The sequence below is a fragment of the Micromesistius poutassou genome (genome assembly GCF_964030765.1).
Source record: "Micromesistius poutassou genome assembly, chromosome: 12".
NCBI classification, from domain to species: Eukaryota; Metazoa; Chordata; class Actinopteri; order Gadiformes; family Gadidae; genus Micromesistius; species Micromesistius poutassou.
The window spans coordinates 14,071,192-14,143,280 of NC_140282.1; the positions used below are offsets into that span (position 1 = coordinate 14,071,192).

General features: G+C 44.5%; 1 protein-coding gene across 1 annotated transcript; it reads left to right on the top strand.

Annotated features, from left to right (window-relative positions):
• Nucleotides 1-29,334: 29,334 nt before the first annotated feature.
• pcdh9 (protocadherin 9) lies at nt 29,335-32,433 on the top strand (the record flags this gene model as incomplete). The annotated part of the gene is made up of 1 exon (XM_084476356.1): nt 29,335-32,433. The coding sequence occupies one exon, from the start codon at nt 29,335-29,337 to the stop codon at nt 32,431-32,433; it is 3,099 nt and encodes a 1,032-aa protein (XP_084332482.1).
• Between the last annotated feature and the right edge of the window lie 39,656 nt (nt 32,434-72,089).

The following is a 72,089-nucleotide window of genomic DNA, read 5'->3' on the forward strand; positions in this document are numbered from 1 at the left end:
ATATTTTTAAAAACACCATGTCCCTCTGTACCATGACATCAAGAGTCTCAATAAGTATTATGACTGACATGGTCATACTCAATCACATAATCAGATCAGAATAATCATTAATCAGATTATTCACATGGTGGTACACTTAACTTTTATTTGACACATAGTTGGGTGCAAATACTTTAACCACATCATATTCTCTATCCTTAGGTATATATGGGTATTATACTATCTTCTGTAAAAGATAAGTAGTATATTAATCTTTATAGAACCTTGGTTATTCCACTTTTGCGTTGTCTTGATTGAATACAGTGTAACTGGGAATGTATTTATTTATATTTTTTGGTTGCAAAACATGGACTAATGGGATTAGGTAAATGTATAAATGGTTCAAATGTGTTCCGTTTTCTTTTTTATTCCATGTGATAAATATGGATTGGAAATATCCTTCTATATTACATGTTTCTAAATTGCATTCAGTGATCAAGAGATTGTTTATGTGACTACCTAGATCTAACATAAATTGTATTATGTGCCCAGAAACACACACACACACACACACACACACACACACACACACACACATACACACATACATACATACATACATACATACATACACACCATGTTCACCTTCCAGAACATTCTGGACTGACACGATATTCTGATCGAGCACAACAGCATCAGAACTTTGATCCAGCAAGCAGATCCTAGAACCCAAAGAATATTGGAATGGGGATTGTCACTCTAATAACACTTTGCATAATGATTCACATAACTGTAGGTTTTTCCTTTTGTGTTAATGTGACTGTGCAGTTAAAGCGATGACCATGTAATCATTAATAGCTCTGGGTGTTATAATTGCATGCGCAAAAGCCTGTGAAACCAAAGCAGGATGTCCCCACTGCTTGCAACAGTACCTGATAAACTCATTACTCCTGGATTGGAGTGATAGCTAGAGCAGTGAGGAAGATGAATCACCAATTTCTTGGTGATTCATGGTCTTATCTTCCATAAAAGCACAAGGACGTGGTACACTTATTTGTACTTTGAGATGATGGTTGGATATGATGTGATTCATTTCTATTTGGGTAATGCGGTTAAATTGTCATAATCCAAAATAATATTTGGATCTGTTAAAAAGTATCACTATATAATAAGTGTTGTAATATAATAAGTGTATATGTATATAATAAGTGTATATGATATAACCTATGTCTGAACTAGGGTATAATTCATTTCTTTGCATTTTTGCATTTCAAAATACAAGCCATATTACGTTTGACAATGCACCTTGTTAGAAATAGCATTACTACTTTTTTCTGTATGGACTTTAAGCCATGTGGTTTTTGAAGATGTTTTATTCGCTCCACCGAGTTTCTGAATGATGGACAAGCCTTCTTGGAAAGTGTGTGAATAAAGCTTTTTGTATTCATTTGTTATCGTGAAGGGTGAAAAAGTCCTATATACTTTTTGGAATCATTTTATATTATGTGATTATAAATAATCAAAGGGGGGTAATTGAAAATTCCTATGTAGCTTTGCTTCATCCTTTTCCTTTGACCTTTCCCAGCCACAACTGGTCCTAAGATCACACTGACGTCTAGTTCAATGCCTTATCATTTTTCTTACTAACGAGTACATTTGCTCTCTTTGAAGAATAACAAAGTGTTCCCATGAGGGCATGAAACTTTGTTAAAATATTCAGTAACACTTTGATTGGTGCTCCCTTTCAGAGTGGAGACTTTTGTATGCATACATTAAATACTGTTATTTTACAAATATTGTGTGCCACTTTGTATTTAAAGGTCTCATCTGTCCTGGATGCAATATATCACAAAGAAATGCTCCCAACGTGGGTGTATTTATGTTTGTGTTCGGTGTGTGTACTGTGCTTATGTGTGTGTGTGTGTGTGTGTGTGTGTGTGTGTGTGTGTGTGTGTGTGTGTGTGTGTGAGAGAGAGTGTGTGTATGCATGCTGTGTTCTGTGTGTGTTCTGTGTGTATGCATGCTCTCTGTGATTATATGTGTGTGTGTGTGTGTGCTGATATTCAGAGCAGAGTGGCCAAAGACGGCAAAGCAAACACGGCAGCGCTTGCCAATGTCAGCTACATACAGTATAGCCAAAACCATCCGCCGTGACCCTCTGCATTTGATAAGCACCTAATTACACATCTATAAGAGTTACTCAAACAACCTTGTGCTTAATGGAGTTTGATTAGATCTGGAACAGAACACACACATCTACGCCCTCCCCGCGAGCCGCGCCAAAACCACCGAGCCTTCCACGACGCCGCGCACAGCGAAGGGGCCAAGCGAAAAAGAGAGAGAACCAAAGCCAAATTGTCCGGGCTAACGTTGGACTGACAGGTCAAGCCGGTCTCCCGCCTCATCGCCTCCCCTCCGGGTGGCTGCAGGGGCGGGGGGGTGTTGGTGGAGTGCTGCGTGGTGCTCTAACCAAGACCGTAATCTGTGTTTAGCAGAGCTGCTCTGTGTGTGTGTCGGCAGGCAAATAAATCTGCCAAGCCCGCCGCCGATTTCTGCCGCCCCCTCGGGTGTCTCTGTTCATTTATCTGCATTTTCCAGGACTTCCAGCTGCCAGACACAGGTGGCACACTTTGGCTGGGAAATGGACTGTCTTTAAAAAATTTACAACTCCTGTTGCCTTAACGTCAGTGAAGGGAGGGGGGGGGAGGGGGTAAGAGAGATGGGTGGCTCTGGGCTTCAGAAGGAGTGGAGGTGGAGAGGTGGAAAGGAAAATAGTAGAGGTATGTGCAGGTGCCCGCTGGGAACCAACATATAAAATTGTCTGAAAGAAGGAAAATAACTCTGAAAGAAGATGCTCTTATTTCAATATCTTGCACCACGATTCCTTTTCAGATGAATATATTTAGATATGTCATTAAGGAGCAGGTAGGGGTTAGCATCTGGATCTAGGATACCGGAGCTACCGCACCAGAATATCTCGCCTGCCAGGTTCTTACAGTTTTTGCCGATTGGTCGGACACTATAGACACATGCTTAGACCAAAGTAAGTTTTTGTTACAATACCTTAAACACATGTAACCATACCTTAAGTGCTGCTTTGCACTTTAGTTGCAATTGTGCAACACACTTGCTCCTTTCTGCAACACACTTGGTCCTGCACACTACACACTATTTCATACATAAGACACTTAGTTCAAAAATGAAATCTCAGCGTACCATTGGGAAAACACATCTATTCAAAATACAAAACACATTTGGTAATTGAAAATTTTTTGATACACACCTGAAAACACTTAGTTACAAAACTGAACACCAATCAGCCAGCTACAAAAAGGCTAAATGGCAATTGTGCACGTCCCGGTGCAGCACGGGGGTAATATCTCATTGTGTGCCACCATAAGCCGTAACTGCACCATCATGCAAAAATAGGTCCCCACAATACCCAACATATCATCACATTTCTAGATGCACTTCATGATGCAGCTGTACAGGACAGTTCAGAGCAGCCCAGGTTTGTTGTTGTCTGGGATAATGTTAGTTTCCAGGCTGTTTTGGTCCGGAACTGGTTCACCAACCATAAAAAATTTGAAGTTGTGTACTTGCCCCCTTACTTGCCATTACTAAACCCAATAGAAGATTTTTCGGCTTGGAGATGACGCGTATATGCCAACCATATGCCCGCATGCCTCTTCTGAAGGCAATGGAACAGGCCTGCGGAGACATTGAGGTAAGGTCAATCCATGGATGGATTCGGCACACAAGGCGAGGATCCATAAGCCCACCCACGCACAATTGCCATGTTTTTCTGTGTTTATAGTACAGTAGTGTATTTTTATTTTATTTTTGCTTAAACTGAATTTACTGCACTGTAAAGTACTGTACTGCAATGTACAGTATTGAGTATTCAATATTTTGGTTGTTGTGAAAACGTGCCTTCTGTGGAACTGAATAAAAACAGTGAATATGAAAGACTGCAGTGTTTTATATGAAGCAGACTACCGGTAGTGTGTTGCTGCTGATCTGAAAGTGTATTCATATGATACAAGTGTGTATCATTTTGACATCAGAGTGACATTAAGACAAAGGATTGTTAGGTTTCGATAGCAGAGTTTCAATTTGACATAGATGGGAATGGTATATTTCCCAGTGTTGTGTCTTTTTTGCTTGTGTGTTGAGTTTTGTCACAATGAGCCAAGTTTTGCAAAACATGTTCAAGCAATGGGCAAAAACTGTAATATAGATGTGTTATCATTATTTGTAATTTTTTAATTTTTTTTACTGTATTTACATTCATTCACATTTTGTATTGTTACATATTGTTCTCAACAAAGTTGTTTGTCCAATTGTAGTCCAATCACAGAGCTCAGTGTGATTGGACTGAGGTCAGATTTGTAAATCGGACTCATGAGTCATTAGAGAGATGTTCTCTCAGTGCAGTGTAACCATCTGGCTGAGATGTCCCAAGATATCAGCTGGCTCGATAGCCTCTCCAGCTAGCAGGTCGCTACACAAGAGCTAGGTGATTACACATCGTTAGCGGGGACCAGGATGCTGACTGTATCTTTTAAGGAGCAGGTCAGCGCGAGAAAACAAGAGGGAGTAAATTGCACGATGGGCAGAATTTTTCTTCTTGTGCAAAGGATTCCAGTCTCCCGGCATCACGTCTCGTCCACTTTGACACGTTGTGCAGAAATGTGCCTCCCAGGCAGAACCTCCCTCTGAGGCTTTCAGAAACACTCCAACTTTATTAAAGTACAGCTGATGGTTCCTGGAAGACTACATCGATCCATCAGCTTGAGGACCTTGGAGTGTGTTGGGTGGGATTCAGAATATCAAAATAAACACACACACCCATATATTTATATATATAAATATATACCAACAAATATATATAAATATAAGTACACATGCTAGTTCTTGATTGACATTTAATTGGTTTGTGGTTAAATGGTCTGTGTGTATGTGTGGTGTGTGTGTGTGTGTGTGTGTATGTGTTTGTGTGGGCATTTGTGTGAGAGTGTGTTTGCGTGTGTGTGTGTGTGTGTGTGTGTGTGTGTGTGAGTGTATGTGTGTGAGTGTATGTGTGTGTGTGTGTGTCTATGCATGTGTGTGTGTGAGTGTTTCTGAAGTGTTTCAGGCGTGTGCAGCTGTGCATAGGCTGCCATTTAAATGCACAGGTTATGCAGACACTATTTGGCAGACATCCTGCTAAGGGCTGTTGAGCCGTTCTTCACATGCCTCTCATAGGTCCTCAGGAGGTTCCTACCCTTTTCCACTGGCAAGGGCGTCTTACGGAGAGTCGGAGCTCTGGGACTGGTCATGGCCCCTCACCGCCTCCCTCCACACAGCGTGTTGCGAGTTGAGATTAAGCAATTATCAGGTTAAACCAAGCCAAGTGGGTGGTAATGACCCAGGGGCTGGAGGTGGAGGAGGGAGGAAATGAAGCGCCCTGGGTTTATTTTTAGAGCTCCTGTCCGCGCCGAGTCTCTCCACCATCTGTTAGTCTGGAGCAAATAGAGCTTACCCCCGCTCTGCCACGCTGTCTGTGACACTCAGACTCTTCCTTCTCCCTCCCTCCACCTCGCGGTCTGTGACACACACACTCTTCTCTCCCTCCCTCCATCACGCTGTCTGTGACACACAGACTCTTCTCTCCCTCCCTCCATCACGCTGTCTGTGACACACAGACTCTTCTCTCCCTCCCTCCATCACGCTGTCTGTGACACACAGACTCTTCTCTCCCTCCCTCCATCACGCTGTCTGTGACACACAGACTCTTCCTTCTCCCTCCCTCCACCTCGCGGTCTGTGACACACACACTCTTCTCTCCCTCCCTCCATCACGCTGTCTGTGACACACAGACTCTTCTCTCCCTCCCTCCAACTGTGACGCTCAGGCTCTTCTCTCTCTCCAACATGCTGTCTTTGAAACACAGACACGTCCTTTTCTCTCCCTTCACCACACTGTCTGTGACGCACAGACTCTTCTCTCTCTCTCTCTGCCATGCTATATATCAAAAATGGTTTATTCTCTGTCTCTCTCTGACCTTGGAGGCAATCTAATAGAAATTCAATTAAAAATAGATAGGTAGCTGCATATTTTAGACGTAGTGTAATATCAATACTTAAAAGCCTAATCAATCTAATGTGATGACTACTGTGTAGAACAATATTACAGTATATTATGATTATGATTATAACAGGAAATCCTATGATTACCTATGGCATACATAGGATGGCATGTATACCCATGTTTACACATACAATATTTCAGCCACAATGCTTGTGGTTGCTTTGCACACAGTTAAGACTCCAGCACCTTCCAATGGTTTAAGTTATCAAGACTAGGCCAAACAGACTGCAGAACACATGCTCCATCTTTATTTAAACTTCTGATCAACATTTGTTAACTTTCTAAATGCCAATTTAATAGGAAATGTGACTTATTTTCGGTGTTTCTTCATTTTTAATTAATTCTTTGGCATCAGCAGAAACATTGCTGTGCATTATTATCAGCGTGGTGGACTTATTTACAACCCTGTCGAAATACCAGCTCTAGTTACTCTTCAATCCTTTAAATCATATTCAATCACATTTTCAAGGACAGCTTTGAAATGAGTGCATCATTTGTCATCATCTCAAAACAGCATAGTTCATATCCTAAATGAATGTTTCGAAAGAACAACAACAACAACAACAAATTGTAACTCGTTATCTAGATTTCTGCGCCGGTATAGCTCTCTGGTACAAGGCTCACGCGTAGTTCAGTAAAAGATCATCCGTCATGATGCCAATGTGCGACATGTTATTCCATGTGTCGTGTTTCCACTGCTAACCAAACATCTACACTAGGAATGGGAGTCCACAAGCGGGACACAGGACTATTTATGTTGTTTTGGATACCCGTTTGTGTATCTCATAATCCTACATATTTATATGAAGATATATATTTATAACAATACCAGTTTATATTTTTCGATTTGTTTGTTGATACAACACTTGAGACACCATATTTAAACACAGAACCGTTAACCACAACATGATCCTAGTGTCCATTGTGTGATATAAAAACATTTAGATTTCATAGAGAATGAAAATATGCACTGTTTTGGTTTGCCTGCCCAGGATTTTCACTGGGTTCACAATCACAACCTCCCTCCCTCCCTTCCCTTTCTCGAGGTAGGCCATGGTGTGTTTGTATGTGACATATGAAAGGAGGAACTACAGAATGAATAATGGAATCAGAAGAAAAGTGACATATAATTATGTCGGACAGCGATCCTGCCAAGCCAAACAAATTTGAATGATTGAGGTTCTGAACCTTGCTGAGGCGGCGAGGCAGATTAATTACCTCAGCGTGAACAGAACCGTACGCCAGCAATCAGTCAGGTGACACCCATGTGTTCTGTCCCATTTAACCCCTCATGTGTATGCTAATATTTATCCTTTAACCCTATCATGTTTATTCATATTAATGCTCATGGTCAGAGCAGCTCCACTTCAATCTACCACACCACGGGGCGCAACTTACCCTCACAAAGACCCCGCCGGACTCCCCGGGCCACGCCGTCTACTCTCCTCCGATGCTCCGCCTTCCCTCCACACGACCACCACTTATAGAGCCGCCTTATGCAGAGCTCAGCAGAGCTAACCTTGAGATGAGCTACATAATGATAGTCCATCAGTGAGTTTTTACAAAGAGCCTGTCTTTGATGAAAGCTGATACCATTTGACTGTTTCTATTCTGTAAGATGAAAGACTGCAGAGGGGAGGTGAGTGGTTGTGATGAAATGATGGTGCGCTAACATCAATGGAGTTATAGAATGTATTCCGTTACTAAAATGTCAAAACACAAAACAGAAGAATATCATATTGTGGTCTGATGGCGGTCTGGTTGCGAGGAGAGCTGTGTGTAGTTTGTGTTTTTCAGAAGTAAACAACAAGCTAGTCGGTTGATTACATCTTCATCTCTTAAGCACGGCTGATTTTCTAAATGAGGCGAGGGACTTGGAGATGCATGTGGGCCCGCTTGGCTCGTCAAGGTTGCCTGCATGTACACATACCCGCACACAAACACACACACACACACACACACACACACACACACACACACACACAACCACACACACACACACACACACACACACACACACACACACACACACACACACACACACACACACACACACACAGGCTACACCTTACTCTCTTTTGTTGAATAAATTCTATTCAATTCAATGTTAGAAATTGCCCAATGCATTCAACTTCTGGAGGTTTTTTATGTTTAATACAATTGTATAAACCAAGGACCTTGCCCATATGGAAAACCCCCCAACCATAACCCTCCCCAGCACTTTAGTTTTCCCTCTCAGCTCTTCTGAAACATGCATTTTAGTCTTACTGCAATCTATCTGCTGAGACGAGCTGTCTCTGTTGGTCAGAGCTTGAGCGTCAGGTCTTTAGAAAACGCTTGTATTGTGTTGAGGTATTATTGGCCAACCCTATGCAAAACTATTCAAAGTAGCAATCCAGGAATCAATACTGTGTGTGTGTGTGTATTGTGCTTCTCTCGGAGCACTGAATACACAGACCCCATCCTATACACACACACCGCACCACCACACAGATTACAGCCTGTGTGTTCTCTCTCTCACTCTCTCTGGGCCACGATAAGCTGGTGGGGGAATTTATTTGTGTGGGTTTCCATTAATAGCAAACATAAGTAATGGTGTGCGATTATGCTGTGAGCTTATCGTCATAATGATGGCGGTCCTGAATGGAGCTAGCCGAAGACCTAATGGAGCTGTTCATTACCATCCACCTCCGTATACCTGGGGAGCATCCCGTATTATTCCCTGGCAGCGTGAACCATTTCACAGTGGAAGGAAAAACCCAACCCCGGGGTGACCCCCCCTGGGTCCCACCAGACCGTGTCCAACACGAGATGACGCTGGTGTATAGTGGAGAGGAACAGCATGGATCCACACCGGAGTGACCCCCATGAACACAGAAACTCCATTTGCAGTACAGCGTCACACGGGCTTCTGTAAGACAAAGCATGTTGGACGGACGGGTTGTTTACACAGTTTTTTGGTGAAACACAGGCAGGCTTTCGTTCTCTCCATCTCTGTTTCCATTCTCCCTCACGGTCTTTTTCTTTATTTTTTTTTGAGCATCTCATGTTTATTTCTTTCATCTTTATATTTTCATTGGCAAAGCCCAGATATTAATGATGCTTGATCTGAATGAGAGAGATTTGCCTCTGTCATGTTACATATTATGTAAGTAATGTGAAAACAACATGTAGGAAGTGTAAATGAGAATAATTGAGTGTGTAAACCAGACAGACCTTTTGAGTGAGTGGGCTTATAGCAGGGCTCTGTTCTCAGAACTCTACCCTTCTCTCCAAAAAAGGCTTATCCTTGGCCAATAATGAGCTATGGTGTATTCTGTCGCGTTCATGGCCATGTACCCCAACAACCCCAGTAATAAATCATCTTGTATGCCTTTCAGATGGTATCAAAGACAGGCCCTTTTGTCCTGCCGGTTAAATACAGACAAAACAGAGGTTTACATTTTTTGAGTACATTTTGAACCAATTGCGCTATTCATCCTAGGGTGAGCAAACCAGCTGCCAGCTATCCTGGGGGCATATTTGGCTTAACACATTAATCCCATTTTCACTTTTATTCAATCGCAAAACCCTTATCGGTTTTGTTTAGAAAAAAAAATACCCCATGATTTTAATTCATCCAGGCTTCACTATTGTAACCCCAAACACAAATGAACCCCCCTCACAATGCCTTCAGTGAGTACTCATTACCATCACTTCACATCTATATACTGATTTAAGCTGACTTAAAATGGATGATTAATGTGAAAATCACACCACATGACCTGCGTTGTTGTAATTTTCCTTTTTCTCGTCAATCATCTGTATATTTTTCCGTCTTCCTCTGTCTCACGGGCTGTTTTTTCCTGTGTTGATTTGTCAGCTAAATGCTATGGCGGCTTCTGTATGAGCGGTGGTCCCAGGGAGCGGCGGGAGAAAAGCCTTCTATTAATTAATGGCCTAATTAAGGCTTTGTCATTGACGCGCCAGCGGCTGACAGCGATGGATGGGGCGGCCTGGCAGACGCCAGGTAATGAATGGCAGCTATTAGTCGCATGTTTGGTTGGTGATCGGGTCACCTGCAAAGGCTTTGGCTTCCCCACCTTCCCCATGTCCTCATTCTCCTCTAACTTGTCCTTCTCATCCACCTCTTCTGGTCCCCGTCTCCTCCTCCTCCTCCTCCTCTCCCTTTATCTGTCCCCAACACTTTGCCCCCTTTTTTTCACAACCTGTTCTTCATTTACCACCAGACTGATCACACACACACACACACACAGTAGCAGTAAACAGTTTTCTACACCAACACCCATCACCTTCTCTTTCTGAATCTGAATGATGGCACAGTTGGAAGATATTCTGTCCTCTGGCTAGATATGCTGTCGGGTTAGTAACACTGCATTGTACAGTAGTTATGCTAGTGTTGACTTTTGAGTCATAGTGATCCATTCTGGAGTTACAGGAACCAAGCTGCACCATCCTTGTGGTCTTCCTGTCTACAGAACGTTGAGTCTGGGTTAGTATTTAAGTATTAAGGGTGTGTCAGTATTGAGGTTGGTCCGTATGGAGTTTGTGTCAGTGTTCAGGGTTGTCAGTAATGAGGTTGTGTCAGTATTCAGGTTGCTTAGTTTTGATGTGTCAGTGTTCAGGTTGGTCATGAATGAGGTTAAGTCAGTATTGAGGCTGGTCAGTATGGAGGTTGTGTCACTGTGTAGGTTGGGCAGTATTAGAGCCGGGTTTGAGGTGGGTCTCTCTGTCTGTTTCAAGGGGAGTCAAGGGTAACCCCCCTGCAGCTGTAATGTCAGGAGCGCTACTTGCTGCAGTGAACTCTGTGAGTGGGCTGATAATCTAGAGCAGTATTACAACTCTCGAGCAGTGTTGAACACTAGAGCAGTGTTAAACCACTAGAGCAGTGCTGAAACTCTAGAGCAGTGCTGAAACTGTAGAGCACTGTTGAAACTCTAGAGCAGTGCTGAAACTCTAGAGCAGTGCAGTATATAAAGCAGTGTTGAAACTCTAGACCAGTGTTCCTTGAGTCTACTCTCTGGTACTCCAAAGCTCCATCTGTACCCCTTCATGTCGAACCACTCATGTTTTTCAATTTACTAATAATGGACAATGTTTCTATTTTTCTATTTATATTATTTTATAGCATTTTATAGAATGGAAGAAACAGAGTCGTAATTGTATTCATATCTTAACTTCTGCAGCATTCTGCAAATGTATTTTTTGTTTTGTATATATAACAAAGCTAAATCTAAATCCTTACAAGTACCTGGTAATCTGCTCACGTACCCCTCCAGGGTATACATACCCTCTGTTGAAAACCTGACACCAACCATATGAACACCGTGTCCGAGAATAACGAGTATAATGAAAGCCTTCCTTCAGCTGTCCGATGTTACAGCCCAGCTGAACATTTCTGGTCCAATCCCAGAGCTCCAGGTTTTAATAATCAAAATCGGAAGGAAAGGATGTAATGTTAATATTAAGAGGTGTTGGCAGGCACACTCATGCTCCAAGTGTATTTAAGAATTGATGTTTCTTACTTTGAGTCAGATAAAGCTTAAACCACACAATGCCCAGAGTGATCAATGATTTTAACAGTCAATACTTTATATATATACACATAGGTAAAGTAGTAAACTCTATTATATTAATTATTTTTCTTACTCTTACTCGCTGATGAACAGTGGCGGAGCCAGAATAATTTTATAGGGGTGGCCAGGCTGGGACCATAATTCACATAGTGGTGGCCACATAAATCAGAAACATGATTGTTTTCATTTAGCATCTAAAGTCGGCTTTACCTGGTAGTATTAGGCCTTTTCATACCAATGACATTACGGTTAACAGGCAGCGGAAAAAACTGTACTAGTTTATTCTAACTATTCTAGTAGTCCCAGTCCCCAATCCCATTTTACTAGATCGATGCAGTTTACTTAAACATACCCATCTAGAGGGTACATCGAGAGAAAATAAGTCCATTCTTTTAGTGTCTCATTTTTCCTAGGACAAAATCACTGTAAGCCAAAGAGTCAGAAATAAATGAATTGATGTATTTATTTACCATCTTTGTACATCATTCAATTTGCATCAAATGTGAGTAATCACCACAGACAATACAAAGCCAGCCATTTGGAGGCCGAAACCTCCTCCACACATGTTATAATAGAGCCTCTAGAGTTGCATCCATCCATCCATGTGGGCTCCAGCACACGCATTGGAAGCTCCTGTTTTGTGTTGCAATAAAGTGCGTTCGTAAGGGAACGACAGCTATGCGAAAGTAGCATTCCGTTTTTGTTTTTTTTGGCCCGGTCGTAGGGGTGGCCAGCGTGGTGGCCGAAGTTTGACCAATGGTGGCCACGGCCACCCCTGGCCACCACGTGGCTCTGCCACTGCTGATGAAGAGAAACTTATTTTTAGGACACGTCGGCCAGCGAAATATTTGATTTAATATTAGAGCATGATCATGGGAAAGTACAGGCAGCAAAGTTACCAAGGATACATTCAGTGAGACAATGGGTGAACAAGATTCTTATAGGGAAACGTTTGCATTGTGGGTAGGGAATATACAGTTAACAAAGGTAAGTGGGAGTGACCATTCTGGAGCATTTAGGATTGGCAGGAGAGGCCAAGTTAATTTGCAATACACTATGGGGGAAGTGGACATGTCTGCAAGTCTGTAAGACAGGGCTGCAATACAGTTAAACAAATCCACACAACAAAGAAGTCAGTCGATTGGCCTGGCCTCAGTATCAGACTCAGTGGCTCCAGTGGGAATGCAAATCTGAACTACCTTAACCTCTCTCAGTTAGAGAGAGGAGAGAGGAAAGTTTATAATTGTGTATTATAGTTATGATTAATATTTCCACAACACTCCTAATCTGATTGTGTACTTTTTCTTTTTACTTTTACACAATACATTCTTTATAATTGGCGCGTGGTTTGTCTCAATAATTACATTGTTCAGAACACTGTGTTTTATTGTGCAGTTGATGAATAAATCCCTTGAATCTGGAATCTTTATGTCTAACAGGCCATTTCAATGTTGTTACTAATCTTGGATTCCCACACATAGAAATATGTGAATGCATTCGTACATGAATACACTGTAAAACATGGCACACTCAAGCTGACAAATTCATTACTAGATTCATATTTACCACTCTGCCAGCAGCTTATAGAAGGTTTAGTAGACTGTAAACAATCCATATTGTTTTTCCTCATAAACACAGACCCTCTCCCTAGTGCTTTCAAAGCTCTTACCTGTGAACGTGTCACCTGCTTATTCACAGCTCTATACTTTTATTCACAGCTCTACCTGTGAATGTGTTACTGGAGTAAAGGTCCATTGCTACACGACACCTAATTCGCATGTGGGATCCAACTAGGTGACTTTAGTGGGCTCCTCCAAACACAGGAACATGTAAAGTAAAGTTTGTAGAGGATGATATATGGCCTGGTGCTCCATGTTCCCATGCAGGAGAACTCCTCGAGTGTGTGTGGAGATGGCTGGTTTAACCTGTGTACACTGATTACTCAATGTGCAACAGTTGTGTAGTGGAGTTGTGTAGTCTCACCCAATGTGGTTGTGTAGCTTCTTAAAGATCCCATATCATGCTTTTTTAGGGTTAATAATTGCATCTGCGGGTACTAGAATAGGGATAAAGGCCTGTATGTTAGAAATTCCCCATTATTCTCACACACACTTAATTTCTGCAAAACCAGCGTCCCCCCCTCCCGAGTAGCCATGGTCTGCTGTGATTGGACGAACGCTTTGCACATGCATCGGCAAATTCACACCCCAAGTTGTAAACATTCCGGGAGGCACCCCCTGGCTCGGACTTGGATTTTCTAGCTTAGCAGACGTAAAACATGCATACATACGTCATATAACAGTATAAAGTAAAGGTAAAGTCTAAAAAGCATGATATCACCCCTTTAAACCAGCCGTCATCCACGCACACTCCCACAGTTACGTAGACTTATTTACGCAGTCCGACTGTCCGGCTGTAAAAGCACACTTTGTAGCATTTTTCAAGTTGAAGGGAAATGAAGTGATGCCTATCATTTTATTTGAAAGTAAAAAAAATGCTGAATAACTTAGCCCCTCCCAAATTGAATCTTGGTGGAGTCTAGGAAAAAAATGCTAATTATAATTAGTCAAGGTACAGGGGCGTTTTATTGACATTTTAATTAGAACATAAAAAGCAATTTCTTATTTGTGCCACTTTTTGCATTTTGTCAAACAAACACATGTTAAGGAAATGTGCGGCCAACCGTCCCGCCCGTTTATTCAGCTTAACTCATGAATATACATGAAACACGTTTCATCATTTAAACATGGTGTTGTTGTAAGGGTGGGTTAAGTGATGGATGTACAATTGCACAGACTTCTAGGTTGACCACATGACATTCTGGGGAAAGGTCTTCAAATGGTGACTTCTGCAGCACATTCTGAGGCCTCAGGCTGGGCTTCAGAGACCTCCTGGCTAGCGCCCTCTACAGTGCAGGAGATATGGGGGATGAGAAAAAGAAACAGACACAGAGAAAGAGCTGATAATGCTAATAATAATAATAATCATCTTCCGACTCCAGACCTTGATCCCTCCGTGTTTTAAGAATCAATTATCTTATCTCCAAGATTAGAGGTGATTCAGATATGCTAATGCTTTTAATACCATTTTAATTGTAATCTAATTCACAATGGAGCCGAAAACACTCATTATCATTTTCTGATCGCAGCTGGGAGCTTATTGTTCCCCCCCCCCCTCCCCCCACCCAGTCTGTTTACCCAGGAGGACGAACCAAAGTGACCTTCCGCTGCCTTTTTATTCTCCTCAAGTGTCCAATCAGCTCTCCGATAGCGTTGGGACGGCAGGAAATGAGTCATTACAGGAAATCAATCAATGCGTGGGTTTCTCCGACCATCCCTGATGGGTTTCACTACGTGGCGAGAACGCCGTCTCCTCCGGTCTTCGTCCTCATATATAAACACGGTGGTGTATGCAGCAGGTTGCCGTGATGAGGGGTTGCGATGCGTGACTCGCTGGGAGGTTTTTCATATCTCCCACCGCGGAGACGCAGAGTAATTTTAAACACCGGCTAAACACTTTAGCCCGGAGGAGAAAGTAGGAGGATGAAAAACACAAGGCTATGTGGGAAACAATATCTCCCCCTCCACCCCAAAGGGAAAACGCATTAGGGATTACACAGCCGCCACAACGTGGGTTAGGAGGGGGGGGGGGGGGGTAACACTGTATTATACAACGTTTCAATGTGTAGTCTTGTGCCACTGTGTCACAATCAGACTTGGAGCGTTGCGACGATGCTTCACCCGTTTCAATTACCTCGACGGCGGCGGGGGAGAGAGGGGTGGAGGTGGAGGGAGAGGGGAGAGGAAGGAGAAAGCGAGGGAGCCCTATCAGTCTGATCAGTCAGGTGTCCCTCCCCAATCTCCAGATAAGGCCGATTCCACAGCAGGGGAAACCATGTGTATCACAGCTCATGAAGATCGATGGCATTGTGCCCTCTGCAGAGACACAGCTTTGAGAGGAGAGAGGGAGGAGAAGATACAGGGGAGAGGGGGAAAAACGGGGGGAGGTGGAGAGGCGAGAGGAGGGAGAGGGAGGGAAGAGAGAGGAGGAGAGAGAGGTAGAGATGGAGGTTAGAATGAGGGAGGAGGACAGAGCGGAGTGGAGGGAGGGAGAAAGAGAGTTAGTAAGGTTAGAACAGGACAGAGGGAGGGATGGCGAGAGGGTAAGAGGGAAGGAGGGAGAGGGAGAGGGGGGGAAAGGAGGGAGGATAAAGTGGGAGAGGGATGGAGAGTGAGAGATGGAGGGAAGGTGTGAGAGTAGAGAGGGAAGAAGGGTGAGGGAGAAGTATAGAGGGCTGCATTTAAATTTGGAGGAGATAAGAGAGGCAACAAAGGAAAGAAAGGGAGAGGGTGTGTCACAGTATGCCAGAGAGCTAGGAGATATGGATATATACACACACACACACACACACATGCCACACACACACACACACATGCCACACACACACACACACACACCACACTCATATACACAGACGCACAGACACACACACACAAACACACACACATGCACACACATGCACACACATACACGCTGCACGCATAAACACAGACACACACACACACGTGGGACAAGGATGCATGCACAACACAAACATAGAGTCACACATGTGTATGTTTGTAGATGTGTTTTGATTTAAATCAATGCAAAATTTGCCATTTAAGCTTTCATAAAGCCACATTTTACACTGTTATATTTCATCATGCCGTAGAATATGCCGTTTTAGCTGTTAAAAATGCAGGATTTAACGTTGGTTTCCTCGACTCTTTTATGGCTATTTAATGACCTGTTAAATAGGTTAAAAAGAGCGTTAAATACAGCGTTTGATAACAGTCAAATGAGCAGCTCCTCATTATTTTCACAGGCATTAATTATGAACCTTCTTCACCCATTAACAATAAACAATAAAAGTCAGATCGCAGTCCACTCCTTTTATCTAGTCGTAAAACAGCCACACTGAACATCAAGCAGAGTAGATGTAGACCAACAATAACACACATTTAATCCTAATTTAATTCAGCAGTCAGATGGCGGAAATATGGATCCTTACGCTACTTCTTGAGAACAAAAAGACAAAGAAAGGGAGATATAACCTGGTGATCTAAGTGAAAATAATATTTAGTCAATAGCTGACTGCTGAATTGAACATAATTTATATGATATAGTGTAGGTCTACATAGTATACATACATAGTCTACATAGCACAAAAGAAAGATCACCAAGGGCTGGTGTGGTCAGACTCTGGCTATCGTTGATTGGGTGAAGAAGGTTAATAATTATTGACTGCAAAAAAGGGAGGGAATTATTGAAATGTTGTTTTTAGCACACTAGTTAGTTGTCAAAAACATGTTATTTTACGCCGTTGTTAGGTTGAGGAAAAGTGGCGTAGAAGACTTTTACTTTTAACCACCAAAACAGCGCAGTTTATAATGTCAAATGTGCCAAATTTGACTAAATTTATCAAATTCATTCACATCTAAATGAGCCGTAATTATGACCCTTTTGGCTTCAATACACATACACTGCATATTTCTCTTAAACCAGGACAAAACTACATGTATGCCGCCTACCTCCTGATTACTATTCTGCTTGCAATAATTGTGTGTGTGGGTGATGACATGTGTGTAAATGTATGTGTGTGTGTGTTTGTGTCTGTGTGTCTCTGTGTGTGATCATGTATGTTTGTATGATCGAGGTATTCAGTAAGAAAAATCTCATTAGGTTGAATCCATGCGCTAGAACCTTTCACAGCTGACCATCTGAGGAGAATGAGCTTAGCTTTAGATGAAAGACCAGCGACGGCAAGAAACCACAACAAAGCCAGTGCATTAACAGACACATTAAGGAAACTGATAAATAATATATTATTCTTTAATACCATAGAGCTTTTAATTAAAAACTATGCAAATACTATGAGTGGAAAACAAATGTATATTGTTTGCTTTTAAGTGTGCAATAGTCTACGGAGAGAACTTATTCAGCAAAACAAATATTAAAATATTAAAATAAAAAAATATATTTTTTTACATGTTTAGATCCCTCCCCTGGGTTCAGCACTTTAAATACATTACATGTATTTTTATATAAGAAGTGTGAGTTTGTGTGTGTGTGTGTGTGTGTGTGTGTTTTCTCTCTCTGATAGTGAGTGTGAATGTTTGTGTGAGCACATGATTTTCATTTGTTGGTTTGTGTTTCTTGGCCCCGCCCTCTTCTCTGCCTATTTTTACGTATCACTCTGCCAGTTGACCACGCCTCCTCCTGCTAATTACCCTAACACACTCCACACCTCGCTCCTCCTACCAATTAACCAATTAACACACTTCAGCTTCATCCAGCTCACCTGCCGCTCATCACCACCTCATTAGCTCTGCTACTTGTAGTACACCAGCTGGTTGTGTTCTTGCATGCCAGATCATTTCTTGCCCATGAGTAGATTTACTTTTCAAGTTGCATTTGATCTGAGTTTGTTTTTTGATGATACTTTGATTAATTCTCCGTTGGTCTGTGATTAAATCCTTAGCACTCTGGTCAACCCTCTCTTTGACTTTTTATCTAGGTTCTGTTAAAGATGTTTGAATGTTTCTCCTTTTGAGCAAAGGGAGTCTGTCCTAATGACATGTGTGACATCAGGGGCAGTGGCTCTGGCTGGGCTGGGTGGGATAATTAGACCTGTTTGTAAACAGGACATTTGTATGTTTACCGCGGCCCCTGCCTGTGAGAGTCCAATTTCATAGCGTGCCATGTGTTGTTTTTGCAGGTTGTTGGTTCCCTTATTGAACTTGAATTGAACAGAATTTAAATTTGATTTGTTGGCAAAAGTACGCAAAGCACGACCAGGGAGCCACGAGCCTTTCGTACAAAGAGAATGAGAGGCACTGGGCTGTGGGTTTGACAGATTCATGAGAAAACACCCCACTTATATCACCGTATCTGCTCTGAATTTGAATACAACACACCAACAACACAGTAAGCCTTCAGATAATTCTTAGATCATGCTTGTTTTGATCATCTAAGTTTCCAGCCTTTTCTGCTTCTTTTCAATGGAATAGACCTACTATAAACACAAATGATTCAAATCATCTTCACTAATAGTGCCTTCCATTGTTTTTAGCATGGGAAATATATGGAAGTGTACGGAAGCAAAACGATGCAATCAGGAGCTTAACCACAAATTACAAAAGCTGAAGTATCTGACGTGAAGAAGGTTCATACTTCTAGCCTCTAATTAACATTAGCATGTCCGTAAATGTATGCTATCCTAGAATAATTATGTCCGTATTATGAAACTTCACAATATGTGTAAGAAGACAATATTTCTAAGGTAACTGTTGAACAGTAATTAGAGAAGAATAATGGATATTAATATCAGCGGTTCACTCCTCAAAGTGGAGCTCATACTGTCTGACCTGTTGGGTTTAGTGGTTTAAGGGCTGGGGGAATTGTTTGAGATTAAAGGGATTTATTGGCTGAGGAGAAGTGGTTCCTCCTGAATCGGCTCAGTAAGAGTCCAGCGGCAGGACGACAGCCCCTCCCCCGAGGTCTTTGAGCAGGCATCCCCTGTCCAGCTTCAGGGGCTAAATATTGTTGTTGCTTATGTGATGTGATGTGTCAACACCTCTCTACTCGGTTTGAGACTCCGAACAACGTCGGCGACATTGTGGGCCAACGCTACGGAATTGATCTGATCTCTGCCTCAGGGGTGGAGGTAGTTACAGGTAAGCATCCTCACCGTTCTGTTAAAGCCACAGCGACGCACTGCCTTGTGTTCGTCCTGAAACCAGAGGACCCAAACGCAGGAATGTAGAATGGTAACCCTGGCAACAGTCACGTCCTTGTCGTAATCAGATCAGAAAAGTTCTCTCACCACTGCCGCACTTGAAAGAAAGGAGTGAAAACACACACACACACACACACACACACACACACACACACACACACACACACACACACACACACACACACACACACAACGTATACTTTGCAGATTAATGCAGAAATGGAGGTACACTGTTTGGAGGGAGGACAGTGAAAAGAGGAATGTGACACATTCCCAAATACTGTGTTTTGCTACTTAGGGCAGCACAGTTGAGATTGGTTCCAAATAACATGATGTATCACACTTATCTGACTGGGGGATGTGAATAGGAGTAAGACTGGAGTTTGGTGTATTTTACAAGGTGACTGTATTTAGTACCTGTTGAACCTCTATATGATGCTACTTGTATCTGTTGGTGTTATTTTCATATTTGCTGCCAGATAATTGTACATTCTGCTTAAGGCTTTTCCCCTCCTCCTCCTTTCTCTGTAATTTGTGTCAGTTTAAAGCGAAGCGCAGCAGTGCGCGGGAGAATGATGAAGTGTGTTGGTGGAAGCAAATCGATAAGGGACCCCATGTTGGGTCCAGATAACGCTCACTTTAATGGTAGCTAAATGACTGCTGCTGCTTTCTTCTGACAGCTCAGGGTAATAAAACACAATGTGAGCAAACAGAAGCTAGCGCTAGTTAGCATAGCAGCAGTAAGCATTTAATGCACCTGGTGTTGGAGTGCGGCTGCTCAAGGAGCTGTGTGTGTGTGTGTGTGTGTGTGTGTGTGTGTGTGTGTGTGTGTGTGTGTGTGTGTGTGTGTGTGTGTGTGTGTGTGTGTGTGTGTGTGTGTGTGTGTGTGTGTGTGTGTGTGTGTGTGTGAGAGCAGGCAATAGCACTACCTTTTTTTATCCAGTAATTGAAAGTGTTATCTCATTAATTATTTTTATTTTTTTACCTTTCGATATGTGTCAAGAGATTTTAGAAGCTTCTCTCTCACTTTTGTCAAGGCAATATAATAATAGTACTACTACTTGGTTAAACAGAGAAGGCAGGTTTGAAAACTTTGAATACTTCTGCTGGCTGGGCTGCTTAATAATTCAGGAGGTTTAACACGATGCAGATAGCGTATCATCCATTAACTACCTCAGCAGATTTTCTTGTCCTATCGAGTGAATTAAGTAGGCCTACAGTAATAAAGTTCAAAAGTCACAATCAGCATTAACATTAAATCTATAGCTTCATTAATAAATGCCACAACTGACTACAATGCAACTAGTATCTAATGATTTGATAATTTATTCCATCATGAACTTCCTCTTTTGTATTAATATTGGCCACATTTGTCAAACTGATTTACTTTGTCAGTAAGCCCCCCCCCCCCCCAACCCTAACTGACTGTTATCCTCTTTAATTAGCTCCCACAGGTAGCTTCTTCAGTTAGTACACACTGTTATCCTCCTCAGTTTACACACTCACGGTTAGCTTCTTTAGTTAGCTTCCTCAGTGAGGTCCCACTCTTAGCTTCCTCAGTTAGCACACACAGGCTGTTAGCTTCTTTAATTAGCAAACACACTGTAAGCTTCTTAAGTTTGCACAAAGACTTTTGGCTTCTGTAGTTAGCACACACCCGTTGTGCTTATTTAATTAGCACACACACTGATGATTCTTTAGTTAGCACATACACTTTAGTTAGCCTCTTCAGTTAGCATAGGCTACATGGTTTGCTACTGAATTTAGCACACACACTAATGCAGCTTTTTTTCTTCTTGAAAATATGGTAAATTAATATGTATTCATGTATTCATGTAGGGGAACCCCAGTTTACAGTGGGATTACAGAAGTCACAGCTGCACATTATTCACTCAAGTCAAATTAGCCTAACATGCTTGTTGGGAGAGAGAGATCTGCACAGAGCAGACCAGCGAGGGGGGATTAAACTCCAGTAGGGACAGTCTTAACCACTGCAGCTCTCCCCTGCTCAGGTTGGGTTGAAATTAATTACAAAAGCCTCCACTTTAGGCATTCACTTTGACCAATCAAAGAGAGGAGGGCTTTGCAGAGGAGGTGATGCTGTAACATCATCTTATCATTCTGCTCACGGTCGACCCTCTCATATCCATTCATCAGCTGTTCTCTCGGTACAGACAACTAGCAGAGACACAGCAACACATAGAGAGAACAGTCTGTAAGCACGTCCCTCCAGACCAGCGCATTTATGCTTCACCTCCACCAGTTGAGACAGGCTTTTCGCCTTCTTTTCCCAGTAGAAACTGATTTGGCATTGGCGGAAACCTCCAGGTCCCGAGTCTTGACTTACTGGCTTACACCTCTTGTATATCTTTTCTTGGAAGTTTGCATGTCCAAAGTTTTAAGATGAGTTGGATAAGCTTTGTAGTTTTCTAAATTTTTGTATACATTTTCGCATAAATTTTTATGAGGCATTTTAGAGTAGAGATATCCAAGATCAATTCCGTTTGCGGGTGTTGTCTTTACACGGCACTGGCGTTCACCGAGGCGTGTCCACAACTACAGTAGGCCTTTGCTTTCTTCAACATACTGCAGAACTTCTCAATATCAAGCAGACTTGATTCAAAGACCAAAATGTCCCAGAAGACTAAAGTAAAAGTAAACAAAGAAATAATATAGCTAAAAGAAGAACTACAGAAATTGCTAAATGCATCAGAAATCATGGGGGGTAGTGGGAGCTGCGAAAATAGTGATGTCTGGGAGTGGGTTGAGTTTTGTTCGAGGAGGGGGGGGATGTCACATATGGTGCATACAAAGTAGACACAGAAATTTTCTACAGTTCCAATTTTATTTTTAGCTCTAAAATAAGAGGTCCATACCTCAGTGACCTCATAGCTACGCGCAGTAATTGGAGAACACGCCAGTCCCTCATTGCACCCCCTAGCGGCTTCCCGTGGCGAGCAGTTTGTAGAAGAAACATCCTTCCACCCGTTGGTCTTAACGGGCCTAGCTTTGGAGACGCCATGCGGCAAAGCCTCCTGAGCAGTGACATGTTGAGGCGGGGGAGCTGGCAGTGCTGGCGATGGGGAAGAGGGATTAGCCTTGTGTGTTGGCTGCACTCTATAGCAGCATTAGTCAGACCTAGACATCTCTGATGTTGGTATACGGTATAAAACCCACATACATAAAACAAGCGTGCAGTCCGTTCTAATCTGGCTGCCAGACGATACTCATGCCAAGGGAAAGAAAAGGAAATAAAAGGCAGCAACAAGTAAGAGGAGGGTGGATGAAGTGTTGGTGGCTGGGGATCGCTAGGCATCGTTGGGGCCCGGTCTAGGGGTATTGGCAGCCCTCTGGGGGCGTGTCTTCACACTGCAGAAGGGGTGAACATCAAGTCAACCAGACCCTTCTGTCAGAGGAAGATGTTCTATAACTGGTCAACCAGAGAGAGAGAGAGAGAGAGAGAGAGAGAGAGAGAGAGAGAGAGAGAGAGAGAGAGAGAGAGAGAGAGAGAGAGAGAGAGAGAGAGAGAGAGAGAGAGAGAGAGAGAGAGAGAGAGAGAGAGAGAGAGAGAGAGAGAGAGAGAGAGAGAGAGAGAGAGAGAGAGAGAGAGAGAGAGGTTGTTATCATCTGATGATCCTGACAAGACCAAGGAGACCCTTTAAATGACTAATAAGTCCTACATCTACGCTTTGTAATTAAAAAGTATGCATAATTATTATTATATATATTATTATATTATTATTATTAATATTGTTTTGCATAATGTGTGATGAATAATTCATTTTCTACGTCATGGGAAAATACTGACCACCAAATAAAAGATGCAACATTTTGCACGCGCAACAATAAAATACAACCATGGAACATATAATTAAAAGTATTGAAAAGAAGGCTTCTATTCAAATATGAAGTACAAGTGAATGCAATGTGACATCGCCTTGGGCCTTGACTGAGGTCAAGGCCCCAGTTCTTTACCTCAGACATTCATTTTTCTGTTTTGATCTCGAACCTGAGTTGTATGGTCACACAACACTCTAATTTCACTCTACTTTGTATAGTTTTGCAGCAATAGATATAGGAAGTAGTTGCTGAAGGCAGTGAATCCACACCATCACATCTGCTTCATAAAATCCAAGAATCCTCAGAGATACATTTGACTGTTCTAACATCAGATGGCAGAGTATGTTGTGCCACTGTCGGCTAATTTCCTTTTTTATTATTTTGTGATTATTATCTTTTTGTATTTATGTGACGTGTATTATAATTCAATTCTAGCTATCGCAACATATGAAATCAAAGATAAAATAATCATGTATTCTTGGTGATAATAAATAGAAGTAGTTCTATTATAGTTCTATTTCTTATCACCAAGCATGCATGTGATACTGTACACTGTAGTGTAGAGCTAGGAAACTGAATGATCCGGGTCCCATCGGACCGGAGTGCTACACGCTAGTAGAGGGAAGAAACTGAACGCAAGAAGAAACAGAGGCTGTTTGCGTAGTGTGCTGGGAGCCAGCTGGCGTGGGCACACTCTCCGCTGCTCTGGTGCATGTGTACTCTCCTTCCTCGTCCTCGTCTTCATCTCTCCAAACAACACTTTATGTGTGTGTGTGTGTGTTTGTGTGTTTGTGTGTGTGTAGATGTGTTTCATCCTCTTGATTTTTGTCTGTGGTATTTTGTAATATTTTAAACCTTGGTCGTCCTGGGAGACGGAGACAGATGAGGGTGACAGGCGAGGGTCTTGATGTGTTCGTTAGAGAAGTAATTTGCATATCTCTCACTGGGGCGGGGGGCTGGGGGGGGGGAGGTTCAGAGTACAGTAGGCTGTGATGAAGATGTCTGAACACAGTTATTAATATAGGAATGACACCTTATACACTCTGGTGTACTGATCTCTTAATAATGATGCCAGTGATGGCAAATTCCAAATCTAGAGGAAATTTGTCGGAATGCCAGGGTTACTTATTAACACTTTCATTAAGACACACATACAAATAAATAAATAAATAAATATATATATATATATATATTTATATATATAAATTGTACCCATTAATATATAATGGGTACAACCCATGGCAGGTAAAACATGATGGCATCAGTCATGCGGAACAGAGATAAAGAAACACTGGCTCAATTAAACACACGCTCTCTCTCTTTCTGCTCTCCCTCTGTATCTCTTTATCTGTGTATCTGTGTATCTCTATCTCTCTCACTCTCTTTCTCCCTCTCTCTCTCTATCTCTCTTTCCTGTGTCTTTAACTGTCTTTCACTCAGTTTCTCTCTCTCATAAAAGAAGTGTGTTTGTGTGTGTGTCCTTGCATGTCCCTGTGGGTGTGTGTGTATGTGTGTGCGTCCATGTTCCTGTGTGTGCGTGTGCGTGTGTGTGTGTGTGTGTGTGTGTGTGTGTGTGTGTGTGAGCCCGCGTGTTACTCGTGTGAAAAGGGGGTGCAGAGGACCGTAAGAGCTTGTTAGAAGTTATTAGAGAAGCGTTGGATCTCTGGCCGCCTGACGAGGAACCGGGAGCCAGTATGAGGAGCTCCTGGTCTCCTGGATGCCATCCCATTGCCGCGTGTCAGGTCCCATACTCCTCCCCCCCCCCGTCCCTCCGTGCTGGCCAGAAACACTGCTCCCATTTCGGCCGCCAAACAAGCTCCTCTGCCGGTAAACTATCAGCACCTTGACAGGAACCCATCACCACGTAGTGCTCGTCCTGTTGTTGACAGAACAAGAGAAAGGGTTTGACCTTCTCCCACGACATGACCCACCCAGAATGAGATTAAGATGTCAGAGAGGAGAGGGATGAAGGGAGAGGAGAGGATGAGGGTATGAGATGAAAGGAGTGAAGGAGAGGGGCAGTGGAAAGGAGGAGAAGAAGGGAGAGAGTAAGGCAATTGGAAGATAATGTGACACTACAAAGAAATGGATGGCTCAAATGTAAGTAGAAATGACAGATAATAATTCATACAAATGCCAATCAGTGGCAGTAATTGTTCATTGATTGCAGCAGGAATCAATCGTTGTGTTGACACCTCTGAATGGCACAATAACATGAAAAGATTGCTTATCAAGCAAACGTCAACAGAAAGCAGAGGTCACCTTCCGTACAGAGCGAGCATGCACTAGTTTAAGACTGATGAACATAGAGAGATGAAGGGATGTCTTGAGAACGTACTGTAATAACAACAGGCAGCGATGGAGTCGGTTGAAGATGAGATGGTATTTTATTAACCCCAGACGGGAAATTTGGGGGTTGATAAAGATTGATAAACAACCCAGATAAGTTTATGTAGGGTTATAAACCGCATGGTAAATAGCAATTAACTTGACTGTAATTTACCCATGAGAGATAATAAACTAAGATCTGCAGGTATCAAGTGAGAGCAGCCTCTGATTGTTCTATTTAATGTACAATTGCATTCTGGGTAGAAGTGCCCAACAGGGACGTATTGTGTGAATGGATAGTTGCTTGGACCTTGGGAAGTGTATAGAGAACATGAGTGAGCTATCTGTGGATGTTTAACAGTGAAGAGAAGATATTATCACATGAGTGCTTCTAAAACCTAACACACTGGTTAGCCTCACATTCCCAACGCCATCATGATATGCTCTGATTCTTCTCAGCCTTACTTGTAGGTCGCTTTGGATAAAAGCGTCTGCTAAACAACTAAAGTTAAAGAACATATACGCTTCATTCAGTGCAAACTGCCTCTGGTATTTCCTCCGAGAGCATACTGCTGTGAGGATGTTGCGTCTGATCGTATATAAAAAACAAAGTCTTGTGCGTCTGGGTGGATAACTTTGACCTTGTCGTGCCGGTAGCAGCTGGTAAAGGGAGGTTTTCTTGTGCAGAGGCAACGATTGTCGATTGTGTTAACGCAGGCAGTTTCTCAGTTTCTCCATCCCACCTGTTGCTACCATGGTACCAAACTTAACTCGACTAATTGACTCCCTTTCCTTCAGCGAGAGAGAGAAAGCTGCTCCTCAGAAATTCAAATGTATCCCTAACGAAGCAATTTACACAATTGGAAAGGGAAATATTATGCAACTAATTGATTTATCCACGGCAACAATGCATCTAGAGACTATTGTGTGTCACACACACACACACACACACATACTTACTCACACACCGTCGGGATAGGCGACACCTGTTCCATGTGCCAAGTCAACAGCCAGGTGGGTAAGGTGACAGATCGCCTCTGTGTGTGTGTGTGTGTCTCTCTATCGCTGTCTCTCGGTCTCTGCCCTCTCTCTCTGTCTCTCTCTCTCTCTCTCTGTCTATCACCCCTTCCCAAGACTCGGTTGGAGGTCAGGTGGAGGGTGTTAATGGAGTGCTGACCGGCCAATCAGCTGCTCTTACTCTAGCCCCACCACCCCACTCACTTATCCTCTCTGTTTGTCTGTCTGTTTGTCTCTTCCATCTCTCTCTGTCTGTCTTTATCTACCATCTCTCGCTCTCTCTTTTTCAATTAAGTTAAAATAGGATTTATTGGCATGGAAAATTAACATTTACACTGCCAAGGAAGTTTTCCAATTAACCAACAAACAAACAAACAAAAAAAATGAAGCATAGAAAAATTAGGTGAGTGAGTTGCTCTCCTCTTATTCTCCTCCCTGGTCTCCTCTCTCTCTGCTTTAAAGGGCGTTGTGTAGCCTCGTGGTTATTGGACTTTGTTGTTTGAATCTCAGCGATAGGGTACTGGGTTTGATCCACCGATGTCCTCAGTCTACCGTGTTGGCGTCTTAACGCAATACATACCAGTGCTGTCAATAGGGAGGTGCTCCTAGACAAACACCTGCAAGTGGTTATGTTTGAACTTCGTGTTTGTTGTCGTCTTCATCACCAGTTTAAATCTTCCTCGTTTGAGGCTTTCCTGGGTTTCCAAGCCAAACGCGGCGCGGCGTTGGCGGTGTTTCTTTACATGACCGCTAGATGACAGTGTTGCCCACGGCAGTTGCACGCTGCTCAACAGCTAGTCACCACCAGTGGCTTCTCTCCTCTCCTCTCGGCAGGATATCTGGTTGCTAGAGGTCAAATATCGGGACCTTCAAACGGCTCAATGGAAATATCCTTGATTTGGCAGCAAGTGTTTTGTACATTGATACAGATAGGTGTCTGATTCACATATGCTGTATAATGGGAGAACTCATCAGATCCGCTGGACCACTTTGTCGAGGTTATGAGATAGTTTTTTTTTTACACCCAACGCCATTCTACAGTTTCATGTTCTGAGGAGAAGTGTTACAGTCCACAGCCAAACAAACGGCAGATAGGCTACGTCTGCCAAGCTGGACGTCTCTCGGTGCGGCTCATGTCCATGTTTTAATTGGGTATGATTGTGATGTCCAAGTGGCCTTGGAAGTGGTGAGAATACAACGAGACAACGGCGTCTCTGTCTGATCGGAACTCTCTCGTCCCCGCTGCTTCCAAACAGGGTTCATGTTGTCCTGCCAGTTGGGTCTATATATAAACACGTTGACACACAAGGCGCCTTCACATCTCGCCACCCCGTGCTCGACCGTAGAGCATGAGGGGCTTCAGGCGGTGGCCGACTCGACTGTAAAAAGAGTGAGACAGACAGTTTTTCCAGGGTTTCATACCAACACCGTGGAGCAGCAGATGAACATCCTGCAGCCGCGGCGGTCAGCGCGTCTCCGCACTGAGTGACGTGAGAGCCGACCAATCAGGTTGCTGCAGACGGAGAGCCGTCCAATGAGGAGGCTCGGGGGGGGCGTCTGTGTGCCGGACTTCAGCCCCTGTGGGTTTCGGCAGAGTTAGTGCAAGATGCTCTGCGATGGAGTGAGGAGAGAGGATAACCGCTCCGCGCACACCGCTGTCACACGCACCCGTCTCCGAACGACCGCGCGGCGCATCGCCTCTTCGTGCCGTCATCGTCTCCAAATATTTCATCTGTGAAGCTTTTTTTGAGTGTCTTAATCGTCTATCGGAGTCTTATTCATGGAAGCCCTTAAAGTTAAAGACGTGCGATGACGGGACAATCGAGCACCTGAACAGGTATCCCGAGACGCGGAGGAGAGGAGGAATATTCTGGAGCTATCCTCATCTCTTCACCTTGGACGGTTACTAGAAAGCACCGCGCAGCACGTCCATCCGTGACGCGGGGAGAGCGGACTTTCCACACATGGTGATCCGTTGAACTGTTGAAGATATAAAAAATAACCCGGCGGACTGTTGGGTTTCCTCTGGGTTCGGGAGCTCGGAGGAACGGCATCGATCAAGAGGAATATCTTTACTGGGACTCCGCTTTTTATTTCGCTGCCGTTGGAAATTCACAGACAAGAGGACGATGAGCTGACAACATCGCGCGGTAAGCGTTTTATTTCAGCTGATACCCAATAATGATTTAATTTAAATACTGACTTTATGTTCATTCGAGGTTGTATTTATGCATGCGGATTCATTCGATACGACTTCAAACATCGATGACGCAGAGCCGGTGTCACGTCTAATGTTTTCTACAATTTAATAAATGGAATATGGATAAAATACACTGGGAAGTTTTTTTTCTTTGGGATAGATACGATTTATTAGTTGTTTTTTTAAGCCCTCATACAAATCCAAAGACTTGAAAAAAAAAGATTTTTAAAGGCCACCTAAACGTTTGCTGCAGTGTTTGGAATTTGCTTCTGTATGGATTTATGATTAATGCACACGTGAGAAAAACGTTTTCAATAGTGAATGTCGATATTGAATATGCTATTGAACACACATTCTGTTTCTATTCATAGGTCTCATTGTGGAAAAGAACCCTTCCATATTCACGAATCACTCACTGCTCCAACGTTCATCAGTACAGAGAAATGCTTGAGTTGTGAAGGAAGGAATCAAATATCATCGCAGTCATGGATCTTAAAGATTATTACCTGTTGGCCGCTCTGCTGGCGTGTCTGTGGCTGGACCCTTCCATCGCCCAGGAGCTTATCTATCCCATCAGAGAGGAGTTGCAGGAAAACGTTCTAATTGGAAACATACCAAAGGACCTCAACATCTCACACACCAACGCCGCCACGGGCGCCAGCGCTAACCTGGTGTACCGGCTGGTGTCCAAGGCGGGGGACAACCCTCTGGTGCGTGTGCTGAGCAGCACCGGGGACATCTTCACCACCTCCAACCGGATCGACCGCGAGAGGCTCTGCCCGGGGCCGTCCTTTGAGGACAGCGAGTGCTCCTTTGAGATCGAGGTGGTCATCCTGCCTAATGACTACTTCCGACTCATCAAAATCAAAATGGTGGTGAAGGACACCAACGACAACGCGCCCATGTTCCCCTCGCCCGTCATCAACATCTCCATCCCCGAGAACACGCTCATCAACAGCCGCTTCGCCATCCCGTCCGCCACCGACCCCGACACGGGCCCCAACAGCGTCCACAAGTACGAGCTGGTGAACGGACAGAGCGCCTTCGGCCTGGACATCGTGGAGACGCCGGAGGGGGAGAAGTGGCCGCAGCTCATCGTGCAGCAGAACCTGGACCGGGAGCAGAAGGACACATACGTGATGAAGGTGAAGGTGGAGGACGGCGGGAGCCCCCAGAAGTCCAGCACGGCCATCCTGCAGGTGACCGTCACCGACGTCAACGACAACCGGCCCGTGTTTAAGGACAGCCAGGTGGAGGTGCACATCCCGGAGAACTCCGCCATCGGGACGTCCGTCGTGCATCTGCTGGCCACGGACGCGGACATCGGGTCCAACGCGGACATCCGCTACGTGTTCGGCACGCAGGTTCCGCCCGCCACTAAGAGGCTGTTTGCCTTGAACACCACCACCGGTCTGATCACCGTGCAGCGACCCCTCGACAGAGAGGAGACGGCCATCCACAAGCTCTCCGTGTTAGCCAGCGACGGCAGCTCCAGCCCGGCCAAAGCAACCATTAACATCAACGTGACGGATGTCAACGACAACCCGCCAAACATAGACCTGCGCTACATTATCGTACCCATTAACGGCACCGTTTTCCTCTCGGAGAAAGATCCCATCAATACCAAGATAGCCCTCATCACCGTCTCGGACAAAGACACGGACATCAACGGCAAGGTCATCTGCTTTATAGAGAAGGACGTGCCGTTCCACCTGAAGGCTGTGTACGACAACCAGTATCTACTGGAGACGTCTGCCTTGCTGGATTACGAGGGAACGAAAGAATACAACTTTAAAATCGTGGCCTCGGACTCCGGGAAGCCGAGTCTCAACCAGACGGCGCTGGTCAGGGTCCGGCTGGAGGATGAGAATGACAACCCGCCCGTGTTCACTCAGCCCGTCATCGAGCTGGCCATCATGGAGAACAACAAGCGCGACCTGTTCCTCACCACGCTGAGCGCCACGGACGAGGACAACGGCAAGAACGCCGAGATCGTTTACCAGCTGGGCCCCAACGCCTCGTTCTTTGACCTGGACCGCAAGACGGGCGTGCTGACGGCGTCGCGTGTCTTTGACCGCGAGGACCAGGACCGCTTCTTGTTCACGGTGACCGCCAGGGACAACGGCACGCCGCCGCTGCAGACGCAGGCCGCCGTCATCGTGACCATACTGGACGAGAACGACAACAACCCCAAGTTCACCCACAACCACTTTCAGTTCTTTGTGTCCGAGAACCTCCCAAAGTACAGCACCGTGGGCGTCATCACCGTGACGGACACCGACGCCGGGGAGAACGCCGCCGTCTCCCTTTCCATCCTCAACGACAACGAGAACTTCATCCTGGACCCGTACTCCGGCGTGATCAAGTCCAACGTGTCGTTTGATCGCGAGCAGCAGAGCTCGTACACGTTCGACGTCAGAGCCGTGGACGGCGGGCGCCCCCCCTGCTCGTCGGCCGCCAAGGTCACCATCAATGTCATCGACGTGAACGACAACACCCCCGTCGTCATCTCCCCCTCCTCCAACGCCTCCTTCCGGCTTGTGCCGCTCTCCTCCATCCCGGGCTCTGTGGTGGCGGAGGTGTTCGCCGTGGACGGGGACACGGGGATGAACGCCGAGCTGAAATACAGCATCGTGAGTGGCAACAACCGGGGCCTGTTCAGGATCGACCCGGTCACGGGGAACATCACGCTGGAGGAGAAGCCCACCGTGACGGACATCGGCCTGCACAGGCTGGTGGTGAACATCAGCGACCTGGGCTACCCCAAGTCCCTCCACACGCTGGTGCTGGTCTTCCTGTACGTCAACGACACGGCGGGGAACGCCACGCTCATCAACGAGCTCATCCGCCGCACCATGGAGACGCCCATTGACCGCAACATCGGCGAAAGCAGCGAGACGTACCAGAGCGGTGACTACCTCACCATCATGATCGCGTTCGTGACGGGCGCCCTCGTGGTGGTCATCGTGATCTTTGTGACGGTCCTGCTGCGCTGCCGCCACGCCTCGCGCTTCAAGGCGGCTCAGAGGAAGAAGCAGGGCGCCGAGTGGATGTCCCCCAACACTGAGAACAAACAGAATAAGAAGAAGAAGAGGAAGAAAAGGAAGTCGCCCAAAAGCTCCCTGCTCAACTTCGTCACCATCGAGGAGAGCAAGCCGGACGACCCCGCCCACGAGCCCATCAACGGGACCATCAGCCTCCCCACAGAGCTGGAGGAGCAGGGGATTGGGCGGTTCGATTGGAACGCCCCACCCACCACCACCTTCAAACCCAGCAGCCCCGACCTGGCCCGGCACTACAAGTCCGCCTCACCGCAGTCGGCCTTCCACCTGAAGGCGGACACGCCGGTGTCGGTGAAGAAGCATCACGTGATTCAGGAGCTCCCGTTGGATAACACGTTTGTTGGGGGCTGCGACACACTCTCCAAGAGGTCGTCCACCAGCTCAGACCACTTCAGCGCGTCTGAGTGCAGCTCCCAGGGCGCGTTCAAGACCAAGGCCCCCATGCACACCAGGCAGCAGGTAAAGGAACACTTTTACTGGTCCATAAGCTCTGCCTATAACTGCCCCGTTCCTCAGTGCTGAAGCATAAATAAGAGACTTTCTCTCTCGGCTGCTGCCCAGCACCTGAACACCGCAGAATACTGTACAACCATAGCTCAAACTTAAAAAAAATATTATAATAACACAATCCAAAAAAGTGGATCATTTGTGTAGTTAATGGACTTAAAAATAATCCCATGCTTATGTTTGGCTGATGTTTTACAAGAAGAGGAATTCTTCTTTTAATTTCCTAGCCCAGAGTGTGGCATGCATCTTTTGTGAGCTCGGAGGTCAGGTGACAAGGTGAAAATGTACCCACATGCTACTTCTACTACTTGTGATGCGCTGTTCCTTTACACTTCTGTGAAAGAAACATTTTTTTCTTGCCTATCTACTCAGATGTCCATCTCTAATTCTTGGTAAATACATGCACCATACACAGTTGAATCTGTTGCGGAAGTTGGATGTTCTAAAACATTATCACTTCCTAGGCGGTCATACCATTGTTTTTCTCTTCTTCTAAATGAGTTGATTTTCCACCTCTGCCCCTCATAACGTCCTTAGTGTTTCCATGGTTTTATTTTGGTGTGTGTTGGGATGCCATACGAGTCTCTCTATCTCCTCAGCACAGAGCTATCAGCACTTCTCCTCTTTAATTAGCAGCCACTCATCTCATTTTGACTCACTAGGAGATATGCCACAACTAGGATTGAAATGAATGTCTCTCTCTCCCCTTCTCTCTCTTGCTCTTCTCTCTCTTGCTCTCTCTCCCTCGTTCTCGATCTCCCTCTCTTCCCCTCTCCCTCTATTGCAACGCACACTAGCAGACTACGGGATGCCTGTCTGAAAACTGATACACATCCAATTCAAATAGGATTAGCCAATAATGAGCCTCAAATTTCAACGTAATCCGTGCAGCTTTTATTTTTTATCATCAGAGCTTATTAATTTCTCTGCTAATAAAGCAGCACTTCACAAAACACACGCCTAATGGAACACACAAGGAGCGAGAGAGAGACTGTGTATGTAAGAGAGAGAGAGAGAGAGGGTGTGCGAGAGAAAGGGAGGCTGTGTGTGTCTATTTGGGTGTGGGTGTTGGTGTGTGTGTGGGTTGGTGTGTGGTTGGATGTGTGACTGTGTGTGTGAGCATTGCAAGTGACGGAGATGCAATTGGTGATGTTACTGGGTCTTAAGGGGGCACTGTTGCTCTGTTGGGTATCACCACGGCAACCGCTGGTGGTCTCCCGAATCTGAGGAATGAGAGGGAGCAAGGGGGTGGGGGGGGGGTCGTGGTGGTCAGGGTCTCGTCACGGGGGTGTAGTTAACGTCTTTCAGTGTGAGAGGCTGCAGTCAAAAGAACCATTTAGTTTGATAGCCAAGTTCAGTGTGTGTGTGTGTGTGTGTGTGTGTGTGATAGTGTTTGTGGGATCCATGTGAGAGAGACATAGAGAGAGAGGGGGCACAAGAATAATAGAATAGTGTTGTTGGTAGACTCCCAGGAGTGGAAGAGGGAGAATTTGCGATATCATAGGATATCGTGCGCTCCGTTAGATCACTTTCTTACCAGTCAATCAATTCAACTCCATGATCGTTTGGATCGATCTTTTTGTCACCCCTCCACAAAGCTGTGCGTGTGTGTGTTCCCCAGCGCATTATTGATGGCGGTCACAGCGTGACAGAGGCTCTATAGGTGCTTTACGACAAGAACCGTTGTCCCCACAGCGAACGATCGTATTCCTGACATATACGCTCTCGCGAGTCAAAACACGCGCACAAGAGAGCTTTGCTTAAGGGACTGTCGAAAGGTTTGCCGATGACCTACCGCTGCTTCTGGTCCTTTACATCTTTGTGTTTCGACACCCACCTCATACCTACCGACACTACATCTCCGTCAGAAGCACCACGACCACAGCTCCTGAGACCAAAGCTCCCACTATGCTGGGGTCCAATCATCAGACCAAACATGCCGTTCAGGCTCTGAACAACACCCTTTTAGATCTGAGCCCAGAGTGTGTGACAACTGGCTATTAGCTCAGATTTCTGCTAATTTAGTCATACAGCAGACGCTTTTATCCAAAGAGACTTCCATTTCATTAAGGAGCAGATAGGGGGTCTTGCTCTTGGACAGGTAGACTGTGGGCATTGGGGAACAGCATCAATACCTTGCAGATGGGAGTCAAACACCCTAACCATTATACTATTCTACTGCCAGTATGTTGGATATTAGAACTCAATCTGAAATATAAAGAAAGTGTTTTATTCCCTAGACACTGGGTGTTAGTTATTGTAGATATTTATTGTTCCGGAAAGAGAATGCTCCCTTGAGTGTTTTGATTTGAAGAGCGAAGTAGCAGCAGCTTTATTTAATACACATAGTATGAACATAGACCGGATCCAATCATCATGTTTAGAATTTATTTACAGCCCAGACAAGACCATCTCGACAGCAGTAAACTATCATCTGTGTCCGGAGAGATGACAAATTGGCTTATCAAATGGAAAATAAGTCCAGAAACGTGCACCAGTACAGTAACACATGATCAAATAAATGGATAAGCTGTCAGATAAAGCAGAAAAGGACGCAGACCAGCCATGCAGAGGCGGTGTCTTCCTCTTAGAGAGACTAACAGCATGGCCTCTGCAGGAGGACTGCAGTTGAAGGCCATCTGGCACTAGGCTGTACAGCAGCGATCCAAAACCTGTTAGTCTCCTGCATCCACGGCCTCATCCTCTAGTACTTTGTGGATCAGCATCCAACTGCATATATATTTGATTTACGTTCTAATATATCATGTATGTATTTTTTGTCATCGTTTTTCGTCTTGTAGGTCTAACAGAGCAAAATCCGAAAGGGGTTACCTTCCAGTGTATTTGTACCGGTTCAATCGCGGGTCCAGGGGGTTATGATCTGCCGGATTTGGGTAGGGTAGGGTTAGGAGCTGTGGGGGTGATTCCTGCTCTCTTTCTGTTCCCACTTCCACTTCCTCTCCTCCTGGGACCTACATCAATGTAAACAAGGGGGGAGAAGCCTGAACAACAGTGTCCTACTTTCACAAGGCAATAGAGAGAACATACAGCCAAGCTGTTAATAACCACACAAGCCTCCACTGTCTGCAAGTACACTGGGTGTAGATGGAGAGATGTTGACGACGATGTTCAGAGATGTGTGGATGTTCACACTGGGGACAGCTGTCGCTCAGACAGTAGAGCAGGTCCTCAGACAATTGGACTATTGCTGGTTCCATTCCCTGAGTATTACCGGGTAATTGTCCTTTAACAAGACAAGCTTATTGCTTGTGCCCAACTGGTTGCAGGGCTTGTACTGTGTGTGTGTGTGTGTGTGTTTGTGTCTGTCTGCGTGCGTGCACGCACACGTGTGTTCCTCATGGTGAGAAATTAACTGCAAAGTGTTGCCACTAGAAATAATTGCTGTAGAAATGCATTCCATTCAAATGTATATTTAAACTCTTTCTCTGTCCAATCATTAACCACAGGGCAGCAGTCAGTGTAACGCTGTGTAAAACTGTATATCTGTGAGTGGAATATCACTGAATCAATATATACATTTATTTATCATTTTGCAGTTGGTTTCTTGTGGGATACATCTGAAACGATGCCATTACCACTTGTCACAGAGATGTTAAGCTATTATAAACTGCAGGCATGCTGTGGCCTAAACATCTCCAGGGTAAAGGCCTAATTAGTAATAATGGGTAAACTGTTTTCTCTCAAGTCCAAAGGGTTGTTAACAAAGCAAAGATATGTCCACCTCCAGTGCCATTATGTGACGCTGCGACACTGTGAACATTTACAGCCCGGATAATGTTGTTGCTCTTGGGGCACAACACTAAAAAAAAAGTTTTTAGTGTTGTGTTTTTTATTGCAATGGTACCTATAGGAGACTCCACATGAAGCAATTATGACTGTCTTGATAGTTTGTCAGTCGCTTGCCAAGAACAAATCAAGTCTGAGAGTAACCCCCCCCCCCCCCCAAGTCATCTCCACTAACATTTAGTCTGGGTGAGACGACTCTCAGAGACAGCGTTAGGCTGGTGGAGGTAATTATCAGGAGAACCAGGAGTGCATTTAAGGCAGGGGGGCAGCGTGTTCCTTGTATAGGCCTCTGGGCTGGGGCGGCTGGGGGAGCTCTGCAGGGGGAGTAGGGTGGGAGGCTGTAAGTGGCACACTCCCAGAGTCTGGGTTCTTCATAAATGGACATTCTATGCAAACAGGAGTTTATGCAGAACGGTGTAATGATGGCCCTGCGGGAACGGTCCTTCTAGCGCAGGTTCATTTGGAACATTAATAAGAGGATTAGTAGTACAGCCAGCCACCGGTGGAGACACGGTGAGTTTGAGAAGATTAATGAACTTTGACAAGGTGGCACCTGAGGGGAGAGGCGTCTGCTGCAAGATCCTCGGAATTCTGCTGAGGCAGAGCTTGGTGCTTTCATAGAGGGAAGGAGAGAGATCCAGATGGAGAAGGATATAGAGAGAGGCAGGGACAGAGAGGGAGATATAGGGGGAGAGGCGGAGATGGAGAGAGAGAGAAGGGGATAGATAGAGGCAGAGAAATGGAGAAGGAGAGAGAGAGATGGAGAGATAGAGGGATAGAGAGAGAGCGGGGGAGGATATTGTCTGTCATCTCTGTATAAGCGTCTTGGTTGTGCTGTCAGCAGCAGAGCTTTCTCCAGGATGTAACGGTTATGATCTTTGTCTCTGCCCTCAATATCTCACGCTTTGTTCCCACAATGCTCTCATCCTCACAAAAAGTAAAACTTGTCAAACGCTATTTCTTGGTCTGTCTGAGGCAGGCAGAGAAATACACCCATGCCCCATGTTAAATCACCACATGACTTGGTGTCAGCATCGCTTTCACACAGTAAAATAAATCGATAAATACAAATGAAACAAATACATTAATAAAATATGAGTCTTAAAGGTTTCTTACAGATGAGTGATGGCTGTCTCAGCCAAACAGATCAGAGTAGGCCACCCGTGCCAACGCATATCTCTTTGTGAGGACTTGTCATGTTCACTATTTATAGCCAGCAAACACCTTGACTAATGCATTGTTGCCATGAGATGATTACATGGAGATAACTTGCCTTGTTCCGCCATAACCAGCAAAATACTTCGAAGCATCCCAGGCAGGTTTATTTTTACATTGAATAAAATCCTATAAATATTTATTGGTTTGTTTTTTCCCCCCTCTTCAACTGCTGTGAAGCAACATTTCTGAAACTCAGTTGATAGCAAATTACCAAGAATAAAACAGTTTTAAATTTAAAGTTGCAATCCCAGCCAACAATCATCAATCACTTTCATGTAATAGTGAAGATGGATCCTCCCCCTTATTGTGCTTGGAAGTAATCCTGTCAGAGGCAATTGTGGCTAATTTTATCACGTAGTGCGACGTGTGAAGCGTGCTTGGTGTGTGCACACCCGCACAAGTGTGTGTGTGTGTGTGTGTGTGTGTGTGTGTGTGTGTGTGTGTGTGTGTGTGTGCGTGTGTGAGGAGCCATTGTTTGGCTTGGTCTGTCAGTTAAAGATGGAAGAGCATCCATGGGAACAGTCAGCACCATCCATCTCTGCCAGTCCTCATATCAGAGTGATTGATGATAGATCTGCAGCTCTGAGAGATTCCTCTGCATGCACAACAACCTGAAGCCCGATCGGCGCGTCCCACCAGGACTTAGAGGACGGCAGCGGGCGTCAGCCCCAATAAAGCTAGCGGGAGTCGCACCTTCACGTCTTTTTCAATCATCCTCATGTTTATTTGAATAATTCATCTTCAACGCATTACCTCATGGTTCAGAGCCGCTCCCTCCCTTTGATACACGCCTTCATGTGACAAAACACCGCATGACATGGTCGACACTAACCGCTGTTAAAACACCACAGATGTCCACATACCATCACCAGGCAGATCCAACATTATGTCCTCAGGACGGAAAAAAAAAACGAGTAGAGGGTGGAAAAAAATGTTTCTTGACTTTTTGCCTCTGTCTCCAAGAAAATGATCAGATCACATGTTATGATGCTCCCTCGTTGTCTGAACAATAATCCAATAATTAATCAATGTTCTCCACCACTCCACCTTGAACCGCCTTGGTTATTCTGCCATGTATAACCCAACCATCTATCCCAATATCAACAAAACATCTATCCCTCACTTTCTGAAACCATGTGTCCCCAATATCACCAAAACATCTATCTCTCACTTTCCTGAACCTTCTATCCCCAATGTCACCAAATCATCTATCCCTCACTTTCCTAAACCTTCCATCCGAATATCACCAACACATCGCTCCCGCACTTTCCCAACCATCGATCCCTCACATTACCCTACTGAACTACCTATCCCCAACCTGACCAACCCCCCCCCCCCCCCCCCCCTGCCCAATCTAGTGTTTTATTGGGGTTGGCGCTGCTACAAGCGAGGTTAGCTCACCAAGGGTGCTGTCACCTTTGTGTTCGGCTTCCGTGTGACATACCAGGGTGCTTTGTGTTCAGCACACAGCTACTCCCTCCCCTATCCCCCCCGCTCCTTAGCCCCCCACCCCCCCCCACCCACCCACCCATCCTCCACCCCCCCCCCCCCCCCCATCCCCAGGCCGTTAATCACGAGCGCCTGCAGACAGGAAGGGTGAGCCGGAGGAAGTGGAGCTAACAGGGCAGCGTCTATACCCTGACAGACTGGAGACCCCTCCTCATATCAGGGTCATTGCTTCATTGACGGCTCATCACCGCTCTGTCCCTCGCCCATGCCAGAGCCGGGTTCTTGTAGTCATGATAATGGTACTTCAAGCCAAAAAAAAAAAGAACAATAAAACACTCCTCATAAGCGGGACTCGAGACTGGCTGCCGTGTCTCGCTGTAGGACTCTTCTGTAAAACACATGATGTACATTCTTACTGTGTATATAAGATGTTTTATGTCGACATCCTGCTAATCCTCCCTGATGTGCTGTGTATACGATAATGGACTTGGTTATTTATGCTTTTTTTTCTCTGGCCTATTTTTTATTTTGTCATTAAAAATAATCTCTGTCACGGTGAAACAGTGATCTGCAATCCATACTCTTCTTTTATAAACGCTTTTATTTTCGACCAATGCTATCTACCTTTATAATTTCATAATAAATGTGTCAAAGTAATCATTCCTTTCTTGTGTTTAATTCCTCCGGTTGTCTTGCATCATTTGGTGATTCAATTTCACACAGAAACCTTTGGAGTATCTGTCAAGATCTATGAATCTCTTGGCTGCTCGTCAAACAAATTAGTATTGGCTTCCAAAATTCATAATTAACTCAACAGTGTTTTGACAAGGCAAAAATAAACAGAAATACAACATTTATTAATCTTGGCATGAATGTAAAGATATTAATAATTGTGGGTTATTCAATATTCAAGATTTACAAATACAAGATTATGTAAATGCTACCTAAATGTCAAAAACATTTCATTGTCATCATCCTCATCATCATCATCATACAAATAATTAAACCATCGTCCATCTGATGTCACTTCCTGTATGTCTGCAGAGAGAAATAGCGAGCAATAGAAAGAGATGGAGATAAAGAACAGACCGAAAGAAAGAGGGGAAATAGGTGCAGCAAATGAGTAGGGGGAGGGACGGAGCAATTGAAGAGACAGAAAGAGTGGGATAAGGGAGGATGCTGGAGAGAACGAGAGAAAGAGATGGATCACAAACAAAGATAATGACAGAGCGGGTGAATGGGGCAGGAAAGAGAGAGATAGAAGATATATAGAACAGAACAAAATATAAAAGGGGAACTAGCTGCAGGAAGGTGAGCTGGCTGTGAGGAATACACGGAAAGAGACGGAACATACAAAAGGCAGAAACAGTTAGACATGGGAAGGATGCAGAAAGAGATATAGAACAGAAAAAAAGAGATGAATGGGAATAGATACCGAAAGATTAGGGGAGAGGGAAAGAGAGTATATTTCAAAGTGCCACACCAATACATGCTAAGCCTGATGCGGGTTAAGCCGCTGGTCCATTTGGAAGCCAGAAGAGGGGCTTAAGAGGGAGAAATAAAACAAAATAAATAAATAAACGCTTTGAAGGTTGACCTCCCCCTATAGGATCATGTTTCAAAGCGCTATGTACTCTCACCAACTGGGATATCTAGGTTGACTTTTCGCTCTGGAGTGTTATCATATCCACTGGTCCTGGGTCTGCTGCTAGGATCCGCTCCTCGTGCTTAGAGAGAGATGCGTCCGCCCTGGCCGACGTGACCGAGGTTCAGATATTGTGCCGTCCACGCAGGGTCACGATATTCTGGATGGCACAATGCTGAGGATTATTACATTTGGCAGTTCCACCGAGGCAAGCGCTGTATTTCTGACTGTTCAGCAGACGCTCGTTGGCAGGCAAGGTATATTATGAATATCGGTTTGGATTTCAACTTAACGTGCAAAATCAGATTTCTGAAGTCAGGACTCATTCGGTGTGATGTCAATGTAACCACATTGCTGTTTTTTAAGAAAAATTATATACGACTAAATATCACATCACAAGGCCGATTAATTCCTGGAAACCCGAAGCCAAATGGGTCCTTATTGATGACGTGATGTGTGAAACGACAAAGCCAGAAATATGGTGTTGGGTTGATGATCCAAGTGAACAGATGAGTAAACAGCAACTGTCAATGTATGCACAATGTGGCACAAATGCTACTAATAAACTACAACTGCAAAGAAAGGTAATCTGATTGACTTTCAATTAGACGTATTCGGGTCTTAACGTATTAAAATAATGATTAGCTCAATGCCAGGAGACGAGGGTTACCTAACCCTTACATGGTTCATTAGATGAGAAATGTTTGCTCACAAAGTGCTTTGAATAAATCAGTATTAGTTAAACTGCAACATAGTCAGCAAGGCCTTGAATAAGAACAACATTGTTACAATGACAGCTAATACCTTTGCTATGAAAAACCTCTGTTGTGCCTAAAGTCCCCCCTAAACATGCATCTTCCTTGCTAAAGGCACCATGCTTCCTAAGCATGCGTGTGTCGTGAACGTGCCATGTATCCTTAACACGTCAGGTATCCAGAACATGCCATGTTACCTGAATGCTCCATGTGTCCTCAACACACCATGCACCCTAAACTCCTCTGGCGTCTTAGAAGCGTCATGCGTCTTAAACACTCAACACGGCACGCATCCAAAAACGTGCCCTGCATCCTAAATGTGCCATGCGTCCTGAACGTGCCATGCATCCTCATCCCGTTGTACTACCTAAATGTGTCACCAATGGACAGAACTGCCTCCCAGTGTCATCCACCTGAGGCCGCAGTACTTCATTATTTGCAGCATTTGAATACACCCTCCCCACCGCTGTCGCTCCATTCACATTAAAGCCATGTTCCCCCCTTTGGCAGCGTTGCAGTCCACTTCTTAATTTACACAGTTAGCTTCCAGAGTTATCTCTCTCCAGCTCTGCGCTCTGGCTTCCAGGGATGGAATAAGAAGAGCACAATCCATTTCTTCTCTTGCAATTATAAAAAAAAAAGAGAAAAAAAATAATATATCTCTTGCCGGGGAAAAGAGCATTTTTCAGACTAATCGGAGTGGATGTCGCGGGTACTAGTGGCGTGGGGCTGCTGGGAGTAGCCCCGGAGACGGGGGTTGGGGGAGGATGATGGGGCTGATGTTCTGATTATAAAGACGAAACACTGGGTTCAACTGTTGGGCAATCCTGGTACCAGAGGACTGGGAGACTAGGATGACAACATCTCTCCAAACATAATCTCCAAAATAATTACAAAATGGTAAGGATATAAGCAGATGGACAAGGAGACAAGGGGATGAGGGGGTGATTGCCAGGAAATAGAATGAGAGACAAAAGTAGGCCAGTGGGCAAGGAGATATCAGATAAACATGTGACAAGATGATAGACAAGAGGACAACTGGAGAAGGAGATAGGCAGACAGACAGGGAGATATCAGATAGACATGTGGCAAAAAGTTTGAAAGATAGGAAAAAGAGGAGAAGGAGATAAGACAAGCGGACAGGCAGAAGTATATGTTGTCAGCCGGGTGTTGATTGGCTATCAATAAGCAGAGGCAGCAGAATGCGTTGCTGATGGTGATGGATCACAACCCGCCCTCTCTTATTATATCTCTGGGATGATTGATCCTTTTAATAAGTGCACAGTTAAACTGTATAGTATTACAGGATTTGGAATAGGAATTCGTTTTTAACAGCGGTGTGGATAATGAAGCGTGATTCATTGGTTTAAAGAATCATTCAACAATGCAGATTTAAATCTATAAGCTAATAGACTTTCATTAATGAACTTAGAGAGAGAGAGGGAGAGAGCGAGAAAAGATGAGAGAGACAGAGAGAGAGCCCAAATAGCTTTTGCTGTTCCTTGGCAGTGGAAGAAGTCAATGAGTGAACCAGACGTGCAATGGTCTTCGGGGACCTCATTAAACGTGAAGCAGGGACGTACGGACATCAGAGGGATGTGTGTCGCCCCCCCCCCCCCGCCTCAATATCTACACCCCAGATCTGTATCGATTGTACACTGCGTCTCATGGCCTCCAGGGCGTGGGCACGCGCGACAACGCCATGCTTGTTGCTTCGACTGCCATCTGAGGAGATAGGGGTCATGATGATTCGGTTGGAGAATAAGCTGTCAGAGTCTGCACAGGGAATATTTAATGCAAACATAAAATATGGTTTCTTGTTTCTTGGTTTATCGCCAAGGGCATTGGAAATGGCAGGATTTTAAAATACCCAGACGACTGTACATTCCTGCACTCTATATCTCTATACTGCTGAATCATATAGGGGTTGGCTCTGGGCTGATAACAGACAATAAGGAGAGGATGGGGGAGGGAGAAGAGAGAAGCAGGGGGAGAGGGAGAGCAAGAGGGAGTGAGAGAGACTGAGAGAGAGAGCGAGAGAAAGGGGGAGATGGAGGAAAAGGGGAAGAGACAGAGAGGAAGAAGCAGTCCTTGCATGCGTTGGTGGACTAGGGTGTTATCGGCCTCCAGTAATATGCAGAGGTGTAAAACATTTGGCCAGCTTATTTAGATGAAATGATTCGTGGCTGGTTTGTGGCATGTCTGAAAGCTGAGTCTGGGGTGACTGGGAGGAGGAGGCAGGAGGTGCAAATTGGTTTTTGGCTATCTCCGAGCACACACAGAGAGACTGCGTGGATTCTCTCGCTCTCCATAGCCTCTCCTCCTACGATAACGTCCACCGATAATGGAAATATGCACCCAGATTTATTTTTCTAGTTCCTGCCACAACTTCTGCTGCAGTAGAAACTTCATCTTTTATGTTTGTGATTCCTGACTTTTGAATTTTGACACTCAGGCGTCAGAGTCCCGTGGAGCACTGTGTCACCACCACCTGTTCAGTCGATGCCACAGGACGGCTCTAGTACACCTCCATCCACACTATCGCACCACAAAGGTTTTCCTTTGAACTCATACTGTAGTAAAATTACTCAGCATCCTTATTAATAGTGTAGCAGAATTTAAAATGGATTAAGCTGAGTGTAATTCTGTTCTAAAGAACAAGGCAACGTTTAAATCTCCACAAAGACCCTACGTACCCTCACTGGTGTTCAAACATAAGTGGGTCTCAGCAGGGGACCAAGTGGGTGATGCAATGGTCTAAAGAAACCATTTCATAACCAATTCTGTTTGTCCCTGAAATAAAATAGACGCATGCCTACATGTTGTGCCTGCTGCATTTGTTTTCTGCTATTATGGTTGCAGACTTGAAAGGGGAACACGGTATTGAGGCACAATAGATTGTGTTGGGTCCTGGGGCCAAAATATACTCTGCTGGGGAAACATGACATGAGCAGTTTTGGGCTATGCTGCCCTAGGCTAGGCGTTGGGAACCACTGGGCTAGCGGTTGGGTCAGTCAGTGTTTTGAACCTGGCCTTGCAGGCCCGACAGGGGGAAGCGGAGGTTGTCTTGGAGGGTAGCCACTAGCCACAGAACACCAGCCAAAGTACTCTGAGAGGAAGCAGAAAGGTTTTCAAACTGGCAATTTTGGCACCGCTCTGCATCATGGGAGAACTTGAATAGGGAAAAGATGGTCCATCCTCACAATAAACCATCAATTTACCTCTAAAACTTGAGCAGCGTCTCAGGATATAGCACTTGACTGGCGTCCAAGGGAGTCATTTTATAGCCTTACTAGTCTCATGAATAGCCCAGACTAACGGGTTCACACCCCCTAATGTCCTCCTTAAGCTCCTTACATCTAGGGACCCCATAATTATTAACCACATTATGGTCGACTTTCCTGCTAAATCCTGCTCCCTAGGTCATCTTTATCACAGTGTTTCCTGCCTAATCCTGTGCCATGGGTCCTCTGTAGCATGGTGGCATTTCCTGCTGAATCCTGCTCCCTAGGCCTACTGTAGCACAATGCTTCCTGTTTAATCATGACTCATTTGTGTGCACTGAGATGCACATGATTGTATCTCCTACTAGATCCTGCTCCACAGGCCCACATTACCGTGGTTCTTCCTGCTTAATCCTGCTCCAGCTGTAGTATGAGCATCAGAGCATCAGACTCTGTCCCTGCGTTGGCCTTTTTCACACCCACTCCTCGTTTAATCTTTGAAGAGCTCAGCCGCCTGTCAGCTGATCATGTGACCTCCTGCCGGCGGGAGGGGGAGAGAGGGAAGAGGGAGATCCCCTGAGAGCTGCCTCAGTTCTCCTCTGGCCAACAATGAAGTTCCTTCACAGACCGATCCTGCCTGGATGGTGCACGTGTTATTGTGTGTGTGTGTGTGTGTGTGTGTGTGTGTGTTAGTTCACATGTGTCAGTGTATGTTAGTACGTGTGTGTGTGTGTGTGTGTGTGTGTGTGTGTGTGTGTGTGTGTGTGTGTGTGTGAGCGTGTCTGCACGCATTCATAAATGGGGAAAGTTTATGCACATCTGATTCAAACAGGCTAGGGGGGTCTTCTCTTTCTTTGATGCTCAAAGGAACTACGGCAACCCACATCTGTTCATCCCTCCAGAGATCAGAAGACTCGTGTAGTACCCAAACATCACAGCAGGGTGTGTGTACGTGCATGATGTGCGTGTGTCACGTGCGTGCATATGTGTGTGTTTCTGTGAGTGTGTGTGTGTGTGTGTGTGTATGTGTGTGATACAGACAGTATGTGAGTGTATGTGTGTATGAGTGAGAGACAGAGTATGTGTGTGTGTGTGTGTGTGTGTGTGTGTGTGTGTGTGTGTGTCAGTGATTATAAATAGTCCAGGCCTTTGGGTGACAGGGATGTGGGTGTTGGCGTGTAGGGGTTCGGTTGATGAATATGAGTCCATGCTTGTTTGTGAATACCCCACTGTCAGATCAGGATACTATAAACCCTGATCATCACATAGTTTTTCTTATGTCATAAGTAATTATGAAAGGGAAGTATATACATACTGTTGAGAGTTCGCGTTTTTACCTCGAGGAAGTCAAGGTGGCCTGGACACCCCTCACCGTCATGAGGTAATGATGCACAGCCCGCTCTCGCTTCCCCCTAGGCTGCGGGACCAAGACGCGTCTGCGTGTCGGATGCCCTCGGTTAGGTCATGTTGAGACTCCTGTTACAGGCGCTCCCCTCTCAGTGGATCCCGACAGTTAGATCTCATTTTAGGCTGGCACCCGTCGGTCAATGCTAGGCGTCTCTTTCCACCTAGACCCCAATCGCCACGAACAGATCAAGCGGACCAAACCTCTGTATGTTACCTCACTCTCCTTATATGTCACGACCGCAGACCCTTTGTATGATTCGTTGGTCCGGACAGTAGAGTTCTCAGGTGCCTCCTGGGGGGCGCCACATCCTCCTATGCACTATGCTGCAAGTTGATCCATTCCCTGAGTGAGTCCCGGGGGTCCTCTATCTAGAGGGTGTGTCGTCCATCTGAGGACGCAGAATCTCTTTCTGGTGGGGTTGTGGCCTATAGAGCCATCTGGCCATATGTTTAATCCCTCTGCTGGGGTCGTCGTAACCTCGCTGGGCCTGGACATGCCCGATCTCCCGATTGTTGGACGAGATGTCGGGTTGGCGTTATGTCACTCAAGGGGTAGATGCTGGTATAGAAGCCGACGGCCCCTGGCAATCCCCTTTGGCCTACCCGGACCCCAACCATGTTGGCAAAATCCCAGCTCGGGTCACTGGTGTGTCGAATGTTGACCTTGTGCCATCTTTCCCTGATGACGCTGTAATATTGGGTACGCCCTCGGGATGGGGCCTTCCACCGGCTGGGGTCCAGGGTTTCGACGTAATATCCGCTGGGGTCCCTCCAGGGGGCTGTTGGTGGTTTGTCTGGGCCTCTCCAGGGCCTCTGGGAGTTCTGGTGCCTCGCTGGTCTGGTGATCTGGAGCTCCACCAGTTGTCGGGGTCTGGGTGGAGGGTTGGGGGCTGATGGTGTTGGTGGGGCTGTGTGGATGGCTCCGTCGTAACAGATGATCCCCTCCGGCTCAATCAAGATCCCGGCCTGGTCCGGGAGGATCCGGACTATGCCATTGGAGTGGACCGCTACTCGGTCCCCCTTGTTCAGGGCATAAGGTTCACTCCTCCATGCGAGGCTTTCCCCTGGGAAGATGCAATCGAGGATTCTATCGGGAACCTCTATATTCTCTCTCTCGTCTCGCTCTATCTCTCTCTCATTATATTCTTGCCATGTCATAGATGGGGGGGGGGGGAGGGGGAGGGGAAGTCAGGGATTCTAATACCTCCGGAAGATCCTTAAAGAACCAGGAGTCTTCAGAGCATTCCTGGGCCTCTATCCCTATCACTTTTGTCTCTATGCTATGTTTTTTGGGGACCCTTTTTCTAACTTTGTCTAAATCTACGGCCACTGTGCTCCCTATGTACCCTAGCTTGGGCCACTCCTCATGATCTTGGTGGGTTCTTTGGGGGTTTACCACAAGGGCCTCTACTGATCCCCCCTTGGGGGTGGCCTGCGGGTCGGGGCTTTTGGAGGTTTCATCCAGTGGCTCAGCTGTGATCTCAGCCAGTCTAACCTTCTGGTGCCTTTCCCTCTCTTTGGGCGGTTGGGGTCCCACCACGGGAGGACAGGATCGGCGGGCCTTGGGTTTGGGGCCAGTGTCCCCTCCAAGGGGGCCTGCCATAGTTGCATCTGGGCCATGAGGGTCTCCCAGCTCGGTTCCTCCAGCTGTTCTGGCCCTTCATGGTGCTTACAAACACGGTGCAAACCCCTACTAGAACCAATAACTTACAGCCTATGTTGAGACTTGGGGCCCTAGTTAGACGGTCTAAAACGCAGACGTCAAGGCCCAAAGTCAAAGTACTTTGTGGGCGGTTCTACGGCGCTGTTGCTATTATGACGGCGAGATAAATGAGCTTTGCGCCCGGCGCAAATCTAAAATGGGTTGGGCTGAAACCTGTAGGTGTGTTTTGGCCGTAACGTGCAATAAACCAATGAGAGTTCCACCTGCCATCCCATTTAAGACCCAGCCCATTTGACTTGGCGAGTTGATATTTTGACAGCGCGTTTGCAGTCTCCACTGAGACAGATGCAAAATTTGCATCTTTTGCCAAAAGATTTTTTTTTCTTTTGCCAAATTTCAAATGGCTCAGTTTATGGCCAAATAATAGGCATAATTTACACATGGAATAGCGTTTTCTTCTCCAACTTCAGAAACACATTTGTCATGTAAATTGCGGCAAAGACAACTTAAAACATATATGATATGCAGACGCGGTCCTCGATGGCCCCAACTGTGGGTCTATTTAATGATATGCGGCAATACATTAACAAACATTGTTTGTTACCAGTATTGTATACATTATCGTTATCGACTTGTGTTCATAATATGCATGTTTCCCCCCGTTAATATACATCGCCATGGACTGTATTATGTGTTACGTGTTTAGTTTGCGTGTGTTTAAACAGATGGGTGCGCACACACACACGCACCAAGCATCATCCGCATTCATTCATTCTTTTAAACACTCACTCGCGGTAAAACTTTCTCACAATCAAATACTCATCAATCCTAAATGTAATGGGCTTGTACATGATGTCTGTGTCAAGAACATATGTGTTTGCTGTACGGTGTTTGCAGATGCATTGATTTAAGGGTACAACTTACCACTGTAGCAGCTGTTCTTTCCCAAATCATTTGACCAACCATTTACCCTAAAATTAGATTTTGTTTTGGAAGTCTGGAATATACTTTACTCAAATGTATTATTGTTATTATTATTATTATTTTAACGCATGCCATAGCCTAATATACTTCATTCATGTTCATTCATGCAGCCCTATTGAAAAAAATGTTTCCACAATCCACACACTATTTCTATGCAGTTTCACACGTATGAATAATCTTTGACATCATAATATTTAAATCAGGTTAATAGTTTGCATGTTTGTGCTGTGTATAGCCTACGTATGTGTAAGTGTAGGCTATGTTGTAGTTCTGACCTGCCATGGCACGTCAAAATAGCAACAACAACTGCACTATCCGCTATAGACCAGGTATTTTTCGGTCAGTGGCGCAATTGCATTGGCGCATTTTTTAGATCACTAAAATAGCACCAAGTATCATTTGCGCCGGAACACGCCCCTGCTTTTCGCCGACACGCCTTTCCAGGCGCAAGTGTAGTGGCGCCTGGTTGCTGCCGGGGAAAATCAGCTTTGTGCCGGTTGCAAACTAGCAACGACACATGCGTCGGTGTAGAAAGTCAATTGCGCCGGGTGCAAGATAGGGCCCATAGGCTGTAAAGTCACAAATGTGTAACAGTAAATTTGAAGTTGTAAATATTTATTTTGCATGTGTACACTAAAGTCACAAATGTGTAACAGTAAATTTGAAATCGTAAATATTTTTTCTACCATTGTAAACAGACTTTTGCTACAATAATACCATCATACTTTCCACCTAGACCCCGATTGCAACAAACCGATCAAGTGGACCAAACCTCTGTATGTTGCCTCACTCTCCTTATATGTCACGACCCCAGACCCTTTGTATGATGCACCACTTACCGTGTGGATGACTGGGAGAGCGGGTCCTCTGCCGGTGGGAGGACCTCTGGATCGTCTTGAAAGGACTGAGTAAAATGGGGGCTATGATCTCCTACTACAACACATAGTCAGGTAGTTTTATTCAGTAAGTACAGTTTTTTGACACAGTTTACAAATAATGCTCCTTTTAATATCCCTCTGGTGGGTGCTAAATCCTTGAGTTATCCAAGGTAGAGTAATGCTAAGTATTAGCAAATTCCCGTAAAACGGGGTGGGAGGCTAGCTAAATACAGTGCGGTAATCGCCCTGTGGGTTGCTCTGAAGCTCCTCGAGATGAGGTGTAAGGGGTAGCTCTGCAGAAGGCTGAGCCCCGAATGTTTTGAAGCTTGGTCTATATTCTAGTTCTAACTAGTGTATTACATGCAAAAGGCATCATTGGAGTTCGTCCACATCCTATTGTGTCCATTTCAAGGTATGAACATATCAGAGTTTCAGTCAGATAGAAAGCCCACGCTACATCCTGTTATGCAGGTTCTTTAGCTTAGGTACGAACACGTTATGCGCTGGCGCAGGTTGCCTGAATAAATGTTCATACAAGGTAATGCTGAATGATAGGAAGCAATGTACATAAAAGGGGGTTATCATTCCGGGGATGCAATGTCCATAAAAGGTTGTTGGTCCGGACAGCAGAGTGCGTTCTCAGGTGCCTCCTTGGGGGTGCCACAATACCCTAACATACCTCGTCCATATTCTCATACAGTGTTTTCCAACCCTTGACTTTAGGCGTACCACAATATTGTCGCCAAAACATTTAGTGGACCCCCTTATGTAAATGGTACAAAAGTAAATACACAGTAGCTGCTTTCACATATGGACGTGCATCTGTCTATTCTCTGTAGATTATACAGACGTGCCGTATATGTGAATGACATATCCTGACGTTGGACCTCCTGAAAAAATACTACCCCCGAGGTAGTATGTTCTCCGGAGGAAATGCTATATGTGAATGAGCAGTAGAATGTCGGCATTTCACACTTCACGTTAGTGGGTAGTGTTGATGACGCTACGACGGGAACACGCCCTATGGCGGGAACAAAAAAGACACCAGGAGCAGGCTGCATATATAGGAGAGGCAAGGAGACATACGACTCAAAACAAGAATGGCCTGGAAAGACGAAGAGGTTTTTTAGCTGCTTACTTTGAGGGCAGACAGTGCGGTGATCGCACATATGAAGGGCACTGCGAAAGATGCAGTAATGTATGACCGTATGGTGAAGAAGCTTGCTGAAATTGGAATTGTGAAGGGCAGGACACAACTCATCACAAAATGAAAATCCCTCAAAAAGCAGTTCACCACTGTGGTAGACACAACAAAAAAAGTCTGAACAACCGCAAAACCTGCCAGTACCAGGATTTGTGTGAGACGATCTGAGGGGGCTGGCACTCCACAAGGCCGCTACGAGCGACTGGCAGCATGCAAGTGGCAGCCCTCTCAGATTCCCCGTCGGAGAGCATGGAGACCGTCATGCCATCACCGTCCATCTTCTGTCCCGGACACTCTTACGCCGAACCCAGTAATAAGAAATAACGGTGATGAATCGCCAGTTCAGTGGCAGCTGTTCTCGTGGCATTGTAATTTAAACAACGCTCATTATCCATTGTCCATCCCCGTGCGGTCTCTTACCATTAAAGACGTTAAATTAAAATATAGGCTACTATACGGGACGTAGACCGACTCATTTCATGGATTCCTGTATGACCAGGTTGCCTTAAACATCTGTTGCATATATCAGGTGATAACTAAATGTCAAGGGAAAGAGGCGGTGGTTGAAAAAAGTATTTAGATTGCTTATTAAGTTCACTCGTTGCTTATAATGGTTTATTCGTTTCCTAGTATCATTTCCTTAATTTAGAAGACAGTTTTGTTCATTTTTGAATTGTAAAATAAATAAAATAATTGTTTGAAGTTGCGAGTTTTTGAAATGATTGGAAGCGAGTCGAGCTGACCTTGCCTGCTATACCCACGGCCCAAAATAAAGAACAGCCGAGACAATATCCTCAATTCAAACATGGCGTTTCATTTGTTCTCAATTGGCTATGGACACGAACTTGGAATGAACATGCGCAACAGGGATTTCTAAAGATTACTGTACAGTGGCGGAGACTGCAGGAGCTGAATTATCACTACGGTAGAGCAAATTATACTACGTCATGTCCCGCCTCTTGAGAATTTAGACCCTACGTCATACCCCGCCCCTTGCAAGCCCGCCCCCCTAAACCATCCGGGGATTCTACTGATGTCTGAGCGACACCGATGTCCGCATTTCGGGCGTCAAGTGTGAATAAGTGTGAATGACCTTCACGGTCGAACCTCCTGCTCCACAAATGCGGAGAAAAGACGGAGGTCATATGTGAAAGCAGCTAGTGTCTGAGAAAAAAAGTTCAGCACCCCATTTATATGCAAGTATAACTGCAAAAAGGCCTGGGAGAGTGGGAAACATTGTGTTATGTAGCAAACACAAATTAACACAAAATAATAAATTGAAAAATTTTAGGAATAATAAACCATAATGCTATTTCATTTACTGAAAAATATATTGTGGCAGACGCCAGGGAGGAGTGAGGGGAGGCTTAATTGAATGGGGATATGTGGCAGGCTCCACCCCCAAGCCATAAATGGACTTCCTCCCATTAACGACCCAAACCTGGGGACCATTAACCTGGAGTGCTGGTGGTTAAAAGGGAAGGGATAGGCTAGGTCTGAGAAGAGGGGTGTCTGTGAGCCTCTGAGGAGAGGGGTGTCTGTGTGAGCCTCAGAGGAGAGGAGAGGAGAGGAGAGGAGAGGAGAGGGGTGGGGTGGGGTGTCTGTGTGAGCCTCTGAGGGAGAGTTAGCCGCTGAGAAGCTAACACAGTGTGCCCTGGAGAGTGAGAGTAGGAGAACTTAATTGGACTACTGTGTACCGACCGCTTGTATTGAGAACTCTTCTGGAGCCGAACCCTGGACTGAACGTGTTGATTATGGATTATGGAACACTTGGGTGAATAAAAACCCCCTGGACATTATGTTGCTGTGTGTGTTTGTTTTCGCCTTGACTTGGTGGCGTGGAAACCCCACACCCACGGGCCTGCTACAATATGTAATACATTTACTTTAAATTATCTTTATTCATCTTGCTATTGTCAATTAGTCTATTTCAAGAATAACATCCTATGTACCACCTGCAGTACTTTACAACCGGTGGTACGCTTACTGCCAGTTGTAAAACACTGTTCTAATATACTCTTATGTAGGCTAGTAGTGTATCCTTACTTACAATAACCATGGCCGTGATGTAGTCCAACATACCCTGATATAATAAACTGTATCCTAATTTTACCTAACGTAACATTAATATAAAATACTCTAGTTAATAGAGTACAGAGTACTAGATTTAATCAGGGTATAATAGAGTCTAACTCTTATGTACAACTAATGTATTACTAATGTTATATCCTTTGGTACCATAACATACCATACTGTACTATACTCTAATATACCCTAATATAATATCAAATTTGACCCTGACGTAACTAAGGACCAGGACCCAGACTGCCCCTTCCCCTTCGAACCCTGTAATATCGAGGCCTTTTTGTTTCATTCTGGTTTGAAGCCAAACAGGACCTCTGCCTCCAGGGAGGTGAAGACGATGGGGCGATAATAATCTAGGAGTGTTACAATCATTCTCTTGTCTGGTCACCATCTAACCATAAGATGTTAGTCAGAAAAAGTCACCAGACATTTCGTCAGAGAAACACTGCTGTCCTTTGTTGCCTTAAAATATAACAGTAAAGTCTTTTGCTGTGGCAAAATGATAGGGGATATAAAAATAAAAGAGTCAATAATGCTAGCATAAGAAGCGGAGGCATTGAACTTGCTGCTCAAACAGGTTGAACTAGAGATTAATCAAAGTGTGTCTTAATATATCAAACAGGGATACTCAAGCAGTTGATGGTCTACTTCATAAATGTATAACTACTTTTATTTTGGCAGTGTGCCGGTGTTATGGCTGAAACTAAACCTTCTTGTATTCTCTACTCCAACAACCGGTGTACTGATGAAATGTGTATCCAGCAGATTGGATTTCTACACAGAACAGCTGCAACAGCAGGCCAGAATGGGAAACAGGGTCAGTGTATTTAGATTATTAATGAGTAATAATCAGGTAAAGACAACAGATGTGAATCAACACTTAAAGTTCATGACAGCTCTTAAAGTTCATAAAAGAAAACATTACGCCTCCTGGTAAGAGATCATGTGACATCAAAAAACACATTTGTTTTCATTCATAAAAAGTGTTCTGGTAAATCAGTGGCTAGATTAGTGGAGTGGTTGGAAATGAGAGGGTCCATATTGGCGTTTCAAAGAACAGGAATCCATCACCGTGGATAATGAATGGATGTCCCAACAAAAGCCGAGAGCTTAAGAGAAATGGCAACAAGTGTGAGGTTATTAGATGAAGGTTTTTGTCCCCATCACTGGGACGTCGCAGGAGCAGCGCAGGTTCATGTTAAGCCTTTCAGTTCCTAAGCCGTAGCTAAATGCCAGCGGTAATTTTGGATAGGGGCCTCGGAGGCCGCGGTAATATCAAACACAAACAATCAATCGAGGCCAATCTCTTGAAGCCTTAATGGACTTGGAAGGAATATTAAGAGGTTTTGTCTCCGAGAAGCTTTCTGCCACACTCGTCCCCCCTCTCACTCGTGTTTTCATGCCAAGAGGAGACACACACTGGGCCCCTTTAACTGGTCCTCTGTGGCTTTCTAAAGAACACACACACACACACACACACACACACACACACACACACATTTACTTACACACAAACACATTTACTTACACACAAACACACACATTTACTTACACACAAACACACACAAAATCATGGTGTCTGCTATTATTGGTACGATTTTAATCTGAACAGATTAAATCGTAGATGAGTATGTGTTTGTGTTTGTTTGTATGTGTGTGTGTGTGTGTGTGTGTGTGTTTTAGTGTCTGGTTTTGTGTGTGTAGTCTCCATGTTTGTGTGTGTATGTGAGTGTGTGTGTGTCTGAATTTTAGTGTTTGTGTGTGTGTTGGCTTGAGTGTGTGTGTGTGTGTGTGTGTGTGTGTGTGTGTTCGCTAACTAGGATAATGTGGGCTGTGTGCCAAACTCTATGTGGTGTCCTGAATGGCAGATCTGCCCGCTGTTGCTACGCTAGGCTACACAAGGCTAGGCTACGCTAACTAAAGCAAACATTCATTTAGTCACTGCCTTTTCAGCTTCGGCAGCTCAGCACAGTGAGAGAAAAATGTAATTTAAAGAGGCTATTGTGTCTCCCCAGTGAGTGTGTGTGTGTTTGTGTTTTGAGTGTGCCTGTTTGTTCTGTGTGTGTATGTGCGTGCGTGTGTTTGTATTGTATGAGCAGGAACGTGGACTCATACACAGGCCTATTCCTTCAGTACTGAGATGAGCAGTGTCTCTATCGTCCAGACACCACCGTTCCACATTTCACTACTCACACTAGGATTCCTTGAGTATCATCTGGTATACTATAAGCATAATACAGATAGTATTAATCATCAGATCTACCATAATACTTCACTCTAGTACTAATCATTAGGGCGACAGTAGCTCGGGAGGTATCGGATTCACTTGTAACTGGAAGGTTGCTAGTCAAATGCCCAGCTCCTCCTAACTGAGCAAGTCCCTGAGAAAGACACCTAACCCTAACTGTTCCTGACATGCATGGTTGCATGGTCATGGGTCGCTTTGGACAAAAGTATTTGCTAAATGCCATAAATGTAAATGGTTAAGTAAATGGTAAGACCATTACTAGTACTACACTATATGATAATTATTATGTCTAGTATAATACTACACTACTGTACTTTATGTGTATGATACCATAATAATATAGTATGACTGGTTATATCTTTCAACTAATTCCACTGTAATATTAGACAATTATATATATATATATATATATATATATATATATATACTGTGTATATATATACTGTGTATATATATATATATATATATATATATATATATATATATGCTTCTGTAGTACTGTATGTATTAGCAGAGGTCTCTGTTATTTATAGTGATACTATAATAATGGGCTACTATAGTACTGTACAGATTAGCACAGAGCTCTCAGTTATTTATAGTGATACTATAACAGTAGGCTACTATAGTACTGTATGGATCAGCATTAGCAGAGGTCTCTAACCTCGCGATGGGTTTGTGCCAGAACAGCAGATGGTCAAAAGAATTGAAAAAGACTTGGGAAATAAATGTGTTCCCCTCGACAGGCCACTCTTATTCTCCTCATCCCTTCATTCATTCTTCTCCCTCTCCTCCTACTTGTCTCTCTATTCATCCTCCTCCTTCTCCTCCTCCCTCTTCTCCCTCTCTCCCTCCTCCTCAATTGACATAAACTGGTTGTCTGGGCTTTACCTGCACAGTGAAAACAACCCATCCCACCTACAATCCCTTCTTTCCCGTTTCCACCCCGCTTTTTTTTAATCCCCTCCATTCCCCTAAGTATGTTTATGAGTACAAAGAATGATACTGTAATTAAAACTCTTTTGAGGTTTGGCTCAAAGCCGAACGCCCACTCTGTAGTGTGAGTACAGGACAGCTTGGTGGTCGCTGGTTAAATTCTGCACCCCCCCCCCCCCCCCCCAGCAATTGCAGCAAGGGGCTGAGATGTCCTATAGGAAGACACCTTAGGCCAAGCTAAGGCCTAAGGGACAGGTAATGGATAGTACAGTCTCAATACTGACAGACAGGTGATGGAAAGCACAGTCTTGGTACTGACAGGTGATACAGTACAGTCTCGGTACTGACAAAGGGATGGACAGTATAGTCTCGGTACTGACAGACAGGTGAAGGACAGCAGTCTCGACACTGACAGACAGGTGATGAACAGCATAGTCTCGGTACTGATAGACAGGTGACGGATAGCACAGTCTTGGAACTGACAAGGGATGGACAGTATAGTCTCGGTACTGACAGACAGGTGATGGACAGCACAGTCTCGCTACAGACAGAAAGGTAATGAACAGCACTGTCTCGGTACTGACGGACAGGTGATGGACACCAGTCTTGATACTGACAGACAGGTGATGGAGTACAGTTTCTGTTTGTCTGTGCAGGTTTAAACCAGAATGCGATTACTGAGCAGTGGATATCTGAGCAGCAGCCGCCCTCCGTGCTGTTCTGTGATAAATATTTCCTTGTCATCACCTGCAAGCCTCAAGCCTTTTCAACCCTGCTCCCGGGAAGCTAGTTTGTTCCAGCTGATCTACGCCTTGCTGGTGAAATGGTGGCTCAAACTGTCTAGTCTATTATCAACTACAGAGTACATCCTATATGAAACGTTATATTCGTATCAACATCCACACTACATTCACACTTGTGTGATATTTGGCAATATCAGTTATTGTCAAAAGTGAGGAATGAAGAGTAAGCCGAGGTTATTCTTCAAATAGTTCATACATTGTTCTTATTTAAATATTCAAGCCGAGATATTTGCTTGATACATAATCCATCTTCAATAATCATCAGAATGACCAAGGCTACCTTTGTTAAACTATTGACCTTGGTAACGCTAGCCAAGATGACTGATGGTTTCCAATGGCGATGGGGCAGTTGGAAGAGAGGCCCCTCCTCCTCTGGACATTTCTGGAACCTGCTGTCTCATGAGTCCTCACTTTGCACCAAAGAGCCTCACACTCCCACCGTCATGCTGCATTCAGCCTGGGGCTGGGGAGGGAGAGTGGGAGAGGGTGGGAGACTTAAGCCGTTTCACAAATCTACTCGGGATAATGTCCAAAGAATAAGGACTGGACATTGTCTGGAACTGCCCGTTCCCACATGTAGCACACAACAGTAGATTATCCATGCCAGACATATTCTCACATACTGGAAATTCTCAATTTGGTTTAGGCGAAGGGAAGCATCGGCTAAAAAAAAATCGTAGCCTGTCATAACTGTCATAGCCCATACGATGCTCAGTTTAGTGTTAATTCATGACTGTCTTTCTCTGTTGCCCAGCTCTTTCTGTCTTTTAACCTCACATTTTCTGCACTGTTTTCTTGTCTTCATCATTTTCTGGGGACAGTTCAGCCATTAGCATGATTCCAAAGTTTCCAACATATAAACATTTACATTAGAAAAATATTACATTAATTCTTCTGAAGGAGTAAACAGCTTTTGCACGGGTGTCACAAATGAGTTGACATTGTTTATTTGATTAGTAATACAACATTCGACTTCTTTCTGCGCATTGTGTTTGTAGATGCAATGCTACATGGCATGAGGCACCATTGTCCTGTAGCAATGCAACTCGGTGGCTACCACACAGTACCTTGGTAACGTTACCAGGGCTCTTACAGACAAGTACGCAGGGTGGTGGGGTTCAAGATCCGGTTTATTGTAAGGTTGCATACAATGGTGCTCTATGTTGCCATGCAGGATATCAATGCTCAAAAGGTGTGCAACCTTAGCCAGCCACAGGGTCCAATCAGTCTGACTCTATGGACTCTAACTGCGTCCACACCATTCTGGTATAAATAGCAGCGGTCTGTTATACAGATAGACCAGACCGCTGAATGCCATGAGATCAGAATCAAGTATTTTACAAAGCTGTGTAATAAACCAGGCTATTGTTAAGTTGTAACCGTGGTACAGACAGCGCAGGCCTTGACGTGTCCAAGCTCTGCCAAGTGTGTGTGGTGATGGCTGGTTGATCCTGTGCAGTGTTGGGAACGTTACTTTAAAAAAGTAATTAGTTATAGTTACTCACTACTTGTTCCAAAAAGTAACTGAGTTTGTTACTTAATTACTTTATAATAAAAGTAACTAGTTACCAGGGAAAGTAACTATTTACTGTAAAAAAAAAAGAAGTTTTTATACGTCAATGAATTTGAAGTAGTGATTATATCTCCACCTTGATGGACCTTGGATTGCTTTGGACTCGCCGTCTCTGCTGCTTCTTCGAATCTGTTTGGTGTGTGTGTGTGTGTTGTGCGTGGCCTGGCTTGTGTGTAAAAACACTGGCTCTGATTGGCTACCATGAGACATGACTCTGCCTTAGCCAATCATAATCGCTTATCTCGTTGTTAACCCACCCAGTTTGTGTATGGAGCCAGGGGTGCGTTCGGATTACGCAGTTTATTCAATCAATTCATAGTAACGCACCACATTTAACATTCAGTAACGATAACGTTGTAACGACGGAAACAGTAATTAGTTAGATTACCCTGTCACTGAAAAAATAACGGCGTTACCCAACGCCGTTCTTTTAAACAGCGTTATTCCAAACACTGATCCTGTGAGCCCTGATTGCTCAATGCACAACAGGTGTGCAGCCTCACCCAGCCCCAGAGTCTAATCAATCTGCCTCGGGCCAGGTGATGCTGCATTCACCAGCCACCAAACACACACACTCCACATGCCCTCAACACCAAATTGATGCTGGAGAGAACCCTAGCCGAGCCCCCAGCCCCCCAAAAACCCTGCCCCCCCAACCCCCCAAATCCCCCAATCCCCATCCCCAATCCCCAAAACCGATGAAAAAAGGAATGGGTTGCCTTTCCTAAAATACAAATAACAACACCCAAACACCTCCCAGTGTGACCCGCCAACCCCCAACTCCCCCTCCATCCCGGAGACCATAAGCCTGGGCTTCTGTCCTGGCTTGCGGATGAGTCGCTGGAACTTGGCCATGCAGGGGATATCTGGACGGGCTGGGTGAGAGTCGACTCCTGGCCCATGGTGGTAGCTCCTTGGAGGGCCCCGAAAAAAGCCCTCGGTAGGGCCACCGTCAACCAGGACGACGAGGCATTATCCCCACCTCCCTTCCGGAGCACGGGGCCTTGGGCTGCTGTGCTGGCTGGCAGAGGTATGACTGGGCCTGAGCTGCTGTTGTGGTTGCTGCCCCTGGGGAAAGTGCTGGTTCTGGGAGCTGGCTCTCCCTCGACACAGCTGGTAGCTCCAGTGGATTTCGGTCAGCCCTTTTGTGTCCATTCCTGTTAAAAGGCCCATGAGGCATTGGACCCTTCCACATGCCACCTAAGTGGCTTTGCTGGGAACCTCTCATGACCAGAGGGGTGTTCCACAAAGCCGGTTTTATCACTTACCCAGCTAAGTTAACCCAGGGTTAGCGGCAACCCTAGGTTTTCCGTTCCAAAATGACCACGGCATGTAAGTTGCTATGGAAACATATGCTCTCAATCAAACCTGGTCGGAGCAGGTTTTGCGCAGGTTAAGTTTGGAAGATAACCCGGTTTTGCTCAGAGTAGGCTATTTAAACCCACGTTTATCGCAGCTTTTACGTGTTCGCCTATTGATATCGGAGCGCAAATAATTTGTGCAATTCACAGAGAGATTAATTAGACCACGGCTCGACATATTGTCCTTTCCGGATGACTTTTTGCTGGAGAGATATAGTTTTTCACGTGATTCTTTGATATAGGCCTATTTAAATAGCCTTCTCCAACCCTACATTGCAAATGTTACCAATCGTGGATCTGCCCTCAGTTCACTACAAACAATTTGCATAGCTTTCCGTTTTTTTGCGACGGGTAGCTTTTTGTACAGTGTAGGAGATGCTGAGCACATAGGCAAAGCTACCGTCTGCCGCTCAGTGCGTCTGTCTTGCGCTGAAGCGGTTGTTGCGTAACTTCATGGAGTTTCACCAACTTGCAGGTCAGCATTATCTACTTTAAGTGTTCCCAAATGGCTCCGAAATTATCCTTGTTGACTTTTCATCTGGGTGTTATATTTCAGGATTTCCTAATGTAATTGGGTGCATTGATGGCACACATCCAATGTGAGCAATACATTTCAACAGGGTGCGTTGCATTATGAACATATCATAGACCTCATATAATTGTTGTGCTTGTGCAAGATAGCTCAAAGTTTGTATTTGATCGCAGGGCAATTCGATGGGGATCTCCTAGGAGATCGAGGGTATCAATGCCTCCCGACGCTCATCACCCCGTACCCTAATCCCGCTCCTGGACCACAGACAACATTTAACCTGGCACACAGCAGAACCCGCGTTAAGATTGAAAATACATTCTGGATATTGAAGTCCAGATTCCAATGCCTACGTGGACTAAGAGTTTGTCCGGAACGGGCATGCGATGTAATTGTTGCATGCGCCGTCCTCCACAATAGCCACTCTGCGCAAAGAGATGCCTCCCCACTTTACCCGTTCCTCGAGGAGGAACACATTCGCAAATGTTTGTAAGGGCTGACAAAGGATGCGAGACCACATTTGCAGAAATCATTTAAATAAAAAAAAATAAAAAAAACACTTTTCTTCCATCATTTTTATTCTTTAGTTGCTGAGGGAGGAAAAAGAATAATTAGTACCTTGATCGGTAAAATATGCGGCCCGTTTCGCCATTTTGATCAGGATTTCCATGATCCATACATCACGTCTTTATAGGTTTGCCGTGAACGCGCACAACCCTGTGTTAACCAACCCCGTGTTGATTGAACTAATTCATAACCGGTGCTGTGGAACCGACAGCTCTGGGTTAGTCGGCACAGGATCGGACAACCTAGAGTTCAGCGTTAACTCTGTGTTTGTTAAACCTCCGTTCTTGGAACACCCCTCTGGACACAGGTAGATGTTTACATAAGAGATGTGTGTGTATTTTCAAATGTTTTATTAATCATTTTTGAGATTCTTGGTATTCCAGTAAGTGCACATAAATGGCTGGATGACATCATGTCAGAGATTTATTTATTTATTTGTTAATAGGTAGATTGTGCATACACAAACATGCGGTTTTCTTTGATTTGCGTTCGAGTCATAAAACATGAATTTCCTAATGCCATCACGATATGGCTCATTTGCATCTGAGGTTTAGACAACCTCTTAAAGAAATAAACATTGCCATCACTTCATAACAAGGGAGACCGTTTTCCACAATGTGCTCTCAGTCCATGAACGATAATTCAAAGCCTCTGCGTCTAAATGAAATGCATGCAAAATGAAATATACCTTGTTTTCTAAATCTGTCAAAAAGTTCAGCTCACTGACTCAACCATCAGTCGACCAGCAATGCGAAGCGGTCGCGGCTCCAAGAACCTTTGTATTATTTAAACATTTTTGTTACGGTTTCACCCCAGCATTGGGTAGTACATGTAAGTATTTGGGATGCGTAATAAGATGCGGCTACAGAGGGGCTTATTTGTGATATTTTGAAACATACGTCATGGGTCCTTTATTTTAATGCATTTCTTCATTTCTTTCTTCTGAAATATTTTTCATTTAGTTGGTGGTTATTATTATTTAAACTGAAATGTGGGGCAGGGAGAAGCTTTCTGTACAGGCTGGCCTCTTGCACACCAGTGTTTTGGTTCAAGTACATTGATCACTGCGAGCAACAAACAAGCCCTCAGCATTTACGAATCAGCGGTTTGTTTTGCCCGTACAATTCAACAAACAGGTCCAAGAAAATAACCAGAATATGTCAAACAAGCATGAATTAAGTATTTATGTTTTATTCATAATTGCATGAATTTGATTATGCCAATTTACATTTAAATTTTTATTCAATACCCTTATGCATGCTTTCATCCAGACCGGCCCAGTTACAAACAAGGATGTTATTCTGAAAATAATAAGGTTTGTTTTGGTTATTTATTTGCTCCACATGCGGAATGTCTTGCTGTTCCACACAAACAGCGAATCATCACGTGGATATTAAACATGTGTGAATGAGCTAAAGTAACCTCTGTTAGTGTTGACCACGTCGAGACCAGAATAGTGTCTTTTTCTAGATCCCCCCCTCTTCAGTTTGATGAGGGAGATCGATGTTGTTCTTCCAAGTGTCTAGGATGAAACCCTGGTACATGGTTTTGTAAATACGTGTCAGGGAAAGGTTGCCTGTTCATCTAAATAAACGCTCTTAATTCCTCCCGTGTCCCACTCCCTAACGCTCTGGAACCTGAAGAGTGCTTTACTTTACCTCCTCCTTGTCTCTCAGATCTCAGTCCCTTTACTCCTCTGTACGGTTTTTACGGGGGAATAGCGTGTGTACCACGGTAAGTCGCGGCGAATCGACTTCAGCGAATCCCACTGCAATTATACACAATTCATAATTAATGCGGTGCAGGCTGGGGACCTAATTTACACTTGCACATTGTCAGTTCCTGGGCTTGTGCTTGTCAGTCTGCATAAGTGTAAACAGGCCTAGCCGCCCGGCGCTCGGCTGGCTCAGGGGAGACGCCTCGTACCGCCTAATCGTACCGTTGGACGGGGAAAACACGGACTGCACAGGGAGAGGACCTGATAGAGGCCCCCCAGCACCCTGTGGGCCCCCAGCAGGAGCAGGTGTGGAGGCTCTGTGTCGAGGAGGAGGGAGGCGGGGTAGGGGAATAGGAGGGGGAGAAGGCAGGGTTGTTAATTATTAAGCATCCTCAGAGAGAGACTGACTTCATCGCTCTCAGATGATTGCAGGCAAAACAACCACTTTTATTTTTGTTTGGTCCCTGAATCAAAGTGTTGTGTCTCTAAAGGCACAGGGTATCTTTGTGTGTGTGTGTGTGTCTGTGTGTGTGTTGGCGTGTTTTTGTGTGTGTGTTTGTGTGTGCGTGAGTGAGTTTGAGCGAGTATGTGAGAAGGATTGTGCTTATGAACATGAATGTGCTTGTTTGTTTGTGTCTTCGTTTGTATGTGTGTTTATGTGTTAGTGTGCATTTTTCTATGCATGTGTTTTGAGTCCTGCTCTCTCTGCAAGTCTTGAAGCATGTCACATGGTGTCAGGATTTGGGTTGATGTGAGTTGTTTGTTGTGTATTGTGCAAGTGTGTTGAGCCTGTTGTGTATTGTGCTGAGTTGTTCTGTTTAGAGCAGCTTCTCTTATAGACTGTGACATGCAGGGCTTGACGGGCACCGACAGTATACTGGCTTTCAGCAGAGAAACAGGAAGTATTAGAGTAGACCTAATCTCAGACCCAGCAGTCAAACTGTGTTATAGTATAACTTCTGGGTGGAGATGGCACAGAGCCTGGGCCGGAAACCAAAAATTGCAAGGGGCGGAGGGACGCCTTATTTTCTGTTTCGTATTAGATATTCTACCGAAGAAATTAATTTGCGCGAGTGGATGAAGCTTTCAATTGTATATCTACTGTGGCCAAATACAGTGTTGAAACCTTTACAGAAACCTTTTTACAGTTTACTATTGCTGGCCGAGTTTGGGTTCACTGTTCATAGCCAATCATGCACTTACAGATCCCTGCCTCCAGTAACATGATAGGGAAAAAATAAATATAGTGCGAAAGAAATGCCCTGAGCTAGTACGCCATCAGACATCAGTCATTCATCTAAAGTCTGAGGGTTGGATGTTCTGGTTGGATATTGGGCTAGGGTTGGATGTTCTGGCTGGATGTTCAGCTCGGACGAGATGTTCTGCTAGGGTTGGATGTTCTTGTCGGATGTTTTGCTATGGTTTGACATTCTGTTAGGGTTGGATGTTCAATCAGGGTTTGGGATGTTGAACACACACAATCGCACGCTCACAAACAGAACTGTGCACAAACACATGTGAATGCACACCCGCACAGTCACACACACATGCACACAGCCCTGCTCGCACACAAACATATAAACACAACCACACGTCTCTCACTACCTATCTCTGACAAACACAGTGGCGTAACATCATGGTTGACGGCCCCGGTGCAAATATTTTTGCACCGTTGATGTCATAGCGGAGTTGCGATCGGACGGGATTGTTGACAGGGGGGGGGGAGCGGAGTTGCGATCGGATTTTTATAAAGACAATATTGATATGGGGAAGAAATATAAGGACGGGATTTTGGGGGCCCCAAAAGGCTTCTTCCATGGGCCCCTGACGGCGTCTGGGCCCCGGACAGCTGCACCGGTTGCACCGTCGATATTTACGGCACTGGACAAACACATACTTTAACCAACACAAAGCAAAACCTCTGAAATACATACATGCATACCAGTGGCGGCTGGTGGTTTTTAAAGTGAGGGAGGAAGGACTGCACGCTTGGTTGCCATTGGCCTGCTTGCACTGTTAGTGGCGTATGGTGGCATAAGTATGTGAGAATCAAGTTGTTTCAGGGTGTTTTGGTGAACTACAAAATAGCAGGGAGGGATAATTATGTGAATAAAATTGATACAAATCCACCAGTGGCAGCATTGTACTTTGAAAGCTGGTGGGCAGCATGTCTTGGACTACAAGACCAAAAGGAAAGGATGCAAAGCCAATTAGTCAAATCAGGCCTACTCTTGATTTGTAAAACTAAATAAAAAAATCTGGGCCTATTTTTGCCCTCAATGACTGAAGCTATTGGTTGTAATTTGGCTATGTTTATTTTCAGCTACAATTGTTTTAAGAAAAATGAAGACACAAGACCAAAAGTGATGCAATTTAAAATGTATCATGCTTTGAATCATTCACTAACATCCTTTCCACAATATTAAACAGAACGGTCAGAGTAACAAACAATTAAAAGAACAAGAACTGGTCATACCAAATGGGATATTTTTATATAAGTGACTTCAAAATAACGGCGTGTGTAACTCCACATTTTCGCCACCCTTTCAGACGGTTTGGTAACCCAACGGTGGAGTACCGAAAAATAGGTAGTCAGCGCGTTTATTTCGGCAGACTTTTGGCAGTGGAAACGCCAATATAAGTGAACCGAACCGCACCGCTCGGTGGAGATGCCAATATAAGCAAACAGAGCCGCACTGTACCGCAACGAACAGTAGCACACCACTCAGTGGAAACGAGGCATACGAGCGGGTTTGTTGGTTCTCGTAGCCTAGAGACTTGAGGGGATAAACCCTCCCTCCGGGCTGCTCCACAGCCAGGGCTCCTCCACAGCCAGGGCTCCTGCTTATTGGTTCATAGCGCAGCCAGGGCTCCAGCCTATTCGTGAATAGACATCTGAATCGACGCGATTCAGATCCCTTAGCTAGTCCCACCCACTCAGAGGAGGACTTTCCTCCTCTCTCTCATTGACCCCCATGTTATTCACCGGCCGTCAGTAGTTCCCGAGAAATGAATGGGAGTCAATGGAGGCTGAGGGAGGAACGTCCTCCCCGAAGTAATATTCAATAGGCGATAGGGGGTGCTAAAATCCCTTTACCCAGGGAAACGAACATTACATATACAAAGGCATTGAAGTAGTCATATTTAAGGGCATTAATTCATTACAGTAGTCTGGGCAATCTACACTTTTTATTCTCAACAATGTTAAGGAGGATCTTCCTCCCTCTCCTCACTGGAGAAGCCTCCACTGACATACATACCTACATACATAGTTACATACACGCATGCATTCATCCATATATAGTTACATACATAAGCATACATAACACACATAAACACAAACATTCATACATTTTTACATTAAATCACACACACACACACACACACACACACACACACACACACACACACACACACACACGCACACACACAGCTGGCATGTCACTTTGAAGACAGTGTATGTTTTCATTTGTTTGTTTCCCATGAAAGGTAAGAAGCAGTTTTTTTTTTTAATTTCATTAGCGACGTGAGGTCTATTTTTACCTGTAGTGGCTGTGATCTGTCTGACATGTGGCAGGAGTTGACAACTAGTCCTGTTCTCCCCTCCAACGGTGCGTACACAAGTCTGAACCTTCATAGCTACAGAAGTCCTCCTCTGTTCATCACGACGTAGGGACTCATTATCCTAGGACACCGAGGAGATTTTTTACAACAACACAACGACAACAGCCACAACTGCTAGCTTCAAAAAATATTCAAGGTGTATGTACCCAACGCTGTATGCCTGGACAGTATATAGTTTATCATATATATGTAGTACAAAGCAGTGTAGTATGTAGTATAAGTTATAACATATGATTGAATGAAGTGGGGTGTGTCACAGCAGAAATCAGTGAAATTAGAAACAGATTAAAATAAATATAGACATAAACATTTATTTATAGATATATATATATATATATATATATATATATATATATATCTATATATATATATATAGATATATATATATATATATATATAGATATATATATATATATATATATATATACATATATACATATCTAGCCTCAAATCTCAGAGCCTGTATTGTGTTGAGGTCGTATAATTCAGTGCCAACATGAAGGGGTGACCCTAAATATCAGATGGCAACTTAAATCATGTGACCTCCACACAACTAGCGCCGTCTTCTGTGTATCGATGTGGAGTTTGTGTGTGTCCGTTGTGTTTATATGTGTGTGTGTGTGGGTTTTAATATCTTTGTATTTGTGTGTGCGTGGGCGGGGGAGTCATATCTGTGTGTGCCCACAGCCATGTGCGACAGTGATGCATTAGACGCATTCACAAGGAAACCTACATTCATGTAAAAGATAAGGGAGGTGTGTGTGTGTGTGTGTGTGTGTGTGTGTGTGTGTGTGTGTGTGTGTGTGTGTGTTTGGCTGTAAGTACTTGCACAGTGTTTGTGTTGCTGTGTGAGACATAAATGGGCTCTTTATTAATATTTGGAATGCTGTGTCGTTGTAAGTATTGGTCATTCCAAATAAATTAATTAAACACATGCTCTGCTAGCTGGGGGGGGTGAGCTGAGGGATGCGTTGGGTGAGAGGGAGGCGGGCTAGGGATGGGTGGAGAGGGTGGTAATGGGTGATGTAGTGCGTGGGTGGTGAGGTAGGGTGAGATGAGGGAGAGGTATGGGGTGTGACGTAGGAAGGTGGGTGAGGTAGAGCGAGCAGAGAGGGTGGTGGGTGGTGTATAGGGGTTGAGGTAGGGAGGGGGGGTTAGCTAGGGGCCTGGGGCTGATACGTTATCTAGAACGCCACCACCGAGAATAGAGGGAGTGGGGGGGAGAAGAGAGGCACAGAGAGGAGAGCGGGAGGTGGTGAGGAGAGGTTAGGGAGGTGATGGAGGAGGGGGTGAGGAAAGGAGGGATGGGGGAGGGAGGTGGGCATGAGGAGAGGAGTAGGAGAAGGTGGGGGGGTGGGGGGGATTTGAAATACAGTAGGAATTCAGTTATCTCGTTCCTTGGCATAGTGGATATTTCATGGCTTGTATTTGATTCCAATTTTTTTTCTGTTTCTGGGAGCTTAAAGTTTGTTCTGTTATCTGAGAGGGGAGTTGGTACGGTGGAATAAATAATAATTAATCATGTCAGGGATTAAGAACACATTGAAATAAACAATAAGTCTCAACATATCATACAAAGCCAGGGCAATAATAATATTATTCATAATGAAGAGAATAATAATTTATAAGTTTAATCAGGGCACTGTCCATTCACAGTGGATTTAATAATAAGGTATGATATCAAAATTATTCACCATCTGGTTCTGAGAGCGTGGGTTCTGTTCATTGTATTGCTTTCAAATGCACAATATTCCAACTCAAAGCGCTCCAGTTTAGTTCCATGGCTGATTCCCGAACCAGGGTACTAACATGAACAAATATGTGTCATAAGGGACAGAACATTATGGGAGTGCTTATTGTTTACTCAATGAATATGAATGAGGACATGAGCTATTATAATACCTCTATTTTAGGACTGTTTTGATACAATATGTTCTGGGATATATTCTAAATCATATACTAAAAACACAATTACCCTGGCATTGACAACTCTGCTGTTACTTCTTTGTTTCTCATTAATAAAAGGTAATAATTAAGAGGAACAAATGTGTTTTTAATACATCTTAGGTTTGAGGCTAATTTAAGAACAAATATTCTGCTATATTTGTCAACAGGCTGGTTACAGCATAAATTTGAAAGAAAAAGACAGCCCTGCTGCATATCATTTCCTCTCTTCACAGTGAAAAATATAATTAGGGTGTTGTAGAGTAGAGTCACAGGGTGTGACTCTAAGCTCAAAGGATCTGGGTTCTAACCCCATGACTGCAGTCTACCTGCAGACATCTTGTAGCAAGCTGCCCTGACCCCTCTATACTCCTTCATGTATGTTGTATCTAGATTAACATAACTAATGTTTTCACACATAGGGTTAGAACAAGCTGAAAACTATCTCAGCCTGCTTAGACTTGGTTTTCACAACCTACGAGATCGGGTGGGGACTCACGAGTGGTGTACCACTCGTGAATGATGTTGAATAATCGAAAGCGATGCGTTGGACACATTTGCATATGAAACCCCCCTTGCTTTATATAAGTTGACGAGCGTGTCATGTCAGAGCTAAGCACATGACTTGACAACGCTTCCGAGTAGGCTGGACACCTGTTTCTAGTTCATCTAGCTAAAATGCAGCATTCATTACCTCTGGAGGTGGTTATGGCAACTGTTGTCTCTCTTGTTCAACTGTCCCTGTTGAGACAGTCTTTAGACATGGCGAAGAGGAAACTGCATTAAAGACAGCAACCGCATTTGGCTCTATGTGAGATTTAATTGCTGTTATTTGAGCGCAATGTTACAAATGGCATAGCCACCCATCAGCTATTAGTGATTGAAATGCACTGTGAGAAGTTGTAATTGAGTAAACTGCGTCTGTGTATCAGACTATTTCAATTTTAGACCACTGCAGGAAAATATCTGACCAATGAGGGCTACTCTTCCTAATTGGTTTGGGGAATCCATTTTGCCTCACAGGTGCATTATATGAAGCACGCTTGTCTGCTCTATCTCTTTACAACTCTCTGATAACTCTACCTACAGCACATTTACAAGAAGACAAATTGGTTACTTGAAGCAGTATTTGTGTGTCGGTTGTGTCTTTACTGACCTATCCTAATTGGTCTATTGTTATTGGTCTATTTTGATTTGCTGGTGTATTCCGGCATCTCTTGATGATTGACAGCTGTGTCATCACCGGGCCAACCCTGACTGACCCACTTGTCACCGGGATTGGCTGTCCGTCTGCAGCGCGCTGTAACCACGGTGACCTGCATGAGGGGGGCGTGTCTCTCCAAGGTGTCACGTCCATCTCCTCCCCGTGACTACAGGCGCTGGAGCATCTGAGCGACACGCTGCCGCTTTCAGAATGTGAAATGCTTTTTATCTCTTCCTGCATACAAAACAAGTACAATCCACACACACACACACACACACACACACACACACACACACACACACACGCACACTCTTCGTCACTCACTCATCACGCACACACACTCTCACACATGCGCACAGTCATTCACTTGCTCACTCACTCAGTCTGCTATTTCTTTCTCTCTTTCCTATCCCTATCCCTCTCTTTCTCTCTCTACAACCTTCTGCCCGAGACAGGAAGCTCAGCCCAGCAAATGGACCGCAGACAATTATCCCATCCCCTGCCAGCTAGAGAGAAAATAAGATCTGGCCATTAAGTATCTCTCACAAGGAGCACAATGGATACTTGAGCTCATCAGGGAACGTGTGTGTGTGTGTGTGTGTGTGTGTGTGTGTGTCTTTTTGTCTGTGTTTGTGTCTGTGGGTCTGTATGAATACATGTGTGGGTGTTTGTGTGTGTGTGTGTGTGTGTGTGTGTGTGTGTGTGTGTGTGTGTGTGTGTGTGTGTGTGTGTGATTACATGTGTCTTTGTGTGTATGTGCAACATGCATATGTGCACTAGTGTGTGTGGGTGTATTCATGTGTGTGAGGCTACTGTGGGAATGCTAGAGATATAATGAGGATCTGCCCACATTGTCTCACACAGACTCAGAGGCAAGTGGCAAACAAACAGACAAACAAACAAACTAAAATATATTTTATTCCAGGGGAGTTTTAGTGAAAGCAAAGGGTTGATTCAACACCAGAAGTGACAGTGAACAGAAGATATGTTGCAGAGTGTTCAGCGATGATCGGGAACTTTCTGAGTAGAACTTGATGAGATGGCAAACGCTGGAGTACACTGGATAATAAGTATGGCCACAGGCTTTCAGTGTTTTCTGTTAGTGATGTGGCAGAGGAGCAACAGAAAGATGGTTTCAGCTGCAGAAAGGATGCACAAGACAGTAGATTTGAATATAACATCAAGCTATAGACATTAGAATCAGACAAAATTGTGACAAGTAAGAGATCAACGGGTTACCAGGTTGCACAACTCCAATTTTCATTGTATGCTTTGAAGTTTCTTTGGCTATAAAACGTCTACCTAATAACTTAGTATAAATAAGAGTGAGATTTGAGGGTTAGACATGAAAGTGATGAGAGGAAAATTTGAGGGTGAGGTGGGAGAGTGAGACATAGTGTGACATCAGAGTGATCCATGGGAATGACACGTGAGAGAGGGACATGAGAGGGAGACGTGAAACCAAGACTGGAGAGTGATAGGTGAGAGACAAACACGCAAGGGACACTTGAGAGTGATACATAAGAGTGAGATAGTCAGACTGAATCTCCTCACATGTGATGAAAGAAAAGTTGTCTGAAGATACTAAACAGCCTAGATTCTGGTGTAATGTGGCTTTGACAGGGCTAAAGGTGTGTGGCTAGAGGTTGTGTTTCTGTTTGTGATGAGGAGTCAAACACCATCTGTGAACATCACTGTTGTTTTGTTTTTCGCTCGGTTTTTGAGTACACAGCAGTTTTTATACAGACACAATTTACCATGACACGTAATTTAAAAGTCGCTGTCACCTGTATTCTGTGATAAAGATATGAATACTATAGTAGAACTGTAGTATCTTATACATCTGTGAGTACACCTGCTCAAGTATCCAATTACCCCATTCTGCTGGTATCATGGACGAGAAGCTGACACATGCAACAGATTTATCCAATGTGGTGTTTTGTTCCAAACTAGACGTATGTGTCGCCTGTATGGATAGAGTAAAGGAAATACTATGTTTGGAGAGATAGTAATGGGATGTTTAGTCTGTATGTATTCCTGAAGCGTGTTTTTCTCCTGACATTTCTATGTGCTTTGAGGTGGCTTCACATGAGAAAGTTACCAACCAATTAGGATGTCCAAGTGAATCTGGATTCACCAGAAAGCCATTTCACAAACCTTTAGTTACCTAACACAGTGTGCAAATAATCATTTGTGTCTATATTTATTGCCAATCTGTACGTAAAAGTAGTCTTGGATAAAAATCCCCATCTGCCACATTCGGCGAGAGAGTAAAAGGCGGTAATTTGATTTAAAAATGATAAAACAAACACAAACACATCCACAAAGTCGGTCGGTATACACAGTAGAACAAATGTAGATGAAAAACTAATGAATGTAAACATTAGGGTAGAGCTGATTGTGACTAAATGCACAACAGCGTCTCCATCAGCTCTTGGTCTCGCTGGGCACAGTGAAAAGGCGTGGGCCGGTGTGTGTTTTGGCTGCAGCTTGCAGGCAGACTGGGCCAGTTCCGAACACTCAACTCAACATACAGGGATAATTGGAGAGCGTTAAAATGTCTTGCGATCTAAAGATTTTGCCTTATATGATTGCATCCTCAGTATACTATGTGCCCTCCGCAGCAATCACGTCCAGTATTGAACTGCAATGTTCTTTCATGCTGGATTCTCTTCCCCTTCCAAACAGGTTATGGTGTTGACAGATTATACTACATAGATACAAATTACATTACATACCATACTCCATACCATACTGTGTTTTCATATTCCATGCTTCAATGGAATGCAATATCAAGCATTTGAGCCACTTACATCCACTTACATCTATACATATGTATGTTTTTTTTT